The 72,089-nt window shown below is 46.2% G+C and overlaps 2 protein-coding genes across 2 annotated transcripts in view; both read right to left on the bottom strand.

The window, feature by feature from the left end:
• Nucleotides 1–10,970, bottom strand: part of LOC308169879 (S-adenosylhomocysteine hydrolase-like protein 1) — a gene marked incomplete at both ends in the record, with an annotated part of 17,349 nt that extends 6,379 nt beyond the window's left edge. Inside the window, 14 exons of the mRNA XM_080544610.1 lie at nt 470–538; nt 1,178–1,276; nt 1,621–1,715; nt 1,878–1,948; nt 2,239–2,327; nt 2,488–2,551; nt 2,958–3,074; nt 3,745–3,851; nt 6,570–6,664; nt 6,979–7,081; nt 7,426–7,526; nt 7,906–8,052; nt 9,995–10,106; nt 10,914–10,970. Of these exons, the coding sequence (XP_080400736.1) occupies nt 470–538; nt 1,178–1,276; nt 1,621–1,715; nt 1,878–1,948; nt 2,239–2,327; nt 2,488–2,551; nt 2,958–3,074; nt 3,745–3,851; nt 6,570–6,664; nt 6,979–7,081; nt 7,426–7,526; nt 7,906–8,052; nt 9,995–10,106; nt 10,914–10,970 (1,326 nt within the window). The remainder of the gene's footprint in view (nt 1–469; nt 539–1,177; nt 1,277–1,620; nt 1,716–1,877; nt 1,949–2,238; nt 2,328–2,487; nt 2,552–2,957; nt 3,075–3,744; nt 3,852–6,569; nt 6,665–6,978; nt 7,082–7,425; nt 7,527–7,905; nt 8,053–9,994; nt 10,107–10,913) is intronic.
• Nucleotides 10,971–62,621: 51,651 nt separating this feature from the next.
• On the bottom strand, nt 62,622–65,874 carry LOC308169878 (muscarinic acetylcholine receptor M2-like; the record flags this gene model as incomplete). Its single annotated transcript, XM_080544609.1, has 3 exons — nt 62,622–62,957; nt 64,126–65,142; nt 65,701–65,874. The coding sequence occupies 3 exons, from the start codon at nt 65,872–65,874 to the stop codon at nt 62,622–62,624; spliced, it is 1,527 nt and encodes a 508-aa protein (XP_080400735.1).
• Between the last annotated feature and the right edge of the window lie 6,215 nt (nt 65,875–72,089).

The following is a 72,089-nucleotide window of genomic DNA, read 5'->3' as shown; positions in this document are numbered from 1 at the left end:
ACAGGTTATTTCTTTGGTGTGTGTTAGTCCCACTCTCATGGGAGCATTTTGGGGTTCAGTGTCTCGCCCAAGGACACTTCGACATGTGGCCAGCCGGGGCTCGAACCGCCAATCTGCCAACCTTGTGATCATTAGACGGCAGCTCTACCTCCTGCGCCACAGCCGCCCCACTTGTCCTGTCTTAACCTCAATGTTACATCTCAAACACAAAACGCAACATGGCACAACTTCAGTTAAAGTGATAGGATGATCAGAAGAAAACAGAGCCAATTATGCAGCTTATGACATGTCTGCTTATGTCTGTCTGTCTGTCTGTCTGCTTTAGTCATCGAGGGCTGTACACATGTCTCTATAATGCATTCTATAACACAGGAGGCTCCTGGAAAGTGTTGCTTTCAATAGCATGACACAAAATATTGGGTTGGAGTGTGTGTGTGTCCCTGTCAGGAGCCCGTGGTCTGAGACTCACCTGTGTGGTGGCAGTGATGGAGAGCACGAACGTGGGCACTGTGGAACAGCTCAGATTCAGTAGACGACCCTGAGGAACGCACACACATTACACACACCCAGTTACACACAGATATGCATGTGCACACACACACACACACACACACACAGTTGCATGTGCATGTATGCACGCACGCACGCATGCACACATGCAAGCTTGTGACTCTCTTCCGAAGGGCAAGCTGAAAAGCGAGTGGCACTCCAAAACGAGGGGTAGGGGTTAAAAAAGGGAAATGGGATTAAGTCCTCAAATTTGCGACTCGAGTCTGACTCCAGTCCCCGATCTCTGCTTCTATCATGTTCTTATATCATCTTTTAGCCCTTCTGGTTAGATGCTGAACTGCATTTCGTTGTCTAGTACTTGTACTCTGCAATAACAATAAAGTTGAATCACCGACAAACAAACAACGCTTCACTGACAGTGACTGACTGACCGACCGTGACTGAATGACATTCAATGACTGACAATGGCGGGAGTTGGCACATTTCTGATTTCTGATTTACCACAGCAAGTAATAGACATGTTTTTTAAAGATGACAATAATTAGTCTAGAAGCTTTTCACCATCAGAGTTTTCTACCTGTCGTGACTTTTGCTGTGATCTGATTGGACATTTTCTATTTTGGGGCGTGGCTTAGTGACAAGTCCATTGATCAGCTCTCAGCCTTACCCCGGCCAGTAAGATGATCCGTTTGCCGTCGGGCCAGATGACGTGGTCCACCTGTGACCTCACACGCTCCCAGGTCAGCTCTGGGGTCCGCAGACTCGCCTGAGAGAGGAGAGAGAGGGGCGGTCAACACACACACACACACACACACACATAGGAAAGAGAGGGTCGGGCAATGTCACACACACACACACACACACACACATAGACATACACACACACACACACACACACACACATAGACATACACACACACACACACACACACATAGACATATACAGACACACACACACACACACACACACACACACACAGGAAAGAGAGGGTCGGGCAATGTCACACACACACACACACACGCACACACACACACACACACACACACCGACACACACACACACACACACACACGCACCGACACACACACACACACCCACAGGTGTCTCACCACGTCTATCTCAGTGTTGGAGTGGCCCATGTTGCAGACGATGCAGCCGTTCTTCAACCTGTCCAGGTACTCCCTCCCCACCACGTTCTTGTTGCCTGAGGAGGACAGACACCCAGAGCACATAGGCTACTGTCTTACTGTTTTAGCACTGACTATATCTGCACATCTACTGGTCACTATGTACCGTTCATCAATAATAATAATAATAATAATAATAATAATAATGCTGCAGTGCCTTTCACCGCCTCTGGTCTTACCTGTGCAGGTGATTACGATGTCCACCTGTCTAACCACCTCACTGAGCTTCACCAGTCTGAAGCCATCCATGCTGGACACACACACACACACACACACACACACACAAACACAGACACACACACACACACACACACACACACACACACACACACACACACACACACATCATTATACAGAGAGAACCACTTCTACTGTCACTAGAACCTTGACCCATACTGTGCCTCAGTAGGACCAAGTTGTACTAAAACACACTGATCTAAAGTCAGTTTCCCTCCCAATAGTTCAAGTGAGGATATGGGTGGAGTAAGTAAGCTGATCTCAGATCTGTGTCTAAGGGCGTCTCCTAGCCTGGGGTCATACCTGGCCTGCAGGGCACAGATGGGGTCCACCTCTGTCACGTACACCACAGAGCACATGGCCTTCAGCGCCGCGGAGCAGCCCTTACCCACCTGCAGAGGACCAGAGACAGACACGTCCACTCAGAGGACAAGACTGGAGAACATTTAGACCAATGTTATTCGAATTGTGAATTTAAAGGATGCAAATATAAGCCACAGAGGTCATAGTGCCTCCAGTGACATGAACCCTTTAACACAGCCTGACGCTGACCTCTCCGTAGCCACACACCACCACCTGCTTCCCTCCAAACATCACATCCGTGGTGCGCTTCAGTCTGGGAGAGGAGAGGAGAGGTCAAAGGTCACATCTCACACACACACACACACACACATACATGGTACCTTTGACTTTAGAGGTTGTTGTGTGTTGAACCATGGCTCTGAGAATCTCACTGTCAGATCCGATAGGCAGTAGAATATCTGTGTGTGAGAGCGAGCGTGTGTTTGTGTGTGTGCGTGTGTCTGTGTGTTTGTGTGTGTGTGTGTCTGTGTGTTTGTGTGTGTGTGTCTGTGTGTTTGTGTGTGTGTGTGTGTCTGTGTGTTTGTGTGTGTGAGTGTGTGTGTGTGTGTGTGTGTGTGTGTGTGTGTCTGTGTTTGTGTGTGTGTGTGTGTGTGTGTGTGTGTGTCTGTGTATTTGTGTGAGTGTGTGTGTGTGTGTGTGTGTGTGTTCCATATCCTTACCCGTCCAGTATAGACTCCCTGCAGCAGTAGAGGTTGTCAAACTTCTGTTTGGTGACAGAGTCGTTGACGTTCATAGCTGGAACACAGAGCCTCCCTGCCTTGGAGAGCTGGTACAGCCTGGAACAGACAGGAACGCTGTCACTTAGCAACACGCTACTATAATAATAATAATAATAATAATAATAATAATAATACATTAGACTTATATTGCGCTTTTCTAGACACTCAAAGATGCTTTACAAACTGAAAAGATCGAGTAGTAAAATAAAAAGAAACAAAATAAATAAAAGAAAGTATAGGGGTCCAATACATTTTTAGATTACGGTACTAAATCTAAGTCTAAATGTCTTTGTAGGACAATCTACTCTGTATACTGCAAGTACGTCTAGATTTTGGGCGAGGAAGCGGCGAACAAGCAACGCCAGCGTCCTCTCTCGACCGGCATTTTAAAAATTACGAGTATGATCAATGTAATGTTAGCTAGATACCTCTAAACATGGATTTGGCTGGGTATAAATTAATTAATTTGAGGTGGTAAACACAGTCTGGCTGTCTTATCTGTCTGGTTAACTTATCTGTGTAGTTGTGAGTTTCTCTCCAGAGCCAGAGACAGATGTCTGTAGTGTAGCGTCTGAGAAGCGGCGAACAAGCGGCGAACAAGCAACGCCAGCGTCCTCTCTCGACCGACTACTCGACTGACTACTAGTATAGGGGTCTAATTAACCCTTTTTTGCTGTAGCCGCCCTGTAAGCACACACAGTTCTACGCTAGGAAGCCGATCGATCACCTGTGCACTCCTGTGACGCTCTCCTCCACGATGCCCTTGATCTTCTTGAACAGGCTCGGGTATTTCTTATAGATCCAGTCGGTCAGGTCCCCTCCATCATCCAAGATCTGAGGGAGGGGGAGGACACACACACACACACACACACACGCACACACACACACACACACACACACACACACACGCACACACACACGCACACACACACACACACACACACACACAAACTTCATCTTAACACTTAATCAGCCGTGTGTAAAGCCGTGAGTAAAACAAATGTTATATCTTTGTACTCAATCAGATTTCAGGACCCTCCTTTCATGACTTTTCCTAGATATGTGTGTTCTACCACCCAGTGTCCTTACATTTTCAAAATCGCATCATGAGAAGCTAATATGAAGCTTTTTTGCTGATTTTCTGTGTAGGAAGCAGGCTAATTTACAAGCGGCCAACTAGTGGTGGTTGTGTGTAAATAACAGCTTCCCATTGTAAAGAGGGGTTTCCCCGAGTCGGCTCTTTTAGTAGGTAAAAAGGCACGGCTGTTCTAGTGTTAACCCTCCATAAGGCTCCATAAGGCCCAAGCAACAGGACAGATATTTCAGATGGGTAAACCAAAGGTTTTGGGGAACTCTACTGTGCCATGTTGGAGACAGGCGGAACGCAGGTGGAAAAAGGACAGGCTGACCATCTCACTCGAGATTTTGAGGGAAAAGCAGAGGACCTATCAGAAGGTGGTAAAGACTGAAAGGGCTAAGTACTTTGCCACTCTCATCTCCAACAACTCACACAACCCCAGAGTGTTATTCAGGACGATCAACACCGTTGTTCACCCCCCCCCTACCGTCATCCAGGATCCATCCCCGGCTAAGTGCGAGGAATTTTTATCCTTTTTTTCTGACAAAGTCACCAACATCAGAAAAAACATCCCGCACTCCACCAAGGACTTAGCCGTCACACTGGGATGTTCATCCACTTTCTCCAGCTTCTGTCCTTTCACTCTACCAGCCCTCTCCAAGATGGCCGCTGCACTGAAGCCGGCCTCATCGTCTCTGGACCCCATGCCTACCCCCCTACTCAAAGAGGTGTTCGACACGATAGGGCCACACATTCTCTTAATAATCAATAGCTCGCTGGCCACTGGCATTGTTCCGCCCAGCCTCAAACAAGCAGTGGTCCAGCCTCTCCTTAAGAAACCCAACCTGGACCCCTCCAACCCCAGTAACTACAGACCTATTTCCAAGCTCCCAGTCGTGTCCAACCTCCTGGAAAAGGCTGTCCTCAGCCAGCTGTGGCCCTACCTCCAACAGAACAACATCCTGGAGAAGTTTCAGTCTGGCTTCAGACCTGGCCATAGCACTGAGTCGGCACTTTTAAAGGTTTGGAACGACCTCCTCCTCATCGCAGACTCCAGGAAATGTGCTGCCCTGGTCCTCCTGGACCTCAGCGCAGCTTTTGACACTATAGACCACGCCATCCTCCTCGATCGCCTCCAGCTGGAGGTTGGCATCACCGACACCGCTTTGTCGTGGTTTAAGTCCTACCTCAGCAATAGAACCCACGCCGTCCACATAGCAGACAGCTCCTCCAGACAAGCCAACCTCACCTGTGGGGTCCCTCAGGGCTCCATCCTCGGTCCCATCTTGTTCTCCCTCTACATGCTCCCCCTATGTCTAATCCCTCAACGCTACAAGATCTCATTCCACTGCTATGCGGACGACACCCAGCTCTATCTGTCAATCAACACTGACGACCCCGCCGATCTGAAGCGCCTGATGGACTGCCTCCGCGATGTGAAGGAGTGGATGGCCCAGAGCTTCCTACAGGCTGAATGAGAGCAAGGGGGAAATCCTCCTCATCGGCAACACCACCGCCATCACTCAGCTCAGCACCAACATGGGAAGCCTGTCCACCCTTGTCAGACCACATGTCAAGAACCTCGGTGTCATCTTTGACTCCGAGCTTAACCTTGACCGACAAGTGAGCTCCGTCGTGAAGGCATGTTTCTACCAACTACGCATCATAGCCAAGATCAAGTCCTTCCTCACCCCCAGCGACCTGAGGAGGGTCGTCCTCATGCTAATCTCATCTAGGCTTGACTACTGCAACTCACTCTATGCTGGACTTCCTGATAAGACCATCTACCGCCTGCAGCTAGTCCAAAATGCCGCTGCCAGGCTGGTGTCAGGCACCAAAATGAGGGACCACATCTCCCCTGTCCTCATCTCCCTTCACTGGCTCCCAGTGAAGAAGAGAGTGAAGTTCAAAATCTGCACCTTTGTTTTTAAAGCTCTCAACAGTCTCGCCCCACCCTACATCAAGGACCTCCTGGACCAGTCTACCTCCTCAAGGCCCAGACCCAGGCTCAGGTCCGACGCCCAACTCAGCCTGAGGGTCCCACGTACCAACCTCAAGAGGATGGGTGACCGTGCCTTTGCGGTGATAGCACCGACCCTATGGAACACGCTCCCTTCTGCCATCAAGTTTGCCCCCACTCTGGACTCCTTTAGAGCCAAGTTAAAAACCCACCTCTTCCTAAATTATATTCCCTAAGTCTACTCCCTATTTGTTCTGAATTGTATGCCTGAGATTTACGTTTAAGTCGTCTGTGTCTGATTGCTTTCTGTGTTCCTTGTCTTTGTCTTTATCTGTTCCTTTACCCGGGCTGCGCCCCGGGCCGATGTAAAAGTTGGATGGGGGGCGCATTATAAATAAAATTAACATTAACATTAACATTAACATGTTAGGGAACTCTACTGTACCATGTTAGGGGACTATACTGTACCATGTTAGGGGACTATACTGTACCATGTTAGGGGACTCTACTGTACCATGTTAGGCTGCCAGGTCTCCAGGTTGACACAGCGGTCGATGCACCACCAGAAGTCCTCCTCAGTCTCTCCCTTCCATGCAAACACAGAGATACCTGATGGAGAGTAAGTAAGTAACGTTTATAGCACAAATTTACAACGACAAACAGCCGCCCAAAGTGCTTAACAGATAAAAAGATAAAGAGAAAAACAAGATAAAAGAAAAAAACAGATAAAATAGATAAAATAAAAGACAAAAAACAAGGTGCAATACAAATAAAAGTGCAAAAAGTGCAGTGTCAGGAAGGCAGGCTCACCTCAGGTCAAAGGCCAGGGAGAAGAGATGTGTTTTAGCTAGTTTAAAAAAAAGAGATAGACAGGGATAGAGGACAGGGGGTAGAAGACAGGGGGTAGAAGACAGGTAGGTTACCTCCCTCTGCCAGAGCAGCGGCCACGGCGTTCTGGGTAGAGTAGATGTTACAGGCCGCCCAGCGACACTGAGCCCCCAACACACACAGAGTCTCCATCAACACCTACACACACACACACACACACACACACACACACACACACATGCACACACACACACACACACACACACACACACACACACACACACACACTGGGTTGAGTTTATGTGTGTGTGTGTGTGTGTGTGTGTGTGTGTGCGTGCTTGTGTCCGTGCGTGCGTGCGTGTGTGTGTATGTGTGTGTGTAACTGTGTGTGTCTATATGGACTCACAGCAGTCTGGGCAGTGATGTGTGTGTATGTGTGTGTGTATGTGTGTATCTATATGGACTCACAGCAGTCTGGGCAGTGATGTGTGTGTGTGTGTGTGTGTGTGTGTGTGTGTATGTGTGTATCTATATGGACTCACAGCCGTCTGGGCAGTGATGTGTGTGCAGCCAACCACTTTGGCTCCAGCCAGAGGTTTCTCCCCCTCTGCTCTCTTTCTCAAGGCCATTAGGGCGGGCATCTCTGGAGAGGAGGAGAGAGAGAGAGGAGGAGAGAGGGAGAGGAGGAGAGAGGGAGAGGGAGAGAAGGAGAGAGTGAGAGAGTGAGAGGGAGAGCAGGGCAGAGCTGAAATATACAGAGATGCTTGGGTATCTGTACACTAAAAGGTTTTCCTAAAGTATCCACTTTACACACACACACACACACACACACACACACACACACACACACGCACATGCACATGCACATGCACACACACACACACACACACACACACACACACACAGAGACAGACAGACAGACAGACAGACACACACACACACACACAGAGAGACAGACAGACAGACACATAGAAAGACAGAGACACACACACACACACACACACACACAGACACACACACACCTTGCTCTGCGATCTCAATCTCTCTCCGTCCAAAGTCGACCTGTTTGATGTTTTTGATGCAGAAGTCTGAGAGTCCCTTAGCTGTCCTCTGCAGCCTGTCCCTGGGGGACGACTCATCCTCCTCCGAGCTGTCTGTGTACGAGGCGGCTGTGAGACAGAGACTCAGTTAGACTGTCTGTGTACGAGGCCGCTGTGAGACAGAGACTCAGTTAGACTGTCTGTGTACGAGGCCGCTGTGAGACAGATACATGTGATACTGTGTGAAGATACATGCGGCTGTGGCGCAGGAGGTAGAGCCGCCGTCTAACGATCGCAAGGTCGGCAGATCGGCGGTTTGAGCCCCGGCTGGCCACATGTCGAAGTGTCCTTGGGCAAGACACTGAACGCAAAATCGCTCCCAGTGAGCGGGCCGGCGCCTTGCATGGTAGCTTGCCGCCATTGGCGTGTGAATGTGTGTGTGAAAGGGTGAATGAGAATGAATGAAAGGTGAATGAATGAAAGGCAGTGAGTAAGTGCAGTCCATTTACCATTTAGATACTCCGTTAGACTGGCCAGCCAGCCATATTGAAAGAAATCAACAACAACAACAACAACAACAACAACAACAACGGGCTGCTATCCAACATCTGATGAGAGCACGATGCCAGATTTCTTTTCCTAACAAAGTAGAATATGGTGAAGTGGCAGGGTGTGTTGTGGTGGGCGAGGTTTGGAGTCACTCCAGCCACAGTTCAGTGCTGCCTCTCTGAGGAGCTGCTTTGTGTTCAACCTCTCTTGTTGTTCTGCTGTTGTGGTCCAGGTTAGATTCCTGACTCCAGGCCAGATTATTGTTTCTCTGTCTTTCCTTTGAAGTGTTTCGAAAAAAGCCCGGGCAGGCAGAGTTCAGCAGGTCTGAGAACAGTCTGAGAGGACAGCTTAAGGCTCAATTAAACAACGTTAATTCCTCACAAGACTTTCCCCGTTTAATGAAAGTTTGGCGGAGGGAGAAAGCTTTTGGACTAAGCCCTGAGGCCTGTGTTCTCGTGCTGCTGGGATCGGGTCCAGGGGCCTCATTTATAAAAAAGTACTCTTTGACTTGCACGTAAGCACATTTTTCTAAACGGACGTAAGCATTATTTATAAAACGGGCTGCGCACGTACTCAAGTCTATAAATACCAAATATACTTGAGAATGAGCTTTGTATTCACGCCCTGTGATAGCGACTCAATTATAGCGGCTGAATTAAGCCAAGTGAGCGGGAGAGGGCAGAGAAAGGTGGCTTCTCTGTAAGTTGCATTTGTAACGTTTGATCATGACAACCAGTACTCAAGTTGTAAAAGAAAGTCAGGGGGGATGGTGGATTTTATCATTATGGGGTTTAGCATCCCCACAGCATCAGTGACTTCAGTGTCAGTGACTTCAGTGTCAGTGACTTCAGTGACTTGGTAAAAATGTCATTGCATGTGTGCGTGCCCCCCCCTCGCCCACAGTATTTTACTCAATATGCACAAAACTAAATGTTGAAATAGCAGTAATACCACGTTCATTGATACAATGACATAAGGGATGGAAAGGGGGGATGGCAGTTTTAGAAGGGGGATGATTTTGACTGTTTTTATTTCAGGTGGGGATGCCATCCCCCTTCATCCCCCCTCAACTTGAGTGCTGATGACTGACTATATTAGGCATGTTGAAGGGGAAATGGCGTTGCCTAGGAAGACTGAAATACAATCATAAACATCAGTTCCCTTTAAATCTTGAATTAAACTCATTTTCTCGGATGATAACAACATCGTTAATTTTATTACGAGCCACGTTCACTTCGCATGAGTTACAGTAGGCAGTGCGGCTCACATGTCTGTAATAACTCTGCATAACCAGTAGGTAATGTGCGTACGTCACATTCAATACCTGACGTAGAGCTACGATCGTTTCCACGGTCAAATCGACTCACGTTGAAATTGTATAAATCACTAAGTTGACGTGGTTTTCTACGTACGACACGGGTAAGATAAATTTTGATCCAAAGTACTTTCTATAAATGAGGCCCCTGGTTTGTATGAGTTTGCGTATGCATGTGTGTGCGTGTGCGTGTGTGTGTGTGTTTACCAGAGCTGTAGCTGTCCGTAGATGACTGGGAGATGGAGCGAGACAGGGAGCGCCGACCGAGCTTGGTGGGGCGTTTATTAAAGTCCTGCCTCGGCTCGGTGAACTGGATTTGCTGCGAACAGAGAAGGAGAGAGAGAAGGAGAGAGAGAAGGAGACGCGGGGAGAGAGAGAACATTTGTTACCCTGACAACAACATCATTAGCCAGGCGACGACATGACAACCTGTTGTTACTCCACTGAAAGAAATGGGCCACGAGAGTCACCACTCTCCATCAATATTCATCACCAATTCAAAATCCTACTCACCACTTACAAAGCCAACGACAATCTGGCCCCCTCCTACCTTGCCGACCTCGTCCCCCTCCACACCCCCTCCCGTTGCCTCAGGTCTGACGACCAAACCACCCTCAAGACCACCAGGACCAAGCTCCGGACCTGGGGTGATAGGGCCTTTTCAGCCGCAGCCCCGTCCCTCTGGAACGCCCTCCCCAACCACATTAGACAGGCCAACACCCTGCCAACATTTAAACAGGCCCTCAAAACCCACCTCTTCAAGCTCGCCTTCACCAGTTAACCCTCTCCCCCTCCCCTTCCCATGTGTCCCCAGTACTACCTCAATTAGGCCCCTATACTTTCTTTTATTTCTTTTTTGTTTCTTTTTATTATTACTACTCAATCTTTTCAGTTTGTAAAGCGTCTTTGAGTGTCTAGAAAAGCGCTGTATAAGTCTAATGTATTATTATTATTATTATTATTATTATTATTATTATCACCACACACTTCCTCTCACCCTCCTTCTCTACCCACACTCTTTCAATCCCTCACTGTTTCCCTCAGACACTCTCTAGTCTCTAATACTCTTTCCCCTCTCTCCATCTCTTTCTATCACTCCATCCCACCGTCCCTCTCTCTCTCTCACCATCCAGTGTGGCGGCTGGAAGGCTGGGTTGGTGCTGGAGCGGTCCCACTTGGCCATGACTGCTCAAATTCTGCTCCCTCTGCCCTCAATTCTGCCTCTTATTCCCAATGTGACCCGTTCAACCAAGTCCTGCCCCGGTCGCTGCTTTTTATATGAATGTTAAATCAGTCCAGTCCAACACTGGGAGACACAGGGACTGAAGGGCTTGCTTTAAAGGCTTGCAACACACCCCCTTCAATCCTCCGCCTACTCTGCACTCACACACACACACACACACACACACACACACACACACACACACTTTCGTGAGGTCATCGGTTGCTACCTGATTTGCTAGCTCCTGATAGGATTAACTGATAGAGGTTGTGCCTCAAGTGGCCCCATTCCATTCCAGCCCCTGGCACCTTTCCTTGTCACCTCTCTAGTTCTGACATAAGACTTCTAAAGCCTGTCAGGGCCACCTGCTGCCTCAGCCAGAGGAGCTGCTTGAAGGGGAACGGGCGTTACGGGCAATTAACCTTCCAATGTGTCTCACGGATTATAATACGGATCTGTATAAAGCAGTTTCTCAAGGTTCAATACAATACAGTACTGTACCTCCGAAGCAGCTCTCACACAGACAGTTCACATTACTATATACAGACGAGCTCATATAACTCCTATTTTAGAAACTCTACACTGGCTTCCTGTTATGTTCAGAATAGATTTCAAGATCTGTGTACCACATGTACAAAAGAAGAGATTTGGTGAGGCTGCGTTCTCATTTTATGCACCCAAATTGTGGAATGCGCTGCCAGTTTACATTAGGGATGCAACCTCAGCACATATGTTCAAGTCAAGACTAAAGACCCATCGTTTTAATATTGCCTTTAAATGAAAAAATAATTAAATGATCATTATATAATGATTGGAGCACTTTGAGCTGCAACGTTTGCAGGAAAAGCGCTATACAAATAAAAGTTATTATTATTATTATTATTATTATTATTATTATTATTATTATTATTATTATTATTATTATATATTTTTATTATTATTATTATTATTATTATTATATGATAATCCACGTCCCTAGATGTGATGGACACACCAGAGAGACAGAAAGACAGAGAGATGCACAGTTGTGTAATGTGTAATCAGTTCCACTCAGCGGCCACATGGAGGCAGTGTTTCTACACTGGGCTTACAGAGTTGGTTAACGATAAACACATAACAGACCCCAACATCTCTGTTGACCGTCTCCATGACAGCACGCTCAACTCCTTCATCAATCTGTAATCCCTCCTTCAAAGCCACTCCTACTCCGAGAATTCGGATCCAGGAATTCACATTGTCAAAGGGGAAAGCCACGTTTCAATGTACTTTTTAAATGGTATTTATTGTATTACTCTGGAGGATTTGATATAGTCATTTCATTAGGTTTGCCAGGGCCGTACTGCAGAGTCTGCGGGCAATTCAATACTGGACTGCACTTATATAGCGCCTTTATCCAAAGCGCTTTACAACGGCCTCTCATTCACCCATTCACACACCAATGGCGGCAAGTTACTATGCAAGGCGCCGGCCCGCTCACTGGGAGCAATTTGGGGTTCAGTGTCTTGCCCAAGGACACTTCGACGAGCCGGGGCTCGAACCGCCGATCTGCCAACATTGCGATCATTAGACGGCGGCTCTACCTCCTGAGACACAGCCGCACCAAACCTCTGTGGTGATTTGTGTCTGTGACTCAAACGGCTGCTTAATGTTTGACACATAATGAATACGGGTGAAGGAAACTGAACTGCTTCACAGGTCAGGTTGAAATGAATGACAAAGTTAACTGGATAACGACCCAGAGTTAAGGGATAACCTGGCTACACTGTGAGACACTGCTGACAGACACTGTGCTGACGACACAGATACTGTAGTTCACCTAAAATGACGAAATCAGTCATAGACTTGACATAGAAAATACTCTAAAGGACCAAGAAAGATTGAAGTCCACTCCCTAGTGAGTTACATTAGTGAGGGAGTTACTAGCATACCTAGTGAGTTACATTAGCACAAGCAGCGACTTACATGAGCATAACCATGAGTCAATGAGAGGGAATCCAAGGTAGCATGCTGCACAATTTAATTAGTTTTACCTCTTGGAGAGTTACGATATCCCTTCCAGAAATATTCCCTCAAAAGGTCCAGATCTCCACCTGGAATCTTGCTTGCCCAGCCTCATGGGCTCTCTCTCCACACAGGGTTCCCTCGCTGGTCTTAAAAATGTATACTGTATATTTCTCTGTATTTGAATTTTGCAACTGTTTTTAAATTTGTTGTACGGCGACCTTGAGTGCCATGAAAGGCGCCTTATAAAATAAATGTATTATTATTATTATTAATAAAAAGCCTTAAAATCTAAAATCCAACAATCCAATTCATAAGGCCTAAAAAGGTCCTACATTTCAGTTATTCGGTCTAAAAATGAGGTGCTAGGTCTTAAAAATGAGATCCTGCAAGGAAATCAGTCCAATCTATTTACGCGGAAATTAATCAAGCTGAAACCCCCAAAAATGCCAATTCGCTTCCTTTTTTGTCTGTATGGCAGTGAAATCCCTAATTTCATCACCTCCACCATCGAGGATGACAAAAAGCTATCACATGGTGTCGCGATAAGTCTAAAATTCTATCCAAAGAGGTCTTAAAAAGGTCTAAAAAGGTCTTAAATTCGACATAAACTTGTAGGAACCCTGTACACAGGAACTGAACATGACATCACAAAGACTAATGCGTTGACTGTCGGTACCTTGAGACAGACGGATTGCACAGCTTCCTGGTCCCTGCCTTTGCTGAGGTTGACCAGGCTGTAGCCCTTCTTCATGCTGGCAGATCCCTCTCAGAGCAACCGCACTGTAACCACACTGGAACCACTCTGTAACCGCGTGTGACCTTGTGGACTGACTGTGTTCGACTACAGACTGACGGTATTCCACGGGATGGTTCAGGTATAATGGCGGCGTGCAAGTGAACCCTGTGAGAAGAGCCACACTCCCGACTCCCACGCCCAGGTGACAGGTGAGAGGAGACAGGTGACAGGTGAGAGGAGAGAGGAGACAGGAGAGAGGAGAGAGGAGAGAGGAGACGGGTGCAGGTGAAAGAAAGAGTCTTTTGTGAGGTGAGAGCTGCTGAGAGGAAACGATTCCAGAACAGAGCTGAGAAAGAGGGAGGGAGAGAAGGAGTGTAAGGAGGGGGGTGCGAAGGAGGGATTTATACACTCACCTGAGGACTCTAATGAATAAAAATGACGTTTGAAGTGTTCTTTGGTTCCAAGGGTAAACATTAAAAAGGCAATATGTGGTGCGTATGTGTGTATGTATGTGTGTGCGTATGTGTGTGTGACTTTGAATGATCTCTATAGATTATAGTTTCCTTGTGGAAAAGCACAAGGATACACAAACATAACCAAAAGGACAGCAGCATTCATTGAAGAGGTTGGCTAACTGGGCTCTGCTGAGGGAGATGAGGGGGAGGAGTGGGCGGAGGGGAGGAGTGGGAGGAGGGGAGGAGGGGAGGAGTGGGAGGAGGGGAGGAGGGGAGGAGGGGAGGAGGGGAGGAGTGGGAGGAGGGGAGGAGGGGAGGAGGGGAGGAGTGGGAGGAGGGGAGGAGGGGAGGAGTGGGAGGAGGGGAGGAGTGGGAGGAGGGGAGGAGGGGAGGAGTGGGAGGAGGGGAGGAGTGGGAGGAGTGGGAGGAGGGGAGGAGGGGAGGAGGGGGAGGAGTGGGAGGAGGGGAGGAGGGGGAGGAGGGGAGGAGTGGGAGGAGGGGAGGAGGGGAGGAGTGGGAGGAGGGGAGGAGGGGAGGAGGGGAGGAGGGGGAGGAGTGGGAGGAGGGGAGGAGGGGAGGAGGGGAGGAGTGGGAGGAGGGGAGGAGTGGGAGGAGGGGAGGAGGGGAGGAGTGGGAGGAGGGGAGGAGGGGAGGAGGGGAGGAGTGGGAGGAGGGGAGGAGTGGGAGGAGGGGAGGAGGGGAGGAGTGGGAGGAGGGGAGGAGGGGAGGAGTGGGAGGAGGGGAGGAGGGGAGGAGTGGGAGGAGGGGAGGAGGGGAGGAGGGGAGGAGTGGGAGGAGGGGAGGAGTGGGAGGAGGGGAGGAGGGGAGGAGGGGAGGAGGGGAGGAGTGGGAGGACTGACTCATTGTTTACAACACAGTGACTGCATCTCAACTCTGGTGGCGCCGGAAAATCACACAATCAGGGAAAGAATTCTTTGTTACCTATCCCCACCTAATCCAGGTGTGTGAGTGTATAGGTGTATGTGTGTGTGTGTGTGTGTGTGTGTGTGTATGTGTGTGTGTGTGTGTGTGTGTGTATGTGTGTGTGTGTGTGTGTGTGTGTATGTGTGTGTGTGTGTGTGTGTGTGTGTGCGCATGTGTGTGTGTGCGTGTGTGTGTGTGTATGTGTGTGTGTGTGTGTGTGCGCATGTGTGTGTGCGCATGTGTGTGTGTGCGTGTGTGTGTGTGTGTGTATGTGTGTGTGTGTGTGTGCGCATGTGTGTGTGTGCGTGTGTGTGTGTGTATGTGTGTGTGTGTGTGTGTGTGTGTGTGTGTGCGCATGTGTGTGTGTGTGTGTGTGTGTGTGCGCATGTGTGTGTGTGTGTGTGTGTGTGTGTGTGTGTGTGTGTGTGCGCGTGTGTGTGTGTGTGTGTGTGTGTGTGTGCGTGCTGACGTAAAACATTCATAATGATTGGACACTGAAAGTGAGATGATTAACAGCCTTATGCAGATGCACGTTCTCTCAGTGAAGTGAGTGAGCGTGTGCAGAATGTGCTCTGGTTGACAGTCCTGAAGGGAGTTATTCCTTCAGTGCATTCTGACACAAAGTATTTGCATTTTTGGCATTTAGCAGACGCCTTATTCCAAAGCGACTTACAATCAATACATTTCACTAAGCAAGTGAATCATCAATCCACCAGTTCAGGAGGCGTAATCTAGCTCAGGCCCGGGGCCACTGGCAGTCGTTGTGAAAAAGTATTTTTTGTTTTTTTGCTGGAGAGACAGTACAAGCGGGGCAGTAGAATAACACTAATTAGTCATAATTAGATGACAACGTAACATTCAGATTGTGACCCTCCCCACATCTCTGAAAGCACAACACAAGTGTGACAGGGTCTGGTGAAAAAGTTCATTTTTCTGTTTATTTTGAAAAGTGAAAGTTGTGAAAGATTATGAAAGTGCAGATTGTAAGCTTTCAAATGATGTTTCATACACGAAAAATAGACATGCTTATTTGAATGTTGATACCCCTCAAACCAAATACCGGAGAAACTCGCTCTGAATCAAAACACATGCAAAACTACACATAATTAGATGATCACACAGTCCTTGCTTTTGAACACGTCCTAAAATGTACGTTTGTTTACAAGCCATGTATCACTAACCCAGTAGCCTACAGCAGACATTACAGTCAATCCAATTAACAAATTATACATATATAATTGAAGTATAGTTGTTCTCACTTGAGAGTGACGGATAGGGGTAGGACATGACAAGCTTAGGCTTCATCCTACTCCCTTTCCAACATTGATAGGTCTGTACTCTTCATATTAGTTATTTGCTCTTTTATTATTTGAAATCATGTTCGAAATAAAAAAGATTCATTCATTCATTCATTAATTCATAAAAATATTATATAAAAAAAAAAAAATATATATTTTTTACCATCATCCTCTTTGGAGCTTCAGTGTCAAACTCTCTTTCCCCGGTGGACACGTCTCCCCTGTCTCCGTTGTGCGTTTGGCCGTGTGCTGTCTGAGTCCGCCTGGTCTCGGCAGCCTGCAACATCTTCAGGAGGTCTGGGTTCGATGTGGGTGACTGACCGTCTTCACCCGGCGCCAATGAAGAGATAGAACATTCCTCTGCCTCTTTATCCCACAGCTCATCCTCTGTATGGGGCTCGGGGAACACATCCGGGAGAGGAAGGTCGTCATAGGGAATATCCATTCGCTCTGCTCCCTCAGCCATAACAGGAGGGACAGTGAGTCACTGGGACCAGTCACTCTAAACTCCAGGTCAGGGCAGGTCCGAGCGCAGGTACAGGCTTCCCACACACCTTTGACGTTCTCTCACACCAAAAGATATGAGGATCTCCTCCCTAAGTCGACATCGTCCAGATCCCTTGCCCTGTTAAGCATGTATTCATTAGACACATTAGGGTTTCATCACACAACAGCAGTAAAGGAAGTGTGGCAGGGGAGGCTGGTGGAGGTAGACGTCGGAGGATGGGCTCGTTGTAAAGCACGAAACAGAATGAGGAGTTGTATCAAACGCGTGTTTGATGCCGTTCCTCATTGCGTTCCACGCATTACGATGAGCCCGTCCTCCGATGTCTACCTCCACTGAAGTGTACCGACAATAGATGGACAATCGGATAAGTCCCTGTTACATAATATGTATAGTGTAAACACTCTGCTGGCTTGGTATGGACACCGATATCAAGATATGCCCCAGTCAAACAGACTCTCTACGACACCACTACAAGACAGAGAGACACAGGCAGACGGACATCCCCATGGACGGATAAGGACACAGTCATTTAACCTGACACTCTGACACTCTCTCCTGTTTACGTGAACAGACTGCTTTTCAGTCTAAGATTAGGGTTAAGCCTTTTCTGTGAAACCGGCCCATGTGACATACGCACTTTGTTTTCACAGACAACACCGTGCCAAAGTCACAATGAGCATAAAGAGACCAAACACACATGGTAACAATGCACACAAACAGGGAGGGTGAGATGTATTGACAGTAAACCTTGTGTCCATGATAGTCACACAGAGATCAAACAAAGAATACAATTGCAAAAAAAACGAACCAACATGATCGATGACTCAATGGCCTTTACTATGAGAGACAGGCTGAGGTCAGCCCTGCTATATCCTTCATGGTGGTTTGCGGGCGCAAAGGAGCAGAGGGGGTAGATGGAAACTCTGGGTGGTGGTGGTGGTAAATGGTAAATGGTAAATGGACTGACTTATATAGCGCCTTTATCCAAGGCGCTTTACAATGGCCTCTCATTCACCCGTTCACACACACATTCACACACCAATGGCGAGGTAGGCAAGCTACCATGCAAGGCGCCGGCCCGCTCACTGGGAGCAATTTGGGGTTCAGTGTCTTGCCCAAGGACACTTCGACACGTGGCCAGCTGGGGCTCGAACCGCAGGTCTGACAACCATGTGATCATTAGACGGCGGCTCTACCTCCTGAGACACAGCCGCCCCAAATGGTGGTGGTGGTGTGTACCTCTTGTGTCATATGGGGTTCCACACACACAGTCATATAGCTGCCTGCACACTACAAAATATAGGCATTTCCAAGACTTTACAGACAAAGGAAGCAAAGAATGATTAAGCAAGGACACACATGACCCCAGAGCAGAGAGTACTATGTACTATACCCTTTACAGCCACTGGGGGGCAGGATGTTTCCGTGGCTGTCCAGCAGTGGAGCTCTCAGAGGGCTGAGCCAGACTAGCCTCTCTCCGTCCCCATGCTCGGGGTCCAGATCCTGGGGTGAACCTGCCTGGCTCCCCCTGGTCCCAGTCCAGTGTCTGGAGCTCCTCCTCCGCTGGAAAAGGACCCAGGCCAGGGTGTGGGGAGCCATCCTGGAGGGAGGGGGCAGAGGGGGGGGGGGGGGGGGGGGGGGGGGGGGTGGCACATTGGCAAGAGCCACCTCCACCTGGAGCACACACTGCTCCCTCTCCCCCCTCCCCCTCCCTCTCCCCCTAATATCTGATGGTGAAAAGCTTCTGGACAAAATATTCTTGTAATCTTTAAAAATGTCTATTACTTGCTGTGGTAAATCCGAAATCCGAAATGTGCCAACTCCCGCCATTGTAAGTCATTGAATGTCATTCAGTCATGGTCGGTCAGTCAGTCACTGTCAGTGAAGCGTTGTTTGTTTGTCTGAGTTTTCAAAGGGGGCGTGGCTTAGCGATAGGTCCATTGATCTGACCGACTTCTAATGTATGTATCTCTCTAATCTTGTATTTTTTTTTCTTTTTTTTTTTAATGTTTTAAACATATTTTAAAGTTGAATTTTCTTACACAAGACCTTCTGGTTCTGTTACCTCTTCTAATCTAAGAGCTTTTCTTTGTGTGCAAATAAACATCTTTATTTGAAAAAAACAAGAATTCTGAGATGTAAATAATCTCTCACCTCTGTGTCAGTGTTTTCAGTTGCTCATCTCTAAGGTGTTGTTTTCTATGTTCACCAGCTGAGGTCCTCACTCCTCCAGTGTGTCAAGACCTCCGTGTAGCTAGTGGATGTGTTCCTATGGCAACATAGCTGTAGTTGTCTGTCAAAGAAGACTCAGTCCTTTTTCTATACCTCTGAGTTAAAAAATAAGTAAAATAACAAAACAAAGTGTTGCTTGTTAGAAGGAATTTAGCACTACCTCAACTGATTTTTACCACCGACCATATATCAGTTATATCTTGCTGTATCTTGCAGCATCCTTAGTGACTGAGGGTACTTTACAAACATAAAGAACTATGTAAGGCACAGGTTCATTACTTTGTGATACAATTTAGTTTATTATTAATTTTAATAATAAACGAAATATTACAATTTAGCTATTATTATTGATTTTCTTTACACATCAAGGAAAGTTTGTGACCTATAAATATCAGGAAATCTTAAAGCAATTGAAGCAGACCGAAGAATTACAAAACAGGTAGTCTTGAAGTCTTTTCCTGGCTCTTGTGGTCTCAAGTCAGTCCTTCCTGACTGCCTGACTGACTGTCTGCCTGTGTGACGCCTTGTTGCTGGTTCCTATGGGAGCCTGGGCAGAGTGGGGAGGTCGTCAGGCTAAACAGTGTCACCTGGGATGAGCTGAGGATATATAGTGTGGGTGTGTCTTCAGCTCACTATCTCTTCCACAGGCTTTGGTTCATTTAGGGTTCTTGGTGAGGTGACTGAGGTCTCTGGGTACCACGGTTTTGGGGCCTCTTAGTTTGACACTACATACATCCATACACCCCTTACACATACAACATACATTCTTCACCCATTCACTCATGGCATACACCACTGATTCTTATACATAATCATATACATATGTCATTTAGATTATTTTGTTTATTTTACTCTAATAAAACTTAAGTTGTATCATTTAAATAATAATAATAATAATAATTCATTGGATTTATATAGCGCTTTTCCGAGGCTCAAAGACGCTGACAATATGGGAAAAACGGAAAACACAGAAACAACAAGCAACAGATAACATGAGCACATAGAACACAGAGTTAACGAACGGGGAAGGGGAGGTTGTATGCATGTCCATGGGGGGAGGGGGGTGGGAGGGTTAGGGGAGAAGGTTAGGGATAGGGGAGGTTGTATGCAAGTCCAGGGGGGGGGCGGGGGTGGCAGGGATGGGGGAGATGGCTAGGGGTAGGGGAGGCTGTAGGCGTGGGAGAACAGGTAGGTTTTGAGGTGGGATTTAAAAGTGAGGAGTGAGGGTGAGTCTCTGAGTGGTTGAGGGAGAGAGTTCCAGAGGCGGGGTGCGGCTCGTGAAAAGGCACGGTGACCGAAGCCTTTGAGTTTTGAGGGTGGGACAGTGAGGGGAACAATGGATGAGGATCGGAGGGTACGGGTAGGGCGGTGGGGGAGAAGGAGGTCAGTCAGGTAGGGGGGGGCCAGGCTATGGAGGGCTTTGTATGTGAGGATGAGGACTTTGAATTGTATGCGTTCTTTGATGGGGAGCCAGTGGAGAGAGTGGAGGACAGGAGTGATGTGGTCACGGGAGCGGGTGTTTGAGAGGAGGCGTGCAGCAGAGTTTTGGACCATCTGGAGTCTATGGAGGGAGCGGGAGGTGATGCCGGTGAGTAGGGAGTTGCAGTAGTCGAGGCGGGAGGAGATGAAGGCGTGGATGAGGGATTCAGCAGCGGGGGGGGAGAGGCAGTGTCTGATTTTTGCAATGTTTCGGAGGTGGAAGTAGGATGTCTTGACAATGGAACTGACGTGGGGATCGAATGAGAGGGTGGGGTCCAGAATGAAGCCGAGGTTGCGAGCCAGGGGGGAGGGGGTGATGGTAGTGTCGTCAATGGTGAGTGTGATGGGTCCGGTTTTATTGAGGGTGGATTTGGTGCCGATGAGGATGACTTCGGTCTTTTCACTGTTCAGTTTGAGGAAGTTGTGTGTGAGCCAGGTTTTTATTGCGGAGATGCAGGTTTCGATGTGAGTGAGGGGTGGGTTCTGGGTGGAGTTTGTGGTGATGTAAATCTGTGTGTCATCAGCGTAGCAGTGGAAGTCCAGGTTGAATTGGCGGATGATGTGACCGAGGGGGAGTGTGTAGCAGAGGAAGAGCAGGGGGCCGAGGACTGAGCCTTGTGGGACCCCCTGTGTGACAGAGGAGGAGGAGGAGGTGTGACCGGAGAGGGAGATGAACTGGTGTCTGTTGGTGAGGTAGGAGGTGAGCCAGTCCAGGGCGGTGCCCTCAACACCCAGTTGGCGCAGCCTTTGAAGGAGGATGGAGTGGGACACTGTGTCGAAGGCTGCACTCAGGTCTAGTAGAACTAGGATGTTGAGGGCACCTGAGTCTGCAGAGGTGAGGAGATCGTTGATTACTTTGACCAGGGCTGTTTCAGTGCTGTGATGTGGGCGGAAGCCAGATTGAAGGGGTTCATACAGTTTGTTGGATTGGAGGTGGGAGTGAAGTTGGGCAGCGACAACGCGCTCTAGGGTTTTGGAAAGGAATGGTAGGTTGGAGATGGGGCGGTAGTTGGAGAGATTGGCTGGGTCAAGAGTAGGCTTTTTGAGAATGGGGGTGACAGCGGCAAGTTTGTAGCATGAGGGAACGTGGCCTTGGGATAGTGACTGATTGAAGAGGGCAGTGAGGTGGGGGATGAGGGCAGGGAGGCAGGCCTTGGTCAGGGTGGTAGGGAGGGGGTCGAGGGAGCAGGTGGTTGTTTTGGAGGCGGTGATGATAGTAGTGATGAGGGAGGAGTCAATAGGGGAGAAAGTAGTGAGAGGAGTAGGGGGAGGGTAGTCAGGAGGGGGGAAGATGACAGCAGGGGGGGCGGGGGTGGTGGAGTTGGAGATGGAGGCAGTCAGTGAGCTATTGATGTGGGAGATCTTGCTGTTGAAGGCGTGGAGAAAGGAGTTGCAGAGGTCAGGGGAGGAAGTTGTGTTGTTGTCCGGGGGTTGGAGTAGTGTCTTGACAGTGGAGAAGAGGGTGCGGGGGTTTCGATTGGAGGTGTTGATGAGGGTGGAGTAGTAGGCAGATTTGGCAGCTTGGAGTGCGTCACGGTAGGAGGAGATATGTTGCTTGTAGACTTCGGCATGGACAGTGAGGTGGGTTCTATTGTGTAGTCGTTCAAGTTGGCGGCCGGTCTGTTTCATGGTGCGTAGTTCAGGGGTGTACCAGGGGGAGGAGGTGGTGAAGGAGACAGTGATGGTTTTCAAGGGGGCCAGTGAGTCAAGGGAGTCAGAGAGAATGGAGTTGAGTAAGGTGGCGTAGTCTTCCGGGTTGGTGGGAGTGGAGTCAGTGGGGAGGGCAGAAGATATGGACTGGGATAGAGTGAGTGGGTTGACAGATTTTATGTTACGGAAGGAGATGGTGCGTTTGATGGGGTGGCGCGGTAGGGGCAGGGGGGCAGAGAAGAGGATGCAGTGGTGGTCAGAGAGTGGGAAAGGAAAAGGGTGGGGGTTGGATATGGGTAGGGAGGCAGAGCAGACAAGGTCGAGTGTGTGGCCTTTTACATGGGTGGGGAAGTTGATGTGCTGGGTGAGGTGGAAACAATCAAGGAGAGAGAGGAAATCAGAGGTGAGGTTGGAGTTGGGTTGGTCGACATGGATATTAAAGTCACCGGTGAGTAGGAGACGGGTAGAAAGGGAAGAGGCAATGGTGAGGAGTTCAGAGAGATCAGACAGAAAAGAGGGGTGTGGCTTCGGTGGGCGGTAGAGTAGGAGTGCAGTTATAGAGTTGGGGAGTGAAAAGGCGAGGTATTCGAAGGATGACATGGGTGGGAGGTTGAGGTCCAGTACAGTGACAGTTAGGGTGAGTTTGTGGAGAGCAGCGAGACCACCCCCTCGCTTGGAGAGGCGGGGTTTAGCGATGTAGGTGTAATTAGGGGGGGTGGCCTGGTTGAGTGAGTAGTAGTCCGAGGGTTGTTGCCAGGTTTCAGTGAGGAGAAGTATGTCCAGGTTGTTGTCCAGTATCAGTTCAGATATGACAGGGGATTTGTTGGAGAGAGAGCGAGTGTTCAATAGTGCAAGGGAGATGGATGGGGGAGCAGGAGGGAGAGAGCGGAGGTTTGAGGGGTCAGCGGTGCGGTGTGGGGTGATGACAGGTGAGCGAGAGGTAGTCCAGAATGAGGGGATGTTTGTGCCTTCAGGGTGGTGTAGAGTCCGGTGTCGATGTTGCTGGGAGCCTCGGTGGATGTAGCGGCGGCGGCGGAGAATGCCTGCCTTGGTGGCGGCGGTGGCAGCAGCAGCAGTGAGGCGATGGTTATGGTTCAGTGAGTGAAGGTCAGTGGCAGTATAGGTGAGTATGGTGGGCGGGGGTCCAGGGCAAAACGATAGGAGCAGCAGGAGGGTGAGTCCAAGTTGGAGATGAAACCAGAGTACAGATGGGAGCAGTTCAGTGGATAGGTTGGGAGTGACTAGTAGTTGGTGGGCAGTGAGTTGTGTAAACATGGCAGTAGACCAGAGTGACAGCGTGGTGTTGTTGTTGTTGTTGTCATCTGTATTGCCAGCCTGGGACTGAACCCGCGCGGCCAGCCAGCCTAACCGTGCCATGCCAGCGACCAAAACCTGCAGTAGTGAGTGAAGGCCGGGAAGGACTGACACTCACCTGCGGAGATGGCAACCCCCAAACCGGGGAGGGAGTGGTGGCTACCTCCAGGGACGGGGGTAGTAGCACAGCACAGCCAGGCTGGCGATGTCTGAGAGCGGCGCGCAGCGGGTCGGTCAGCAACACAAAGCCGGGGGACAGGAACGATGAGGCGGTGAATACTGCAGTCCGGTAGAGGAGGAGATGGATACTGTAGTCCGGTAGCGGAGGCGATGGATACTGTAATCCGGTAGTGGAGGCAGTGAGAGGCGGGAGGTGACGGGTGGGAAAGCAGCGGAGGTCTGCGAAGAGTCAAAAATACTTGGAAAAGAGAAGAAGAAAAATAAAAAGCGGAGACCTCCGGGGGAAGACGGGCACACAAAACAAGGTAGACGGCGAAAACAAGAAACCAGGACAGGATACAAAAAGACAGGATACAAAAAAAGACAAGACCGGGTGACAGAAGCGGCAATCACAACGCTTGATGCCAGCGTGCTCTGAACCCGGAAACAGCAAACAGCTACGGCAAACGCAACAGGACAATTCGCAATAACACAGTAGCTTGTCTATGTCAGTAACACAGTGCATGTGTAAATACATGTGTGGCTCAGGGTTTCCGTTAACCGGTAATTCCCGGACTTTGTCCGGTAAAATGTGTTGAAGTCCGACAAATTGAAAACTCGTCGGACATAATGTCCGGTGAAAATAATTCCCTCTAAGCACAATTTGAATACAATTCGCTTTAGCGAATTTTGGCTTCGGGCCACCATTTTCAGCTGAGCACCAAACACACACACTCATACACGCACAACACTGCCCGAGAGAGAAGGACCCGCCCCCTTTAGTTAGCCTGCCCGAGAGAGAAGGACCCGCCCCCTTTAGTTGGCCTATAGGCTAACTAAAGGGGGCGGGTCCTTCTCTCTCGGGCAGTGTTGTGTGTGTGTGTTTGGTGCTCAGCTGAAAATGGTGTCCCAAAGCGGAGCGCCTTAACTTTATCGCACAATAACAAGGATAACAAACGAAACGGACAACATTTACACTATGGAGACAAACTTCAGCGATATGATCTAACAGCCGGTCTTCAGGACGACATACAAAAACAGTTATGTTCTCCTCATTGTCATACTCCCGAGTCCGATTAAGTATGATTTGACAGGCAGCTAAACGAAATGCCTTCCCAACCAGCGAGACCTGGGGGGTATTCCATCAACGTCGCTAAAGGAAAATCCTGGCTTATTTTTGATAACTCTCGCGAGATTTATCGGAATATGCCTGTATATTTTTAGGAACCCTCGCGAGACTTTGTCAGACTAAACCTGGATTTTCTTTTAGCGATGTTGATGGAATACCCCCCTGGTTATAGAAATGACGTTGTTTTATTGATTTAAAAAAAGGGTAAAACTGGAAAGAGAAAATAGAAAACTCACATTAATCCCAAACAATTTAACAAACTTCAGTTAACGTAATGTGGAGTCCGTTCATTGATCGATGCTGTCTGTTCAGTTCCCAGTGAGGCGCCCGTTCAGCGCTGGACATAATGGCATAGCACGCATGCGAATCATGTTATATTATTATATATTATATAGCTCGCATCTAATCGTATCGGATGAGAAATAGACATTAAATGGCATATATAGGCCGCTACACAACAGTAATCACCGCGACAAACAGCTATATTAGATTTGTAAGAAAAAAAATATGATTTTGAAAAAAAATTTTTTTATTATATTTTAATCAGATGACCGGAATATATCACGTTCTTCCCGGACACGATGTCCGGCGGCAATTTTTTCTAACGGAAACCCTGGTGTGGCTACTGTCACACACCACACAGACGGAAGGATCCACCGTCTGATCAACACAGAAACCACAGTGATCCCGCCCAGGAACTTGTGGGATTGGACAACGTAGGTGGCCTGTTCCTCTTCCCCAGGCACGGCCTCCCCGCAAGAACTTTGGCCTAGAACACGAACCCACAGAATCTCACACGCAGGCGTGTGGGTGGAGTAGTGGTGGGAGGACAGGGAGTGAGCTCCACGGACATATGTTAGCATTATGTCTCGCCAGACGTGGGTCAAAGTTCTGCCTGCAGATGTCTGTGGTGGCACCGGTGGAGGTGCCGTGGGACAGGTGTCCCCCAGATCAACGTGCCGTGCTGTCATCCCACAGGATCTATGCTGTCATCCCACAGGATCTATGCTGTCATCCCACAGGGTCTATGATGTCATCCCACAGGATCTATGATGTCATCCCACAGGGTCTATGCTGTCATCCCACAGGGTCTATGATGTCATCCCACAGGGTCTATGATGTCATCCACGGGATCTATGCTGTCATCCCACAGGATCTATGCTGTCATCCACAGGATCTATGCTGTCATCCACAGGATCTATGCTGTCATCCACGGGATCTATGCTGTCATCCACAGGATCTATGCTGTCATCCACAGGATCTATGCTGTCATCCACGGGATCTATGCTGTCATCCACGGGATGCTGTCATCCCACAGGATCTATGCTGTCATCCACAGGATCTATGCTGTCATCCCACAGGATCTATGCTGTCATCCACAGGATCTATGCTGTCATCCCACAGGGTCTATGATGTCATCCCACAGGGTCTATGATGTCATCCCACAGGATCTATGCTGTCATTATACAGGATCTATGCTGTCATTATACAGGATCTATGCTGTCATCCACAGGATCTATGCTGTCATCCACGGGATCTATGCTGTCATCCACAGGATCTATGCTGTCATCCACAGGATCTATGCTGTCATCCACGGGATCTATGCTGTCATCCACAGGATCTATGCTGTCATCCACAGGATCTATGCTGTCATCCACGGGATCTATGCTGTCATCCACGGGATGCTGTCATCCCACAGGATCTATGCTGTCATCCACAGGATCTATGCTGTCATCCCACAGGATCTATGCTGTCATCCACAGGATCTATGCTGTCATCCCACAGGGTCTATGATGTCATCCCACAGGGTCTATGATGTCATCCCACAGGATCTATGCTGTCATTATACAGGATCTATGCTGTCATTATACAGGATCTATGCTGTCATCCACAGGATCTATGCTGTCATCCACGGGATCTATGCTGTCATCCCACAGGATCTATGCTGTCATTATACAGGATCTATGCTGTCATCCACAGGATCTATGCTGTCATCCACAGGATCTATGCTGTCATCCCACAGGATCTATGCTGTCATTCCACAGGATCTATGATGTCATCCCACAGGGTCTATGATGTCATCCCACAGGATCTATGCTGTCATTATACAGGATCTATGATGTCATTCCACAGGATCTATGCTGTCATCCCACAGGGTCTATGATGTCATCCCACAGGATCTATGCTGTCATCCCACAGGATCTATGATGTCATCCCACAGGATCGCAGTCCACAGCCAATTTCTCTGCAGCTGTCGTTTCTTGACTTTAAAAGAATTTGGTTGAAATAGATCACGAGTAAAACTTCTGAGTTCTAAGACTATTTATTAAACAAAGTTACAATTACAGATTACAGTATTTCTCTCTGATGGTGGGACACAAAAGAAAGCTGGTGCTGCATGGAGGAGCTGGTCTGCTGGTCAAAGAGGCAGACTACAGAGTCAGCTCACCTATCTGTATACAATGATATGCTAATACAAGTTTACGACAAGGTATCTATATGGGCCTATCACATTCAAGAAAAGGGGTTACTGTCACTTCAGGTTAAAGGTCAGGGGGTAGGCCACACAAAGCCATCTTCAAATGACCATGTAGGGACAATGTGGCTTTAAGACAAAGGGATCATAAAACCCCCTTTAGGAATGCGACAAGGTGGAACCCCCACAGGCATGAACGTGTGTGCAAAAGACAACTTCTACAGGTCTATACATTATATACACTTCATGTGTGTGTGTGTGTGTGTGTGTCAAAATATACCACACAGCAGTCAGCTATTGTGTTTTCCCTGAGTCAGGGCAGCTGGGCACTAGTCTCCTGGGCGGGGAAGGCAGGAAGGAGAACAAGAAGAGGTGTTTTGGCGCCGTTGGACGGATGGATCTTCCAGACCTTTCTCTGCCACAGTGACCCGCCGGGCTCTCAGACGAGGGTTGGGGTTTTTTGTGTTTATTTTTGCATGTGTCTTTTATCACTATAAAACAGATTTGAATAGTTTTTGCCCCATTGGGTGTGTGTCCAAAGTTTAAGGAACTACATAGTGTAGAACTGAGATATACACTTGATTAAACATGTTAAATGTTTTTGAAAACAGGACTCATTTTCTCAAAACACTTAACACAATTCACAGAACCACACACCCAAGGTGCAAAACACCTCCGATATCCTGCAAAATGAAGCACTGCATTCAAAACTACATAAACATGGCACACACTTCATTCATATTACCAGATTTTTGTCCAACCACTGTTATGCTCAATCAAAAGCACTTTCATCTATGCTGGGCTTTGTCATAATAAAATAGTTCTATATGTAGAGAATTCTACAGAAAGAGATTGTTCAAGTCTACAGAAATATGTGCAGAAACACAATGTTGAATCAAAACCTTTTTATAACCTAATCTGATCATTATACTCAGTACTCAAGTTGTAAAAGAAAACCAATGGGGGATGGTGGATTTGATCATATGGGGACAATTTTAGCATCCCCACAGCGTCAGTGACTTCAGTGTCAGTGACTTCAGTGTCAGTGACTTGGTAAAAATGTCATTGCATGTGTGCCCACAGTATTTTACTCAATAAGTAATACCACGTTCATTGATAAAATGACATACAGGATGGAAAGGGGGGATGGCAGTTTTAGAAGGGGGATGATTTTGACCGTTTTAATTTCAGGGGGGGGATGCCATCCCCCCTCATCCCCCCTCAACTCGAGTGCTGGTTATACATTACAGTAAAGTTGTGTGACCAAAAAAACATGCCCTCTATGGAATACAGTAAACAGAAAAGAAAACTGTGAGGGAAGAATATACAGAAATTGCCACAGCACCTCATCAACATCACAGGCAGTATCTTCCCTGGCTAGACATGGAGGGAAGCAGTGCTTTGGGTGTCATATCCAGCCCTAGACAGCAGCACCCATATCAACATCATCACATGCCTCTTCCATTGACTGCAGGAGAGCGTAGTGTAGTCCAGTACACTGGGAAAAGATGCTGTACTCTGTGCAGTGTACTGTAGTCACTCTTCTACTTCCATCCATATATTCATGTCTCAGCTTTGAGTCTTTCAGAGTTTCTCTCAAAAGGCATCTTGAAAATCTGCTTCATGTGCACTTGTTGCTTCAAAGTGCCATGTTGAATTGCAAATTGGGTGCAAAGCAGAAAATGTGTGAGTTTTGGTCTCTGAGTGTCAGTTTCAATGATTGCGTTTTAGGTGTCATTTTAGTGAGTTAGCAATTGAAGAAAAACGGTAATATTATCATAGGATACTGAACACCAACTACGGTTTTCACTATACGTTTTTAACATATATCTACATGTGGTTTTAGCCAGCCAGGATCTGGTCAATATCTAAGAACAGAGAGTCAGAAAATAGTTAATTTTTTCACATAAATGATCTGGAAAAGTGGTTCCAAAACACGGACTGTCAAATTACCACACCTATGAGCCAATTGGTTAGACATAGCCCCTCGTTCATGAGGTCTGTGACCAAATCGATGCCGCAGCCGTGCAAGGATGGATCCCGACATTCCAGACGGTTCTTCCCACGTTGTCTTGCCAACGAGGATGTCGCCTGTGATGTAGATGAAATTCTCTGACCAGATCCAGCTAGGCCAAGAGATCATGTCTGGTATTTTCTGTGCTGTATTTTAATTTGTTTTCAGTTTTGTTTTGTTGACTGTAATTGTAACCTGTACTGGATACAGTATGTTCTGTTTGTCTGATATCTGCTGAACTTACAGTGTTATGCACACTACTGTAGTAGCATGAAAACTATATGGAGAGAAATACATTATATTTTCATCAGTCTGCTGCATTGGTCTTGTGTAGTGTTTGGTGTATTTATTGTATATTTGCACTTTCTCTGTGTACTTCACTTACAGTACTCTAATCACTGAGAAGTAGAACTGCTAAAAGTGTTTTAGGTTAAGTACAGCAGTGTGTAACTGGTTAAAACAGAATTAAGTCATATGAAACGTGTGTGTTTCATATGGTAACAATGTGTATAGTTTTTACAAGACTGTTTAATTTTGCAAAGGATCTGAGGTGTTCTGCTAACTGTGTGTAGTGTGTTGAAGAACCGGGCCCTGTTTTCAAAATCGTGCTTAATCAGAAAAAACATCATATTGAAGAGGCAATCTGTGATTCAAACAACAAGAACTCTCCACATCACTCTCTTTGTTTTGTTTTTTAAGTTATTTTTCTGAGTGGGGCAGTCCCACTCATATTTTTAATTTTATTGGACAGATTCAGTGAAGACAGACAGGAAAGTATGAGAAGAAGGGACCCAGCTAGCGGGGAATGTTCCCCTAACATTGGCTAACATTCCCTACAAGTTCTGCTAATGTTTTAAAGAAAACGTTTTCATCTAATGTTCAAAGAGCATTTTAAGGATGTTTACCATTTCAAATAATGTTCCTATAACGTTAAATGTTAACAAAGTAAGAACGTTTTAGGTGCAACATTCTGAGGATGTTTTGGGGACATTGTTTAGGTAACAGATTATAGAATGTTCTTTTATAAAATGTTACGGCTGGGCCTTCACACACGCCCTCCCCCGCCCCCACAGCTCGAGCACCCGCCCCCACAACTCGAGCACAGCGTGCTCTCCGCCGCAGCTGAGGCTTGTCCCCCTAATTAGATCTTCAGCCAAACCTGCACACCTGTCTCCACTCCCAATCAACCCTCTGTCTACATCTACCCTGGATTTCTACTCACTCATCGTCAGTTCTTCCCTAAAGGGCTCTGCACACAGCGTGCGATTTCTGTTGCGCGTCAACGTTCCATTTTGAAGTTTGAATGGAAGTCTATGAGAACATACAACAGAAATTGCATCGCACGCTGTGTGCATTGGGATGCGATGTTTTATGATTTTCTCATAGACTTCCATTCAAACTTCAAAATGGAACGTTGACGCGCAACAGAAATCGCACGCTGTGTGCAGAGCCCTTAAGAATGACCTGGCAAGTATCCTCTGTGACTAGTCGTGAACTTTGCTCTCGTGCCTAACTTTGTGATTCGTTTATATCTTATGTACTGGCCTACCGTGGAGACTTACCCTGTTTTTCTGTTCCTCCACAGCCCACGCCAACCACTACCGCCAGCCCGCCAGGTTGAAACCCCCGGACTCATCCTTTCAGTTTTTCCACTGTAAATAAATACCCTACGGGGCTTCACAGTATTCTGCCTCCGTTGTCGTGTCCTTGAGCCCCCTCACCACCGTGGCTTAACATAAAATGTTCCCACAATGTTACACGATAACAAAGGAAGGACATTTGCAAAGCAACATTTGGATAATGTTTTCAGGATGTTATTGATGCCTCAGATCACAAAACGTTTTTTCTAGAATGTTCCTGTAATGTGATATGTAAACAAAGGAAGAACGTTTTACCTGCAACATTCCAAGGATGTTTTGGGGACATTGTTTAGGTAACAGATTCCCAGCTAGGAGGGAATGTTCCCACAACATTGGCTAACATTCCCTACAAGTTCTGCTAATGTTTTAAAGAAAACGTTTTCATCTAATGTTCAAAGAGCATTTTAAGGATGTTTACCATTTCAAATAATGTTCCTATAACGTTAAATGTTAACAAAGTAAGAACGTTTTAGGTGCAACATTCTGAGGATGTTTTGGGGACATTGTTTAGGTAACAGATTATAGAATGTTCTTTTATAAAATGTTCCCACAATGTTACACGATAACAAAGGAAGGACATTTGCAAAGCAACATTTGGATAATGTTTTCAGGATGTTATTGATGCCTCAGATCACAAAACGTTTTTTCTAGAATGTTCCTGTAATGTGATATGTAAACAAAGGAAGAACGTTTTACCTGCAACATTCCATGGATGTTTTGGGGACATTGTTTAGGTAACAGATTATAGAATGTTCTTTTACAAAATGTTCTCACAATGTTACACGATAACGCAAAATGTGCTTCCGGATCCACACTGTTGCGCTCTATACAAATGAGCATATCATTTATTATGTAATAAGAAACGCATAGATAGCATATTGAAATAGGTTTCCTTAACCCTTGTGTGATGTTCACTTTTTGGACCCTTTCGTACTGTTCGGGTCCAGTTGACCCGGGACATCATTGGGGTTTTAAAAGCACTTGCCCTGACACGGTGCTCCTAGTCCCAAGGGTGACCCGTACAAGGGGGTATACTCAGGGTGCAAGACACCCTTTGCAAGCCCCAAAATAGCCCATAATATTAAAGGGCGCCTCCTGTGGGCACAAACAGGTACTGTACCCAATAATGCACAATTGGTACTGTGTACACATTCAAAAGTGCATATCTTTTGTTCTGGTGGATCTAGGGGGGCTGCCCTTTGGAGAGGCTGGAGCAGAGGATGCTTAGTAACAAAGTGTCAGACCCCTGGGAATAGGTGGGGGCGAACAACAGCATGATGAGTAGTAGCGTTTTTATGCACATCTAGCAATTTTTGGTTCTAAAAATGTTCAAAGAATGTTACCTAGAAAGTTCTCGTAATGTTTCCAGCGGGAATTTTTCTTTAAGTTCCCAGAATGTTCTAGGATAACGTTCTCTAAAACATTTTTTAAATGTTGTGTGATAACCTTCTTAAAATGTTAAGTGACAACATGTTTAGAACATTATGCCCTAATGTTCTTGAAAACGTTTTCAGCGGGAATTTTTCTTTAAGTTCCCAGAATGTTCTAGGATAACGTTCTCTAAAAACATTTTTTAAATGTTGTGTGATAACCTTCTTAAAATGTTAAGTGACGACATTGCTAGAACATTATGCCCTAATGTTCTTGAAAACGTTTTCAGCTGGAAGTTTTCTTCAAGTTCCCAGAATGTTCTAGGATAACGTTCTCTAAAAACATTTTTAAAATGTTGTGTGATAACCTTCTTAAAATGTTAAGTGACAACATGTTTAGAACATTATGCCCTAATGTTCTTGAAAACGTTTTCAGCGGGAATTTTTCTTTAAGTTCCCAGAATGTTCTAGGATAACGTTCTCTAAAACCATTTTAAAAATGTTGTGTGATAACCAAGGGACAACATTGCTAGAACATTATGCCCTAATGTTCTTGAAAACGTTTTCAGCGGGAAGTTTTCTTCAAGTTCCCAGAATGTTCTAGGATAACGTTCTCTAAAAACATTTTAAAAATGTTGTGTGATAACCTTCTTAAAATGTTAAGTGACAACATTGCTAGAACATTATGCCCTAATGTTCTTGAAAACGTTTTCAGCGGGAAGTTTTCTTCAAGTTCCCAGAATGTTCTAGGATAACATTCTCTAAAAACATTTTTTAAATGTTGTGTGATAACCTTCTTAAAATGTTAAGTGACAACATTGCTAGAACATTATGCCCTAATGATGAGTAGAAGCGTTTTTACACACATGATGCTCCTAACTTTGAAAATGCAAAATCCACTATAATAAAGACCTGGGTGTCATAAATCATACTTATCTAGGAAAAATGTTAATGAAACAATGTTTTCATTGCTGTTTATTATTTTGAATTTATATTCTCAATTGACTTTCACATTTATCTAATTATAATCAAAGCTGTAAAGAAAATACAGGTGATGAACAGGAATAGAAATGAAACAAACAAACTAATATTTTTTTGCCAATAGCTATGAAATACATCTCTCAAAAATAATTTATAATTTTAATTTTGCCATTTAGCAGACGCTTTTAATCCAAAGCGATTTACAATTACGAATTACAGGGACATTCCCCCTGGAGTAACTGAGGGCTAAGTGCCTTACTCAAGGACACACTAGTAGTGGTGGTGTTTCAGGCGGGATTTGAACTCACAACCTTCCGATCACTAGTCCAACTCACTATCCACTAGACCACCACTATGGCTCAAAAATGTCTGAAAATAGTGAATCACAAAACACGAACGGAATGTACACTGTTTTCACTGTCATTGTCGAAATACAGTATTATGTCTGAAAAATCCCAAATAATTCTGAAATAACACTTGCTACAATTGTGTGTTCATGGGTATGCCTGTCTACACAACACATGAAGCACAGAATGTGACAGTGTGTGTACCTCAAATGTACTTTTTGCAGTTGTTGCATACGTTCTGTACAGTGCAAGAAAATGTAAAAATGTTTACAATGTTGCACTTCAAAGGGTAAGTGCGAGAGCAGTTCAAAGTAAGTGCGAGAGCAGACGGCTTCTTGGCGTGGGAAATGAAGAAGACTCCTCAATGTCGGTTTATAATATTTATTCAGACAAAGATGTCAACACCCTGTGGGTGGGAATACAGCGTATGAGTAAATACAATTACCATAACAAGACATACATAACAAGATATAAACAAACATGAACGATTACTGTTCACCACAATCTGATAACAAGATACATATAACTAATAACAGACTTACGTATAACAGGCAAACACGTCCTAAAGAGAGAGGAGAAACACCGTGTATCCTCTGACCACCTGGCATCCACAATGGCAGCCACAACTTCTCCTAACTCGAACCTCTTAACAGAGAGTACTAAACACATAACCCAATACTATCGCCCCCTAGCGGTCGGGAGTACACTCCACCCTGCATCCCCCCCAGACCGGGGAGCCACGAATCCACGTGGGTCCACGGGCTCAAATCCATTGGCCAGACTCAGCTTCATATCGCTTAGGTGGCCTCCTAGCACGGGCCGGCCGGGCGGGCCGCAGTGGCGACGGCGCAGGAAGAGGTGTAGCGGGAGCCACACCAGCGGGAACTAGGGGCGCGGGGAGAGACGACGCCCCGCCTGAAGGCCCTAGCAGAGAGGGGCCCAGAACAGCAACACGGGGCCCATCCGTCCCCAGCCGGGCGTCACCCTGGGGCACCACTGGACCAGAGGGGGTAGCTAGGGGCAGAGAGTCCAGGGAGGGAGGAGGCAGGGGAGGCGGCGACGGCAGCCGCTGGGTACATGGGGCGACTGGCGTGTAGCCACGGAGGAACCGCCGGTTGCGCAACGTCAGGCGTCCTGAGCCATCAACTCTCACCCGATACTGATCGTGGCCAAGCGACTCCACCACCACCCCAGACCTGTCCCACTTATTGGGGCTCGGGCCCTGCTGATTCTGGATAAACACCCTCTCACCGAGTGCCAGAGGGCGAAGTGGTCTTGAATGAACCCCCAGAGACTCGGTGGTACGGGACATCCGCGTACGAAGGGCATCCTCCTTCACAGCCCATGCCTGACGCCAGAGAGGACGGATATGCGGGTTCGAAAACTTCTCCAGCCTGTTAACGAAGGAGAGCGAACCTCGAAGGGGGTGACCGAAAATGATCTGTGCTGGTGAGAGGTTGCAGTCTGGGTCGGGTGTGTTACGCAACTGTATCATCGCGCGCAAGAAGCGATCCTGGTCGAGACTGCCCGCCGGGCCACTGTTGGACATCAGAAGCCGCTTCGCAGTCTTAACAGCGACCTCCGCTCTCCCGTTAGACTGTGGGAAACTGACGGAGGACACACGATGCCTGATCTGCCATAGGCGGAGGAAGTCCTGAGTGTGGCTTGCCATAAATTCCGGGCCGCCATCGCTTGAAAGCTCCTCAGGCACCCCAAAGGTCCGAAAGAATGAGCGGAGGTGGCGAACAAGGCCAGCTGCGCCTCCAGCATCAGTCACGGCCGCAGCGCCCAGGACCTCCACCCAGCCTGAGAGCCGATCCCCGACGACCAGGTAGTGGCGGCCCCCGTAATCAAAGAAGTCAGCAAACACTGCCTCGAACGGGGTGGACGGTGGCGGAGATGACAGAGGGGCAGGGCTCTACGCTAACCTTTTTCACTAGGAGCACATGTGCTCCTAAATGAAAAATGTTAGGGGCACACAAAGAAATTTAGGAGCACAGTGAAAAATGTAATTATAACACATTTTTATTAGTGATTTTGCAATTTTTGCACCAAAATCACACATTGGCCCATGCCTACAGCCCTACTAGACGTAGAGTTGATGGCATTGTATTATGGTAACTAGCTGTGTCAAGTTCTCCTGGTTAGCAGCATGTTCATTCATTCATCCATGTCATGCCTGTCAGCTAGCAGCTAGCAGCCCAGCCAGGCTTTAGGGCTAGGTCTGTCAGCTAGCAGCCCAGCCAGGCCATGCAGAGGTCTGTCTCCATGCTGCCCACCTCCCTGCTGCTGGGTCAGGCTACATCAGTCACACACGGTGGCCAGACAACTCCACATCTAGGGGTATTAAACTACCCCACATCCAGATGACCAGTCCCCAGCCCCATGCTGCCCGGGGTGGTGACATGTGGAGGTGGCCAGCCCAGCACGGTGCCTCTGCGGCGGCTAGCTGTTAGCACACCACCATCCCCGGGGGTCCCACCTCTCTGCCACACTCAAGTACAACATGTTGCATTTTCATGCCATTAGGCAACTTGCTTCCTAGGGTTTCCTAGGATTAGAGATGCATTTGGACTTCTGGAGTACCTCCACTACTTTCAATGGGTTCTGAAGGTCTGAGAGCTTTCTACTTTCTACCCTGTGTAGTTAACCCTGGTTGTAACCTTGGGTTCAAATCTGGAGTGTGTGGGACCAAGATTGTTGTAGATTTGGTGAGCTAATGAAGCTAATGAAGCTTGAGATGAGAAAAGGGCGCTTGTCTCTTTAAGGCCCAAAAGGGAGTTAGCGATTAGCGATGTTAGCTTAGCGCCAGTTTAACAGAAGTAACTTCACTTTTAACATGACTTCCCGTGGTCGTAGCGGGCTGGCTGACGGCTTAAAATGTGGCCACACGGTTCGCGCAGATTTATTTTTAGAATAAAAAAAAAAAAAAAAAAAAAAAATTTTTTTTATAATATCTGTACTCGCACGTGTGCTCGTGAATTTATTTCTCTAGTCGCACAGATGTATTTTTAGTCGCAAATGCGAGTGAAATGGTCGCACTGTAGAGCCCTGAGGGGGCGTAGCTGCCTGTGATGGAGCATTGCGGTTGCAGTCCGCGCACCCGGTCCTGACAGTGCGGATATCCCCAGACATCAGAGGCCAGTAGACTATGGCCCGGGCATGCTGCTCCATCGCCGAAACCCCCTGGTGGGCAGCATGAAGGTGTCGAAGGACTCTCTCGCGGAGGGTTAGGGGAATCACGACGCGATCCTGATACAGCAAGACCCCGTCCTGCGCATAGATGGAGTCACAGACCGGCGACAAACTCACCACGGCAGGGTCATGCGCGTCCACTCCGTCCCCGTGCTCAATCATGTCCAGCAGGCGGCCGAGGCATGCGTCAGCCGCGGTCTCTTGCGCGAGGAGGGGCCAGGAGACGGCGCCGAGCTCCTGAGCATCGATGCAGATGGAAGCCATGAGTGCCAACTCGACAGTGTCAGGCACGCCTGGCGGTTCCAGGGAGAGGCCGCTAGCCGAGCCCGAGGGGGAAGGGTGCCTTGAGGCAGCGTCAGCGGCATGGTTGCTCACGCCAGGGAGGTAAACAATCTCGAAACGCCATGGGAGGGTACGCTGTTTGAGCCTGAACAAGCGTGAGTTTGTGATCTCGTCGAGTGTGCGGTCCCCGAAGATCTTCACCAGGGGCTTGTGGTCGGTGACCACGACGAGATCGTCACATCCCTGCGTGAAGTATCGTGCCTGCTCCAGACCCCAGGCCACGGCCAGGGCCTCCCCTTCGATAGCCGCATAACGCTGCTCCGCGGAGGACAGGAAGCGAGACCCAGCGAGTGTGATTCTCCAACCTCCCGGGCAGCAGTCCGGCACGCCCGAGGCACAGCTGCAATGCTGTTGGAGAAGGAAGTAGCCAATGCCTCGCCTGGACCAGTCGGGGCGGAGGCAGGTGCGCTTCTGCATGTCATAGATCTCTACACCTTCGCGAATGGCCCCAATTATGGCATGCTTAGATGCCTGGAAGGCCTCCTCCAGCTCGGTTGACCATGCGAACTTGCAGCGTGGGCTGAGGAAGGGCTTGAAAGGAGCCATAGTATCGCGCAACTGGGCGTAGTTAGTCACTTGATTGACAAGGCCGAACCAGCTTCTGATATCTGTCGTGGAGACCGGGCTGGGGAAGTCCCGGATGGCGTCCAGGTATTTGGGAAGTGGCTCGATGGTAGCGTCCGACACCCTGAAGCCAGCGAAGTCCACGCTCCTCTGCGCAAACTGAAACTTGCCCGGGTTCAACACGACGCCTGACCGCCCGACACGTGTCAGGAAATCGATGGTCCTCCACCAGTGCTGCTCCAAGTCGGTGTCGTAGTGGACCGTGTCATCCACACACCGTTCCTTGCGTTCAAAGTCTGAGAGGATAGCGTCAAAACGGCGGTTGTAGCCATCACCCGACGAGAGGAAACCCTGTGGTGCCCTGGTGTAACGCCACCGGCCAAAGGGAGTGATGAACGTTGTCAGATGACGGTCAGACTCGCGCAGTGGCACACTGTGATAACCATTCCAAGCGTCCGTGACTGTCTTCCAGGTGCCCTTCGGGACACGACGTGCGAGGTGGAATGGGGACTCAGTGGCGAACGTCTCACGCTGGCAGAACTTATTGAGAGGGGAAAGGTCCACGGTCCTGCGGGGGGACCCGTCGTGCTTCCGGGTAACCACCATCCGGTGGCACCATGTAACCGGTTCGCCGTACGGCACACGCTCGATGACACCAAGGGCCTCGTCCCGGAGAAGGTCGTCGTGGACCTTCTGCTGCCAGTGGAGAGGCACACCGGCTGCGGTGTGGCACGCTTTCGGCGCGGCAGCAGGGTCCACATGCATCTCGACGGGCGGCCCCTCCATGCAAGGCAATGCCCGATGGGGGCACGTGTTAAATGTAGATGAGGCATACCTCTCAATCAACCACCCCTTCATCCGGCTATTGTTCTCAGGCTCGCAAGAGAATGGCAGCGCCGCGGGGCGTGACGGAGGGACTGCACGCTGTGGACACGAGCACCCGGCATCATGGGGGTCGCTCGGGCCGTCGCAGCCGCCGTTGGCGGACCTCAATGCATTCACGGACAAGGGCCGATCCGGCGAGGAAGGGGGGGCAGGATCGTGCGTGTCCCTGGGTTGCCCCGCACCACCTGTTGGGAAGTCCTTAGGCAGGAGGCTGAGGTTGAGCAGCGACTCATAGGAGAGGTACATTCCCCGGACCGAGCTGCTCACATACACCATTGAGCGGCAGGACGACACCTCGCCGCCGTTGGAGACCGCCGAGAGTGTAGCAAAGAATGCGCCATCAATGGCTATGGGGGAGCGATTTGCAGCCGAGAGGCTGAGGCTAACAGGGCGCAGGTCGTCACGCGAGAATCCGCAGGACAGGTACTCCTCTAACGACCAAATGTCCGACTGCGCACCTGTGTCTGCGATGGCGGACACCTCCACCATGTTCCCCGAGGGCCGACAGCCGGCGCCGCCCCCCTGACCCACCGGATTGTCAATCGAGACGGAGATCAGTGCCCGGGGGTGTTCCCTCAGCCTGGCCCGCCTCCATTCGCCCTTGGAGAAGATATGGTGCTCGAGTCTGAGTGGTGCCGTTGTGCGGCGCCGACGATGGTTCCCGTAGTGTCGATCTGGGCGCGCCTCAGACTGAATGGCCGAGAGCTGGGAGATTGGCTCCGACTCCAGGGCGGCCTGCTGACCGTTAGACGGCGTCCGCAGCCACACCTCGGATCCCATGGTAGCCTGCTGACCGTCAAATGGTGGCAGCCGCCGCTTGCGTCGACGGGCCTTGAAGCAGTCGACACAGAGCTGGTGAGGCCTGATGTTCCATCCGCGAGACCCCTCTGTAAAGACATGGAACGTGTTCTGACACCCTGGGCACACGGCTCGTTTTGCCACATCAGCTGGACTCGGGGCCAAGGAGGGGCTCCGCTGTGGGCTTGGCTGTGGGTCCTTCCTCAAGCGCTGGAATGAGGAGACAGCCGACAGGGCGGATGATGGAAGGGCGTTACGAGCCATCTCCTTGCCCTCGACGAGCGCGACCACATCATTAACGGGCTTCAGAAGAATGTCAGGCGTCCCTAACGCCTCGCGGCGTATGTCCGGGTCGTAGATCCCATTAACAAGGACATCGCGGATGATGTGATCAGTGTAGCTCACACTCTTGCCACACTCGCAGACAGCCACGTAAGAGCACGTCTCCGCCTTCCCACGCACTCTGGCAGTAAAGGCGCGGAATGTCTCATCGCGTTCCTGGCGCAGCTGAAGCAGCTCTGTGCGCAGGACGCATGTGGCGACCGGGACAACGGCCAGCAAGCGCATAGCAGCAAGTAGTTCCTCTAGAGCCCCAGAGGCGACGTCCGGGTCCGCTTTCAACAGGCTGTCTCCAAGTTCGATCCCCGCGCACTGAAACAGCTGGAACGGGGCCTGGGCCGCTCCAATGCCCGACCCCGCCCGGAAGACCTCCCACCGCCGGACGAACACGTTCCACTCCTCCGTTGAGATGCCGGTGTCAACCCTAGGCCGCTCCATCCTCGGGCCTCGGGGAGCTGGGGTCTGAACCGCCGCACCTCGATGGAAATGTCCATGGTTTGTCAGCAAGACGATGGCGAGTGCTTCGGACACGTCTCTGGTCTCGAAGTCGCAGCCGGGGAAAGGGCATTCCACCTTCATGGTGTTGACATGAAGAAGACTCCTCAATGTCGGTTTATAATATTTATTCAGACAAAGATGTCAACACCCTGTGGGTGGGAATACAGCGTATGAGTAAATACAATTACCATAACAAGACATACATAACAAGATATAAACAAACATGAACGATTACTGTTCACCACAATCTGATAACAAGATACATATAACTAATAACAGACTTACGTATAACAGGCAAACACGTCCTAAAGAGAGAGGAGAAACACCGTGTATCCTCTGACCACCTGGCATCCACAATGGCAGCCACAACTTCTCCTAACTCTAACCTCTTAACAGAGAGTACTAAACACATAACCCAATACTATCGCCCCCTAGCGGTCGGGAGTACACTCCACCCTGCAGGAAAGCCAGAGCAGATGTGTGTGATTGAGTGACTGATTAGATTTCACGCCTGACTGAGATGTTCAGTTCACCTCCGTGGTCGGGCACAGGTAGACGGGTTTAGTTGAAGAGAAGACAGCACAAGTGAACGGGACACTTTGGATTAAACGGTAAGGTTACAATAATTGTTTTTAATTGATTAACGTTACTTTGTATGGATAAATGTACTTTCTTGACCACAAACTAACCGTTAATGCGAATAACGTTGGCTGGTGATGAGTGAAGCAAATCTACCAGCCCAAAAGTTTGGGAGCTAGCTAGCAAATCAAGGACCCCAATTGAAATAAGCCAGTGGCTTTCTTGGGTTTTTATCCTGTTAGTTGACCTTGTATGTAATATGTACTTTCATGTACCTACTTCTGCAAATCTTCTAATAAAGTTTTCAATCAATCAATCAAGCAAGCTATGAATCTAGCTAGCACAATCGTGGACGCACATGGCTCAGTGCTTCGCTGCACTCGCGCCTCCATGTGTGTTATCATATCTCGTGTCATATGCATGCAAGATTCGACAAAATCTTGCATGCTTGCACTATTGCACGCATTTCCGGCATGTAATGTCGTGTTAGATTGAGTTGGAAGCATAGACTGTAAATGGCATGAAGTCACTGATTGAAAAAATGATTTGAGTCAGACAGCTATCTGATATTTTGTATTTTTTCGTGATTTATTGTGAGTGCAGACTAATGCTGGCCTTACACTAAACGACTTCTCACCCGATGTCATTGTTGCAGACACATTTCCAGTGTAAGAATAAAATAATGAGAGTTTTCGCGCTCCCGTCATCTCAATTGTTTGGTGTAAGGTGGCAGTCCGAATCAGTCTTTTTCGTAGATAATACTCTGCATCTTCTTATGACAGCTATAAAATGCATTTTCAGGGATGTGTTGTCATATAGTTTTGCCCATTATTGTGGTCAACTGTTTGGGTAACAGTACTGGTATTTCACTTCACATGAATGTTGTACTCATACTGACATTTTTACAGTGTAAACAGCATGGATACAGAACTGGTAGAAGCTTTTTTATAACCTTTTTCCTTTCTTTTTTTCCTTTTTTTCTGGGGTGTGTTCAGGGTTTAGGATGTCAGATAGAACATACTCAGCCCGCTGGAAAAGGGCTAAAAGATTAGAAGAAAAATGTGCATGCGACCAAATGGCTACATCAGAGTTTTTACCACTGCTTTATCAACACCAGGAACATACAGGAGAGGGGGAACATACAGGAGAGGGGGAACATACAGGAGAGGGGGCTGCTGTGGAACAGAATTGTGCAGATGAGAAAGATTTAGAAGATTTACTGTCTCAGAGCAGTAATGGCAGCAATACTGAAACTAACCCCCCCCTCAGACATTCCATTGCAGTGTGGGCAATCGAATATCAAGTGAAACACAATGCAGTTGATGGTTTGTTAAAGATTTTGAAAGGATATGGACACTCAGAGCTGCCAAACACAGCAAAAACACTGCTTGACAGTTGACACCTGCGAAAGTGTAGAGTTTGAGTTGAAATCAGGAATGCAGTATATCTACCTTGGCTGCAAAGACCAGCTCCTGAAACATTTGAAAATGTATCCGCAACAGGACATTTCTAGATTAGATTTCATTGACATCTCCCTCAATATCGATGGCTTGCCGCTTTTCAAAAGCAGCAAGGAGACACTGTGGCCAGTATTGTGCCAACTGAATTTATCTCCTCCCACAGTTTTCCCACTGGCTCTCTGTTTTGGTTTGTCAAAGCCAACTAACCTTGACTTTCTTGATGATGTTGTTGGTGACCTTCGCAGTATTATGGAAAATGGACTAGAGACAGACAGTGGTTTGATTAGGGTGAAGCTGCGGTGTGTTACATGTGATGCCCCAGCCAAGGCTCTGGTGAAGTCCATGAAGCTGTATTCAGGTTACTATGGATGTGACAAATGTACACAAAAAGGATTGTGGGATGGCCATCGGGTGATCTATCCTGAAATCACCAATCTAACATTGAGAACTGATAAATCATTCCGAGATCAGTCTCAGGAGGAGCATCACCCGCATTCAGTGGTGTCACCATTTTGCCAGCTCCCAATAAACATGGTTGAGCACTTCCCTGCAGATTATATGCACCAGTGTTGTCTTGGGGTCATGCGCAAACTGATCCTTTTGTGGCTGAGGGGACCACGGGCAGTCAGATTGTCATCTGGGCATGTTAAGCAGGTCAGTTTAAAGCTTCTGGAGCTCAGAACGTGCATTCCTAATGTGTTTGCAAGGAAACCAAGAGGCTTGGAAGACATTGACAGATGGAAGGCCACAGAACTGAGACAGTTTGCCCTCTATACAGGAAAAATTGTGCTTAAGGGCATTATTTCAAAGGAGCTCTATGAGCACTTCCTGTTTTTTAGTGTCGCATTGTCTATCCTTGTTTGTCCAACACTGGCAAAACAGTACAATCACAATGCAGAGGAGTTGTTGGTGTACTTCATTGCCCAGGGAAGGCAATTGTATGGGGATGAGTTCCTTGTCTACAATGTTCACAGTTTGGTACAACTGGCATCTGTTGCAAACCTTTATGGCAGTCTTGATGAGTGCAGTGCTTTCTCTTTTGAGAATTACTTGCATCAGCTGAAAAGATTAGTTCGTTCTGGACGAAATCCTCTTTCACAGATTGTGAGGCGGCTTGGGGAAGCAGACAAAGTGAGAAAGATCCATCATGAACCAAAAAAGTCCGTAGGAATTAAACAACCCAACAATGTATTCACTCTTAGTGACGTAGAGTGCTGTGAAGTTGTTGCAGTCTCTGGTGAGACAGAGCATGGGGAGAAGATGTTGCTCTGTCGTGTCTATGATCGACTTGAGCCATACTTCATGCAGCCTTGTGACTCAAGGTTGATTGGTGTCTACACAGCCAAAGACAGTCACACTAGGATAAAAAGACTCTGAAAGGCATTTGGGCAGGCAGGCATTTATGACTGAGGCAGACAATGGTTTGAGGATTGTAGTTACCATACTCCATTCATTCTGAGTGCACAGACTTCATCTAACTGTAAATAGTAGTACATACAGTAGTTCTTTATGTAACATTCACCTATTTTTTTTCCTGAGCAATGGCCTTCTTATATTGATTGGCAATTGTAAGCCACACAGCCAAAGGTGTCCCTGAAACCACACTACCAGTTGCCCACCCCATTTTTTTCTCTTTTTTTCTCTTTTACAATGTGTGGAAATAAATCAAACAGCACACGCATCCAAGCGGTAATTATATGAAAGTATATATGAATATAAATTGGGGGTGTGCACGGAGGGTAGAATGTGACAACATTTCCTTTTTCTTCCAGCACACACACCTGTTTGCTGTTGTGCTCTTCCTCGAAACGAACACAGTGGATGTCGTGCCAACAAACTGGCTTGAGAAGACTAACAAGGTATTTCCTAATCCTAACTTATTCATGCAAGATATAATGTGAACTGCAGCCAGTAGCAGCTAGCGTACTGTACCTTCTTGTTATATTTTCTGCAGACTGTACAGCTACTGGCCAAAACCTGACAAGAATGTGACACCCAAAGTTAAGAGGAGAGAAATCCTGGACCAAGCACGTTGGAGCAAAAATAAAGTCAAGATTTTAAAAATCACAGGTTAGGTATTGTATTGTACTGTTTAATCTTCAGAACTAAGCCAACAAACACCTTTTTTAAAAAGCTCTCATGCTTCCACCTAAATTATACCAGTGACTTTGAGGAGAGCAAACTTTGTTCACTCTCCTCAAACTCAAGTGATCTCAGTGGGGGGGAAAACTCAAAACGCAAGCTCCATTAGAATTCCAAGTGTTCTACTTGTTTTATTTTGTTCAAAACAAAAATGTGAAATTACTAGGAGTGGGATAAAAAAAACTTAAGTATCACAATTTTAAGCGGTGCAACCGCTTCTATACATGGCTTTCATGAGGTGTCCGTCCGTATGTCGGTCTCATAACTGTGTAAGCCCCCAAATGAAGTTATTTCAACTCAAAAACATGACATTATTGTGGCACGAGTAAAGCATTGAATATAAATATCAAAAGGAGGCATTCCTCTATAAATTGTTTTATTTCCCATCAGTTTTTTTCCAAATGATTGGCCTTTTATTCATTGAACAAAAGCTTATCACTTAGCCTAAAATGCTTCCATAAATTAATTAATTTTCTAAAGATTAAGCTTATCACTCGTCTAGGGTTGGGTACCGAAAATCGGTACCAGTAGGTACCGGTTACTTTACATTCGGTATGTACCCGTACCGAATCGCAAAGGAGATTTCGGTGCCTCATTTCGGTACTTTTCTATCTCGCTCCGGTGTCAACTGGTGACTCGTGACGTCACATCGCCTGTTAAATTTCCACTCAGTGAAAGCAGCGAGTACGGAAGGATAACGAGAAGGTTGCTAATAGCAACTTCCGCTAGCGGGTTGGCATAACGCTACGCTCGACTTATGGGTGCGTTCCGTAAACTTGTTCTGGAATTCTGATCACCACTCGTGGAATGCCTTCTGTCCAATCAAATGACTTGCTCCCCTTATGACGTCGGGCCCAGTGTGCGCTGCGACGCTCTCAGAGCGAGTTTACGAACGCAAGCCTTTGATTGGACAGTGCACTCCAGGATTCGACGCGTCTGTTGATGACGTAGTGCGGATGTGTGGCTGCGTCTCTGCGAGGTGGACAACATGATCGGGGATCTCCTGATATTCGGGTACTGTGTCAGATCATGTATATATCATGTAGATATATCCTTATCCTACTACTGTGTCTGAAAAATGAATCGTCATGTCATCATGGACCAGAGAGGGGGAGGGGAGTAGTATTAGCTGAGCGGCAACAGAGTTTGGATTTTGACGAGGTGGAGGGCTCCAGTTCATCAGAGTTATATTTCCTCTCGGTCTTCTTGGTTCTGGGGGCTATGCAGGCCTCTTCACTAGATCCCTTTTCTAAGAATATTCTGATGTCCTTGAGGGGCTGCTGAACAAGTGTGTACTCGTATTCGACATCAGTACCAACGATAGGCACCCCCAGCTTAATGGAGTCCCCAAGGCTCAGGAGTTTTATTTTCATTTATTTTAATTTGAGTGTATATTTAACTAATATATATTGTGCCTCAGCAATAAAAAAGTGAAAAGCTGTTTAATGTTGTCGACCGTGTTATTATTATATATATATTTATATATGTCATTTAAAAAAATCAAAAGTACCGAATTAAGTACCGTTTTGGTACCGGTACCGTTTTTAAAGTATCGGTTAGGTACCGGTACCGGATAAAACCCAAACGGTACCCAACCCTACACTCGTCACAACATGCTTATCACTTATCACAACATGTCATTTTATAATTATTTAATCAAAGTTAATGCGTTAATTTGACAGCCCTAATGTATTTATGTGCGTGTGTATGTATGTATAAATAATATGTGTATCTGCTCTGATCTCCACCCATATTTTGTAGACACATACACAAAGGCCAGAGACAAGGTCAACATAGCAGTAGTCACGTCAAATTTGGAGAGTGACGAGGAAGAGGAAATGTCTGGCAAGAAGATTGTTCTGCCTGTGCGGTACACACAAGATTCTGGTAAGATTGCTTGATTGTGGCGGTTTTTCCCCAGAAAATATCTAACGCTACTGTATATTCTTACCTGACAGATATGTTTGAATATGATATACAAAATCTAGCCCTATTGTTTTGTAACAGGTAACAGGTGATAGCTTTATTGCTAAGTAATTATTAAGGTTAGGCACAACATGAATAACGTTAACTTGGATGGATTCATTGCCAGTCGTATTTTAATGAGCACACGTAAGTGCACTGCACTCTGACACTATTAAACCTAGAATTGCACATCAATTCTAGAAGATATACTGTGTGTACCGATATAAGCTCTTTCAGTGAACTGTGTTGACTTTCTAACTTTCTGTGACCTTTTTTATTTTTTAGTCAACTCATCAATGGACCTTTTTTCAGCCAGAGACGACCAGAATAGCCCAAGTAAGTCTCCATTACAACACATAATTTAGTATAACATTGTCTCAGCCCCACAGTGCACTCACAACTGGGCCAGCCCCTGCGTGCTCCTCAGCTCCGGTCGTTCAGTTTTGTCGGTTCTCTCTCAAAGGATCAGGAGTCACCGGCCAAGTGTCCGTTTGCCGTTCATGCACGGTGCCGGGATTTTGGCTCTCACCCTCTCGCCAGTGCGTGCTCCAAAACAAGCCCCCTCTCCCGAGGACTTCCTTGTTCCGCGTTCTCTCCGGGGTTCTTCGTTAGGCAAACCTTTCTGCATTTGCTTTCATGCGAACAGGGAGGACCCCACCCCCAACATGATCCACATGCACCATTGTCTATTATCCATATTTCCGTATACGGCAGCACAGCCGATGATTTGTCCTGACCCCACTAATAATCATATTTATATTGACATAATCACCTATGGGATTTCATATTAACTCAACTCCAAGCACTCAAAGTAAGTTGGCTTCTTGATCATTGCCATGCAAGTGTCAAAGTAGCTTAAAAGTAATACACAACTAGTTGCTCTTTTCAAATACCAATGGCATCCTGGAACTTTCAGTAAACTGGGACTTTTCAGCAGTGGCCAAGGTACGCCTGTAGTCACTAAGCAACTTGCATATGGTGTCATGATCCAATTGTACACGACTTTAACTTGTTTATTTTGCACAAATGTAGGTCCCTCCCTCATCAGCACTCCAGGTCCCTCCCTCACCAGCACTCCAAAAACAACTCCAAGCACTCAAAGTATGAATGAATGAATGAATGAAAGCATTTATTTCGAACATGTGCAGAGAGAAATAGTTATAACAACAAAAGACAAAACAAAAACAAGAAAAAAACAAAACAAAACAAAAACAAGAAAAAACTAAACAAAACAAAAAACAAAACAAAAAACGGGCTGGGCTGTCAATCTTCCTCTATAATCCCATTCAAATGTCAGTGCTTATTCTTTTTAATATAAAAAAATAATAATAATGTGTGCTCAAATTTAGCCTATTACTATGTACCTAATCTAGGCTTATGCCATTGCCTAAAACTATGAGCATGTGGTTATGTACATTTCTGTCCACTAGAGGGCAAATCTAGCCCTATTGTTTTGTAACAGGTAACAGGTAAGTAATTATTAAGGTTAGGCACAACATGAATAACGTTAACTTGGATGGATTCATTGCCAGTCGTATTTTAATGAGCACACGTAAGTGCACTGCACTCTGACACTATTAAACCTAGAATTGCACATCAATTCTAGAAGATATACTGTGTGTACCGATATAAGCTCTTTCAGTGAACTGTGTTGACTTTCTAACTTTCTGTGACCTTTTTTATTTTTTAGTCAACTCATCAATGGACCTTTTTTCAACCAGAGACGACCAGAATAGCCCAAGTAAGTCTCCATTACAACACATTAGTATAACATTGTCTCAGCCCCACAGTGCACTCACAACTGGGCCAGCCCCTGCGTGCTCCTCAGCTCCGGTCGTTCAGTTTTGTCGGTTCTCTCTCAAAGGATCAGGAGTCACCGGCCAAGTGTCCGTTTGCCGTTCATGCACGGTGCCGGGATTTTGGCTCTCACCCTCTCGCCAGTGCGTGCTCCAAAACAAGCCCCCTCTCCCGAGGACTTCCTTGTTCCGCGTTCTCTCCGGGGTTCTTCGTTAGGCAAACCTTTCTGCATTTGCTTTCATGCGAACAGGGAGGACCCCACCCCCAACATGATCCACATGCACCATTGTCTATTATCCATATTTCCGTATACGGCAGCACAGCCGATGATTTGTCCTGACCCCACTAATAATCATATTTATATTGACATAATCACCTATGGGATTTCATATTAACTCAACTCCAAGCACTCAAAGTAAGTTGGCTTCTTGATCATTGCCATGCAAGTGTCAAAGTAGCTTAAAAGTAATACACAACTAGTTGCTCTTTTCAAATACCAATGGCATCCTGGAACTTTCAGTAAACTGGGACTTTTCAGCAGTGGCCAAGGTACGCCTGTAGTCACTAAGCAACTTGCATATGGTGTCATGATCCAATTGTACACGACTTTAACTTGTTTATTTTGCACAAATGTAGGTCCCTCCCTCATCAGCACTCCAGGTCCCTCCCTCACCAGCACTCCAAAAACAACTCCAAGCACTCAAAGTATGAATGAATGAATGAATGAAAGCATTTATTTCGAACATGTGCAGAGAGAAATAGTTATAACAACAAAAGACAAAACAAAAACAAGAAAAAAACAAAACAAAACAAAAACAAGAAAAAACTAAACAAAACAAAAAACGGGCTGGGCTGTCAATCTTCCTCTATAATCCCATTCAAATGTCAGTGCTTATTCTTTTTAATATAAAAAAATAATAATAATGTGTGCTCAAATTTAGCCTATTACTATGTACCTAATCTAGGCTTATGCCATTGCCTAAAACTATGAGCATGTGGTTATGTACATTTCTGTCCACTAGAGGGCAAATCTAGCCCTATTGTTTTGTAACAGGTAACAGGTGATAGCTTTATTGCTAAGTAATTATTAAGGTTAGGCACAACATGAATAACGTTAACTTGGATGGATTCATTGCCAGTCGTATTTTAATGAGCACACGTAAGTGCACTGCACTCTGACACTATTAAACCTAGAATTGCACATCAATTCTAGAAGATATACTGTGTGTACCGATATAAGCTCTTTCAGTGAACTGTGTTGACTTTCTAACTTTCTGTGACCTTTTTTATTTTTTAGTCAACTCATCAATGGACCTTTTTTCAGCCAGAGACGACCAGAATAGCCCAAGTAAGTCTCCATTACAACACATTAGTATAACATTGTCTCAGCCCCACAGTGCACTCACAACTGGGCCAGCCCCTGCGTGCTCCTCAGCTCCGGTCGTTCAGTTTTGTCGGTTCTCTCTCAAAGGATCAGGAGTCACCGGCCAAGTGTCCGTTTGCCGTTCATGCACGGTGCCGGGATTTTGGCTCTCACCCTCTCGCCAGTGCGTGCTCCAAAACAAGCCCCCTCTCCCGAGGACTTCCTTGTTCCGCGTTCTCTCCGGGGTTCTTCGTTAGGCAAACCTTTCTGCATTTGCTTTCATGCGAACAGGGAGGACCCCACCCCCAACATGATCCACATGCACCATTGTCTATTATCCATATTTCCGTATACGGCAGCACAGCCGATGATTTGTCCTGACCCCACTAATAATCATATTTATATTGACATAATCACCTATGGGATTTCATATTAACTCAACTCCAAGCACTCAAAGTAAGTTGGCTTCTTGATCATTGCCATGCAAGTGTCAAAGTAGCTTAAAAGTAATACACAACTAGTTGCTCTTTTCAAATACCAATGGCATCCTGGAACTTTCAGTAAACTGGGACTTTTCAGCAGTGGCCAAGGTACGCCTGTAGTCACTAAGCAACTTGCATATGGTGTCATGATCCAATTGTACACGACTTTAACTTGTTTATTTTGCACAAATGTAGGTCCCTCCCTCATCAGCACTCCAGGTCCCTCCCTCACCAGCACTCCAAAAACAACTCCAAGCACTCAAAGTATGAATGAATGAAAGCATTTATTTCGAACATGTGCAGAGAGAAATAGTTATAACAACAAAAGACAAAACAAAAACAAGAAAAAAACAAAACAAAACAAAAACAAGAAAAAAATAAACAAAACAAAAAACAAAACAAAAACGCGAACCGTGACGTCGTCAGAGGGTGTGTCATATTCTATCAATAAAATCCAGCTGGAAATACGAGAAAAGAAGGAAAAGGAGAACGAAGCGAGAACGACAACATAACTAAGAGACAAAGAAGATACAAAGAATAGATAAAGAAGAGATCAAGAAAGACTGGAAAATGTCCAGAAAAACCGTGAATTGGTCTGCCGCGGAAACGCAGTGTTTGGTGGCTATCTGGTCATCAACAGAAATCCAAGACAGACTGGAGGGCAGCACAAGAAAGGGGAAGATTTATGATGAATTAGTACAAGAGTTGGCGAAGGCGGGGTTCATTAGGACATCAGAACAAGTCATAAACAAACTAAAGAAACTTAAGAAGGATTACAGGGATGCTAAGAAAGAGTTGTCCAAAAGCGGAGCTGGACGGGGCGACACGTGTCCAACCTACGACATGCTGGACAGTGTAATGGGTCAGCGACCAGCAAACCAGCTGACGGGGGCCCTGAACTCAGCCACAGCTGCCACAGCCACCACATCTGAGGACGATGAATCGCCTGGACCTTCCACAGATCACGGTAGGTTGACTGCATACCACTCGTTGAAAATGAAGTTCAGATATTCTATGTTATGTCGATCAAACATTGGAATAGCCTAATTCATCGTATAATAATAATTCATCATTCAAAACTGAAATGTCGCCACGTTGACTGACAATCAATTAATCAATTGGATATTTATGTAGCGCAAAATCTAAATCTCAGTATCTCAATTTCTGTAAGCTCTTGTTGACGTCTTAACATCTTACAAAATGTGCTCTGTTGGCTAATGCATATAATGTTCATTTTGGGGAAACGTAGGCTATGCTATAATCATGCCATCAACTTTCATGGCCAAAGTTTCCAAGCTGTTTATGTTTTGGAGGGACAAGTAGGCAACGTAATATTTTAGATAACCAACAGGCTGACTGTTCATTCGCCTTATGTCTGACACGTAGCCTTAATGTCTTTGTGATGTAATAGCGCCTCCAGAATCATCCGCCAACTCCACCAGAAGTGGTTCGGACCCTTCAGATCTTGAAGAGCCTGCCTCACAACCCAGAAAAAGGAAAAGTAAGTATTTGGGCCTAGACCCCCTCTACTTCAATTGATGATGATGTATGAAGATTGATGGCCTATTACACAACCTTATTTTCCAGTATCCTTTATATTTTCCAAACATATTTGTCATCATGGCTGGCATCTGTCCTGGCCTCATGCACCACCTGGTAAAATGATTTCTGTATTGCTTACTACCTGTTTTCTGTTACCCAGGAAAGGAGAAGAATGGCAATGAAGACCTCATGTCATTCCTGGAGAGGGCAGAGGAGAGGGAGAAGGCGGCAGACGAGAGGGAGAAGAAGGCAGAGGCGAGGGAGGAGAGGAGAGAGGAGAGGGAGGAGAGGATGCTTGAGCATATGGAGCGGTCCACCAATTACCTGCTGGGGCTGGTGGAGAGGATGGTCTGTGCCATAGAAGCCAGCAGCAACCGCCCTTAAATCTTTATTTATATTTGTTTTACATACAATTTGAGGTCCAGCCCCTGCTCGTCGATGGAGGGAGCGTGGAGAGAGTCTCAACCCTCCGATTCCTGGGGGTGCACATTCAGGAGGACCTGTCCTGGAGGACCAACACATCAATGGTCTTTATTGTCATTGATATAGTACAGGTACCAAACAACGAAATTTGGGAGGGGGGGCTCCCCTGGTGCTAGGAAAAAAAACTAAAAACAAGAAGGGAAAAGAGCTGGTTTACATAAATAAAGGCTATGTACACTATCCACTATACTATACTATACAAATAAAACACTGTGCTGTACTCTATGCTATGCTATACCTATTCTAACATTTCCTATCTCTGAACCTTATGTACCCTAGGGTTGTCATATTGCACATAGTGTTATTGCACATTCATTTAAAGTGTCGCAGTTTGCAGGTTTGAAATGTTCACAGTTGTGTTTCAGTATTGCACTTGATTTCAATCTAGTAGCTGCCATCAAATTGTAAACATAAGTGCAATATTGAAATACAACTGTGAACATTCTAATTGTGTACATAAGGTTCAGATATAGGAAAAGTTAGGATATTTATAGCATAGCATAGAGTACAGCACAGTGTTTTATTGTATAGTAGAGTAGTATAGTATAGTAGATAGTGTACATAGCCTTTATTTATGTAAACCAGCTCTTTTCCCTTTTTTATTTTACCCGTGGCCCTCTTGTTTTTAGTCTTTTTTACAAGCACCAGGGGAGCCCCCCCTCCTAAATTTCGTTGTATGGTACCTGTACTGTATTAATGACAATAAAGACCATTCATTCATTCATTCATTCATTCATTCATTTCTTGTACATATTACTTTATATTTGATACATGTTTAAATATGGGAAGAACTTTATAGACACACGTACACTTTCTGTTATATTTGTGTTTCTTTATTTTTTGGGTTAAACCATTGCTGTCTGATTTTGTTGGGGTGGGGGGGGGGGAAGAAATATAGAAAAGAACAAATGTACAGTACAAGACTAAGAAGACAGTACGAGACTAACAAACAGCTACCCCCAGGAAAGTTTATTTGTATAGCACATTTCATACAACAGGGGCAATTCAAAAAAATGCTTCACATGTCTTAACAAATAATGTCACAAATAAACTTGAAACTGTAATCTGTCCATCAGTCACAGTTTAAATATTCAAGCAGTGCAGCTCCATCCTGTTGATGTTCCGAGAACACACGAACAGGTAGCTGCACATTCTTTAACAAATCATATCACAAATAAAATACTGCATCTGTCCATCAGTCTGAGTTGAAATATTCAACCAGTGCAGCTCTCACACCAGCTCCTTCCTGTTGACGTTCCTGGAACATACGAACAGGTGGCTGCACATGCTCCATCACTGGAGGGTCTGGCATGTAGCGGTCCCCATGCTCCTCACAAATGTTGTGCAGTACACAACAGGCCATCACCATCTTTTTGGTGAGGTCCAATTGACAGTCATTCCTCTTTAGGAGACACCTCCATCTACCTTTCAGCCTTCCAAAGGATGTCTCCACAACTGCCCTAGCACTGTTTAGCCTGCCATTATAAATCTGTTGCTCCTGGGTCAGTCGGCCTGTATCAGAAAAAGGCTTCCATCAGCCACGGTTGCAGAGGGTACGCAGGGTCTCCAATTAGGTAGTGTCCTATGTCACGTCCTGAGATGTTTGCGGTGTGCTGAATAAAAAATTGTCCATCAGTAACAACTTCCCACAAATGAGACTGCCTCAGAACCCGTGAATCATGGACACTCCCAGGAAAACCAACACAAACATCCCAGAACAGACCCTTGCCATCAACAACACCCTGAAGTATGATCGAATGCCATCCCTTTCTGTTATAATAGTCACGTGGGAACGCTTCAGGTGCTATTATGGGGATGTGGCTGCCATCTATCGCTCCAACGCATTGAGGTGCCCTCCACCTGTTGCCGAAAAATGTAGCCATCTCCATCAATTTACGGGAATCAGGGGTCTTAATGTGGTCAGGAAGCAGCACCTTAATAACTGCATTGCAGAAATCCTGCACACAAACACAAACAGTAGAAATGCCAATGCCAAAAAGGTGACTGACACTCCTGTAATCACTATTGGTGGCCAATCTCCACAGGGCGACGGCAACCCGTTTAGACACAGGTACAGATATCCGGTAGTTGGTGGTCTTCCTTTGCAGGACACGGCCTAGGCGACGACAGATGTAGGTGAAGGACTCCCGGGACACCCGAAAGTTCCTTATGAACATGTCATTGTCGAAACCGGGAACAATGTCATCCCACCATTCCTGTGTCCGTGGATGTGCCCACACCCTCCGTGTTCTCATGGCGTTTATGATTGCCTGTGAAGTTACATTTTCCATTAAATTTCTAAATAAGAACGATATTCCATTTGTTCATTCGCTTCTTTAATGAAATAACTCTGCAAAATGACAATAATCAAACAAGTCCTGAGCAGGGCGAATGCAGGTGTACACATTATAACAGTAGTCTATCCACTTCCGTTTCCGGTGCGTGCACCTAAATATATGACCGTAGTGCAATATTCCCTATCTCCCCCCGAGCCTTTAACACGACTACAATAAAGGCTGAAACAACAACAAGCCTATAAGAAGAGAATAACTCAAGTGTCCGTACAAAACAGGAATCAACAAGCAAAGTGCACAACACAATACAACGCCCATATAACCTAGCAATGTCAACCCATGGAAAAGTCTCTGTGCCAGGCAGGCACGCAGGTCGCCCTAGCGGACCGGCGTAGGCCTGACGGCGGCGGCGGCAGCGACGTGACCGGGACTGGCGGGGAAGAGACCACTGTGGCCCCAGGGGCCGGCAGCGACATCTGGGGGACGGCACACCCTGGCGAGTCTCGAGCTGGTGTCACAGGCGAGGCGGATGTGGGGTGTGTCCCACGCCGGGGAGAGCCCGCTGATGGCAGCGCCAGCGGCGGGGCGGACCCAGGCTCCGATACAGGTATTCCAGGGCCGCTTGTGGGGTCAGGCATCCGCGGCGCACCAATAGGCGCCGGCCTGGCGAAGCGGATCGCCAGATCATCATAGATCGATCGGGGCGGAAGCTGGTCATTGCGAACCGGGTAGAACTTGCGCAGGAATCTCCTGTTCCGAAGTGTGATCCTGCCCGAGCCGTCAATCTTGATCACGTATTGATCGTGCTGACGCACCTCCACGACGCAGCCCGTCCGGTCCCATTTGTTGGGGTGGGGTCCTGTCTGGTTCTGTACACGGACCAAATCCCCAACTACGAGCGGCGGAAGGCGTTTAGTGTGCTCCGCCCAGGTGCCCGCTGTGCGGATATGGCGTTTGCGGAGGGCCTCCTCCCTCGCTGTCAGTGTCTCACGCCAAGTTTCATGAGGCCTGTATTTTCCGGGGGCGATCGGGATGAAATCGCGTATCGGGCGGCCGAACACACACATCGCTGGGGAAATCTTGGTGTCCGGGTCAGGCGTGTTGCGGTACTGCAGTATCGCCCTCTGCACGGCGTCAGTGTCGAGTTCACCCTTCGGGCCAGTGTTGTCGCTGGCGATCACGTCACGTAATATTTCCTCTGTGAAGTTATTGATTTGATCACACCCCGCCTTAGTGCAGTCCATCTCATATTTGCAAGTGCCTGCCTGCCCCTTCAAGCGGGCGTGGAATGATCGGATGGGCTCCTCATGTCCCTGTCGCATGTTAGATAGGGCCACCCGAGCCACCATGGTGTTTTCCGCACGGACGGCGAGCGCCTTCATGGCCGCGAGGACCTCTCTCTCATCGCTGTCTACCAGGCTTCTGCCTGCAGCGCGAGTGAGGTCTTTCCTCAGATCCTCCTCGCAGCACTCTAGGAGCTGTGTGACGATGTCGGGTCCGATCAGCTTAGTGCCCCTCTTGTATTCACCCCAGCGGGTTACGAAGTATGACCAAGTCTCTGCCGTCCCGGCCAGTGCTATAGAGGGGCGCCTGAGTTTCTCCATTTTACTGTTGCTCGGCGCTCTGGGGACTGCAGTGTGTGTTGTTGCATGTATGTTCAGCATGGCCACTACCACTGCTGCCTCTTCATGTCTGGCTACATAGTCACAGCCCTCGATCGGGCAATCCCCAACATGATCCACATGCACCATTGTCTATTATCCATATTTCCGTATACGGCAGCACAGCCGATGATTTGTCCTGACCCCACTAATAATCATATTTATATTGACATAATCACCTATGGGATTTCATATTAACTCAACTCCAAGCACTCAAAGTAAGTTGGCTTCTTGATCATTTGCCATGCAAGTGTCAAAGTAGCTTAAAAGTAATACACCCTTTTTTTGCTCTCACAAATATTTTGTGGAAGCACAAAGTTAGAACTGAACATTTAGCCCACTTAATAGAAAATACAGATGTATAGTATCGCCATTCAACCTAAAAATATCTAATTATTTTTGGTCCATATCGCCCAGCCCTAGTTGCCAAAGACAGGAAAACTAAAAAAGGATGACTTGCTATGAATGAATTGTGTATTCTTTATATTTTAGATGATGATTCCTGCATACCATCATATGTGAGGTCCATCTTTATGAGGCTGGACAAGATTGAAGATTCTCTCTTGGCCATTAAGTCCATTTAAAAAAAAGATATGAGGTCTGATGACCCTGAGATTGAAGAGCTCACCAGGCCACTAAAGACTGCAGCAGAACTTCAAGAGGCTTGTGGAAAGCTCAGTGACGCAGCTTACAGAAAGAAAGTGGTATGTGCAAACAGATGTTGCTTTTAACACGCTCACTACGTGCTGTTAGGACAAGGTGTTCGAGAAAACTACAGATGAATTTGACCTTTTATTAGTTGGAACAGTCAGACCTAACAAAAGGAACACTGAGAGAACAATAGAAGATAGCTGTAAGTAAACCGATCTTATAAGATAAATAATTTTCGGCATTGTTTCTCTTTTCAGGTCAATTACCTGTCTCTTCTGGGAGGTACAACCCCTGGTGACTCTGTTCGAAGAATTATGCGGACGATTGGAACCAATGCCCTTTGGGCAAACTACAGCTTGAAGGGTCGCAAGGGGAAAAACAATTTCCAGGACCTGGCTATATATCCGGTCATAGTCCGTAAGTTTTTATTTTTTATTTTTTTTAATTCTACTCACCTCACTGCAATCCTTTGAGACCCAACAAAGACCTTTTAAAGCTGCAATTTATGGTTTTATTTTACCAGTAAATTCCACTAGATTGCAGTAAGAGACTTGTTTACAAACGAAAGGCTAAAACTAATGGCCAGAGCCATAAGGCATGAGTTACTGACTCGGGTACTTCAAGTACTGTTCTATCAGCTACAGATGCTGCTTTTCCCTGACTGGTCCTTGATAGATCCTTGGCATGTTAAACAAAGATAACAGAAACTTAACTTAATGTACTTAACTCGACTTATCATAACTTGAACCAATTCAACTTCTTAATAAACATTATAGATGTCCTTAGTTTTTCTAAAGCAATGACCCTTATGGTGTAACAAAGTTCAGTTCACCCGGCTAGCAGCTGAATGGCTTTCGGCTGGGAGAGGCAATTAAAGATGACTTCCACTGTATTGCCTGAGGTATTCCACTACAGATACTGCTTCAGCTAATTCAACTACTGCCTCAAGAACTTAAGTCCAGCTTGCTTATGCTACATAAAGTACTGCTTAAAACACTTCAACTATCTGCTTTTCTAGATCTTTTTTTCTCTGTCTTTATCTTTAGAGGCCTGCCAGAAGAACCACCCCAAGACCCTGCAGAAGATATTGGAAACCTGCATATCAGATACGCTGAGATATGCTCCCCACAGAGGAACTCAGGTCAGTGCTAAGCATTTGTTCAAAAACAAATGTGAAATAAAAAGCCATGTCACCCCCATTTTCCTTTGGGGGGGAAAAACAAACATGCAATTTGTGATAAGCTGTGAGCAGATACGTAATTACTAGTCATTCAGTAATGCAATTACTAGCATTCTACATGTCTATTTTACATGGATATTACTTGGTTATTTCCAGTAATTACTGCTTAATTAACGGCCTGTAATTTAAAGGGCTACCAAGAAGACTTCTGATGAATCAGAAACGATTCTGATTTTAAATACTATTTTTGTTATAATGCAGGTGGATAATACAGGTGGACCATCCATGACTGAGGACAGTGATACAGGTGGACCATCTGTGACTGAGGACAGTGATGCAGGTGGACCATCTGTGACTGAGGACAGAGTTCAGAGTAGGGATGTTTAAGAATGTGTCCAGGTGCAGCAGCAGCACTTGAGGGGAGCAGAAGCCCCACACTGTTCGAGGACTGTCATGAGGATATGTACTGTCAGAGTGATGATAGGTTCTGTTTTCAGTATGTACAGTACATTATGTTTTGCTTTTATTTTATTTTATATGTTCTCAAATGAAGCTGTGGCTGTCTCACCTCTGTTGTTTATGTTAATAAATAATGATACATTATGTTGAAAGACTTGAATATTGATGTTATCAAACTTTTACATGTGTTAATACGTTTAGCTAAAAACATTTTAAGAATGTTTGGGCATAATGTTTTAACAGGGTTTTCAGTAAACATTTTAAGGAGGTTATTAGCAAATGTTTTTAGAATGGTTTTTAGAGCACGTTATCCTAAAACATTCTGGGAACATAAGGTGTAATGTTCTAGCAATATTGTCAACTCACATTTTAAGAAGGTTATTACCGAACATTATCCTATAACATTCTGGGAACTTCCCACTGAAAACTTTTTCAAGAACATTAGGGCATAATGTTCTAGCAATGTTGTCACTTAACATTTTAAGAAGGTTATCACACAACATTTAAAAAATGTTTTTAGAGAACGTTATCCTAGAACATTCTGGGAACTTAAAGAAAACTTCCCGCTGAAAACGTTTTCAAGAACATTAGGGCATAATGTTCTAGCAATGTTGTCACTTAACATTTTAAGAAGGTTATCACACAATTTTTTTTAAATGTTTTTAGAGAATGTTATCCTAGAACATTCTGAGAACTTAAAGAAAACTTCCCGCTGAAAACATTATGAGAACGTTATAGGTAACATTCTTTGAACATTTTTAGAACCAAAAATTGCTAGCTGGGGAGAGAGAGCATGTCAGCAGGGCATGGGCCGGATTCGAACCCATGCCGACATGGGCATACGTGTGCACTGTAGACCGCGGTACTAGACCACTGGACCACCCCAGGCCACATCACTCTCTTTGTTAACCAGCTGAGAGATGGGGCTGGAGAAATGAACCAATGTCAAATTCATAGTTTGAGCTAGATGCAAGGACCGACTATCCACGAGATCAAAATGATAGTTTTCACCATGATGTCTTGATGCTATCCAATGATTGTGTACAATGACATTGTTTACAAACAAAGTTATATTCTTCAAGACAAATGGATGAATCAATCCCATAATGCCCCTCTGATGAGTGAAACTGTTTTGTTGGTGACATAAACATACGCCCCAGTGGAACTGACCCCAAAAGAGATGGTTCTTTCATGTTATTTATTTCTTGCAGAGATGGAAAAGCAGGATATTTTGTTATAAAAAAGGGACATATTAAAATGTTGCTCACTGGGTGAGTTTTCCCAAATTGTAATATTCAAAACAAAGCTTCTGACTACCACCCGTCTCCAGCCACGGTTCAGTCACAATGGGCGTTTGGGGGGAACCCTGTCAGCTGGGCAGCATGTGACCCACAGTCAGCCAGGCGTTCACACCACCTGGAGAAGAGAAGGAGTTGGTTCTGGAGGACCTGTGGAAAACAGCTTAATCATTCTGACACACAGGCACATTAGAGTAGAGGTGTGTGTGTGTGTGTGTGTGTAGGCTGGTTTAGGTGGAAATCGGCAATTCCGCTCAATGATCAACGAGCCTGTCTTTTCCAACTTCTCCCACCAGCCTCCACTGGTGTGTGTGTGTGTGTGTGTGTGTGTGTGTGTGTGTGTGTGTGTGTGTGTGTGTTTGTGTGTGTGTTAATATAGAGACTATGAATTGTCTCCGTTTTTTGGCTTGGTTTGGTAAACACAGGAATGACTGAATGTTAGTTGGATGGCGTTGATGGTGTGTGTCTCGTGCTGTGACAGGGATATGAATTATATTGAACATTTTCTAAAGAGTTGAGAATTATGACCTGTGTCTCTGATGGCAGTTCCAGACGTCAGATGAATACGTGTTTGTAAATCTTTTAAAATGATTCCTCTGCTCTGATACAGATGTACAGTATGTATGTATGCTCTGATACAGATGTACAGTATGTATGTATGTATGTATGTATGTATGTATGAAGATCATAGACAAATAACAACATTACACAGGGGCGTTACTTAAAATGCTGCAATGTTGTCTATTTTGAAAGGAGTGCTACATAAAGGAAAACACTAAATTGCACATATTTACTATTATAATTTATTCACAGTTCATAAAAGTACCTTCTGCTGATCTTAAACAGGATCTAGGTTAGTGAGGCAGGACAGAGGACAGGTGGACACCAGGAGGCAGGAGGGATAGCAGGAGGAAACATCACATTAGGTCACATTTTACTGTTACAGGGACCAACACACAAACACACACACACACACACACACACGCACACACACACACACACACACACACACACACACACACGCTCTCACACACACACACACACACACACACACACACACACACACACACACACTCACACACACATACACACACACACACACACACACACACACACACACATATTAGTATATACAAGTTGACTTATAGTCTTGTTTTTTAAGTGCTGTGTTTTTGTACAAATGTTCCAGTGTGTCTGTAACTCTCTCTGTAATATTGTGTGAGTGTCTCACTTTTCATCCCTCTCTCTTGGCCTCCAGAAATAGACTGACAGGATTTGTGTCTCTTATTCTACCTCAAAATACCTTATACCTTAACATTAATGTATTTAAATATAGTTAAACCTCATTTACAAAAGGAAACAACTGGAACCATGGATAGTGTCACAGCCCAACTGTTATTGTAGTTTCAGTGGGGTTATGGTGATTGGCTACCCAGTGTCCTTGATGATTGGCTACCCAGGGTACTTGGTGATTGGCTACCCAGGGTACTTGGTGATTGGCTACCCAGGGTACTTGGTGATTGGCTACCCAGGGTACTTGGTGATTGGCTACCCAGGGTACTTGGGGGAGTGGCTTGCCTGTTGGCGGGAGTCATGAAAAGTGCTGAAAAGTGCCCACCTGTGAGAGAGGAATGAAGGGGGATGGAGAGACGCCCTCAAAACCCACCTCTTCAAGCTCGCCTTCACCAGTTAACCCTCTCCCCCTCCCCTTCCCATGTGTCCCCAGCACTACCTTCATTAGGCCCCTATACTTTCTTCTATTTACCTTTTGTTTATTTTTGTATTATTACTACTCGATCTTTTCAGTTTGTAAAGCGTCTTTGAGTGTCTAGAAAAGGGCTATATAAGTCTAATGTATTATTATTATTACTATTATTATTATTATTACCTATACTTCTGTGTCCGTTCTCTGCCCTATATGTTAACGAGCTGTTTCAAACGTGACAATAGTATCAACACAGTAACAACAAACCTTTACTGTCTGAACAGGGCAGAAACATCATCACCTCTGAGCAACGTTATGCAACTGCACCTGTTCAACAAACAACACAAGCACTAAGTCATCCATACATGGAGAGGCTACAGAGGAGGAACACGCCCTTCCACAGTATTCCTAACACACACAAACATCCAAATACACCCATAGATACACATACTGATCTGCATTCTCAGAGGAATGTGATTGTCTTAGAAAGGATTTTCGGGGCAGATACACCACTGTATACCAATAGTTCTGGAACATTCCATATCAATAGTTCTGGAACATCCCATTTTGAATATGTGACAGCCGGTGAAACAAGTGAACAAGTTGGCAACCAATCGAATTGAATAATTAATGATGAATCTTTTATTCTGAAAAATGTGAATACATGTCAATGTTCTTTGAAAATCAATGACACACTCGCTAGTCAAGCCAAAATATTGCAATGCACTGGATTTGGTGAGTAATCCCCACTACTATCTAGTTAACTATAACACTACTTTACATTGTTAGCAGGCTCACAAAACAAGCTGTGTTAGTTGACTAGCGAGTGTGTCATCGATTTTCAATAACGTTGAAACATTTATTTAAATCTTTCAGAATAAAAGTCTGAACATTTGATTAGCTGCTGTCACATATACAATAAATACTCTCCAACGTGAATTTGTTTGACGTGAATTCATGAATTGCCCTCAGTGATCCAGTCACAATCAGAGTTGGTGATTACGATGAAGGGGTGAATTTCAAAGTATTTAAACATGACCTAGAACCTTCCTACTCCCTCACCCATCAAATTCTTCACCCTCGGACAAATTCTTCTTTCTTCAGATTCTTCCATCACTCATGGTAGAAGTCACCCCCTTACCACAGTTTTAGGATCAGATGACCTGAATCCGCATATCTGACCCTTCATCATTAGTGAGGACCCAGTAGCCCCCCTAATCCATCCCTCGTCGTGCGGTGCGTATGTTCCTGTACTGGCACAGCAGCAGGTGTCTGAAGGTGTTTTTGAAGGTTGGGTTGCAGAGGGCGTAGCAGGCGGGGTTGATGGTGCTGTTGATGTAACACAGCCAGTAGCCGATGGTCCACAGGGAGTTCGGGATGCAGCTGGAACAGAAGGTGTTGATCAGGACCATGACGTTGTAGGGCGTCCACGTGGCCACGAACGCCACCAGGATGGCCATGATGGTGCGGGTCACCTTCGTCTCCCGAGAGGGAGGACCCTTCCGCTTGGTCCTCCTCTTGGGACTCTGCTTGGGACTCCGCTTGGTCACCTGGGAATGGAAGCAGGGGGATTATAGAGGAGGTGTCGGAGCCATTTGGTCCTACATGTTATTTATGTTCATTTTCTAATATTATTATTAGAATTATTGACTTGAATGATATTGATTGCTTTAATTGAATTATGATAATATTTGCTTCTAAGTCTATATTCCCTATTGTATGTTATTTCGATTTTTCCTTTTAGTCATTTCCCCCTTGTGACGGGGATGAATGAATATTGGTGATATAAGGGAACAGGAAAGGGAATTGCTTTGGGAGCAAACAAGTTTCAAGACAAGACAGTTGTGGACAGTAATCGACAGTTGTGGACAGTGATGGACTTTGCTGACAGGATCGTTAGTGATGGATTATGCTGATGGTGATATTTTACTTTGAAGAAATAAAATAATGTGTTTATTTATACATGCGTCACTCTGCCTTTTTTTGGGAATTGTTTGTTGGAACCTACGACTCACCCAATGTAGAGACTATTTGGATGGTTAAGAAGCCTCTACAGTAGGTATTATGTATCCGATTAGACTTGAGAAATTGCTCAGCTTTTACAACGGAATGATTGATTCAAGGTGACTTGAAACTCAAGTTGTTTCCTTATTCAGTAATAATAATCAAAATCATAATCATAATCATAATCATAATAATAATAATAATAATACATTAGACTTATATAGCGCTTTTCTAGACACTCAAAGACGCTTTACAAACTGAAAAGATTGAGTAGTAATAGTAAAAAGAAACAAAAAGAAATAAAAGAAAGTATAGGGGTCTAATTCATTTTTAGATTACTAAATCTAAGTCTAAGTGTCTTTGTAGGACAATCTACTCTGTATACTGCAATTAAACCTAGATTTCGGACGGAGAAGCAACGCCAGCGTCCTCTCTCAGCTGGCATTTTTTGAAAAGCAAACATTTGTATCATGGTTTTATGAAATCTGTGGTTATAATTTTTAGATTACTAAATCCAAATCTAAGTGTCTTTGTAGGACAATCTACTCTGTGCATATTTGTTTAGGAGTGCATGGTAAAATGGTAAATGGACTGCACTTATATAGCGCCTTTTTTGCTGCTCCTAAGCTGCTCCAAAGCGCTTTTACAACGGCCTCTCATTCACCCATTCACACACACATTCACACACCAATGGCGGCATATCTCATCAGTCACCTTAAGCAGTGTCCGGGTGACCAGGCGCTGTCTCTCCGTGGCAGGGGTGGAGTCTGTCTCTGGGCTGGTCCTGGTGGCCGACCCAGTCTGGTTGTTGGTTCTGATACAGAGGAGCTTAGGCCCACAGCCTGTGGTCTGGTTCTGAGAGGACTGCTTAGGCTGGCTTGTCTTGGCCTCACCGTTCAACCCTTTCTGTGCTAAGGCAGGGGGTGGCGACTTCACCCCTTCTTCCTCCCTCTGATTGGACGTAGAGGCAGGGAGGATGACTGTAGTGGAGCTCCCATTGGTGGAGTTCTCTCCCCGCCCCCCTCCCGCCCCGCAGTGGCCGCTGCCATTTTGCTGTTGTTGCTGTTGAACGGCCCCCTGTCCCCTTCTCTCTTCGTCCCCGCCCTCCACCTCCTCTTCCCCGGTCACGGTGCAGTTGTTGGGCTGGTTCTCGCACCCGTCCTCCTGGCTCTGTGACGGGCCTTCCCCCGCCGTGCTAGCCCCGGAGGGTTTCCTGCTGTGCCTCCTCACGCGGCTGCGGCTGGCCCTGGAGATGCGCCAGTAAAGGGCGATCATGATGGCCACGGGCAGGTAGAAGGCAGCGATGGCCGTGCCGAATGTCACCGTGGCGTTGGAGAAGAACTGGATGGAGCACTCCCCCGGAGGCACGGTCCGGCCGCCCACGATGAACTGCCAGAACAAGATGGCCGGCGCCCACAGGACGAAGGACAAGACCCAGGCCGCGGCGATCATCATGCCCGCCATCTTGGTGCTCCGACGCACCGGGTAGCTGAGCGGCTTGGTGACGCAGAAGTAGCGGTCGAAGCTGATGATGAGGAGGTTCATGACGGACGCGTTGCTCACCACGTAATCGACCGCCAACCACAGGTCACACACCACCGGGCCTAAGGGCCAGTGGCCAATCACAATGTAGACGGTGTAGAGGTTCATCGACACCAAGCCAATGATGAGGTCCGCACAGGCCAGGCTGAACAGGAAGTAGTTGCTGACGGTCTGTAGGTTCCTGTTGACCTTTATGGAGAACACAAATAATAGATATGTCTATTATTTTCATACAAAGTGCCGTGCATTTTGTTAGCACTTTTACATGACATTAGGGGGGTCTAAATACAGGGTTCCTACAAGTTTCAACAACCTCTTTGAATATAATTTTTGACTATTCGCGACACCATATGATAGCTTTTTGTCATCCTCACTGCCATACAGACAAAAAAGGAAGCGAATTGGCATTTATTTGGATCCAGCTTGATTAATTTCCATGTAAATAGATGTGGTCGGACCGATTTCCTTGCAGGATCTCATTTTTAAGACCTAGCACCTAATTTTTAGACCGAATAACTGAAATTTGAGACCTTTTTAGGCCTTATAAATTGGATTGCTGGATTTTAGACTTTAAGGCTTTTTAAGACCAGCGCGGGAACCCTGTAAATAGTCTAAAGATGTGTAGGTTTACTGGATCTATATATCTTTCCCTCCTGTTTTTAAGAAATTGTTATTATTATTGGAGAAACCACCGGTTGCATAGAATGAATATTGAAAACAAGAAAGTAACTGATCTCCAATCCAAACCTTGATGGAGAGCATGACCAGGATGTTGCCGATGATGGTGACCAGACTGAGTGACCCGGCCACTAGGATAATGAGCACGGCCTCCACAGTCTTATAGGGGCTCCCAGGCTGTGGGCTGCTGCTGCTGTTGTCTGTGCTGAGGTTGGAGGAGGGGGTGAAGTTGAGCATCTCCATCTTGACTGGCCTTTATCTTCGTTCCAGAGGATGTTTCAGGTGAGGCTCAAAACTGAAAGGTACACCTGCCAATGACAAACGCATCCGTTTTCTCATCACATTCATGGAGGAAATGGTCTCTGTGTGTGTGTGTGTGTGTGTGTGTGTGTGTGTGTGTGTGCGTGTGTGTGTCTGTGTGTGTCTGTGTGTGTGTGTGTGTCTGTGTGTGTGTGTGTGTGTGTGTGTGTGTGTGTGTGTGTGTGTGCTTGTGCGTGCGTGTGTGTGTGTGTGCGTGTGTGTGTGTGTGTGTGTGTCTGTGTGTGTGTGTGTGCGTCTGTGTATGTGTGTGTGTGTGTGTGTGTACGTGTGTGTGTCTGTGTGTGTGTGTGTGTGTGTGTGTGTGCGTGTGTGTGTGTCTGTGCGTGTCTGTGTTTATGTGTACAGTATGTTCTTATCCTCGGGATCAAGAGGCGTATGATACTGAGCTAATTTCCTTTGTACTGTCTGGCAGCCCCTTCCCGAGCAGCTGTGTGTGAATGTGAGTGTTCCTTTAACCAGGTGTAAAAAAAGAACAGATGTACAAATAAAGGGTCCTCCCACAACATTAAAATCTACGGTATTTACCCAAATAATATAGGTAACCAACAGGGAAGTGATTCTAATATTTATATACCTGCTGCCTTGTTTGTCAAAGGTACAGTCGATCCAAACGTTTTATCTACGAAACGCTGCTGAACATATTAAAGGTAAATATTTATCATTTAGTTTTTAGTGTAACCGCGTGACCTACAGTATTTGTACTGTACTTGGCGTGTCTTTGCTTTTTGCATTTGAACTGTATGGTTTCCATGCCAGGCTGCATTCCCCTCCTAGCACTGTGGTGACCTGGAAGTACTAGCTGTGATAGAATCTGACCTGACAGGTCGAGTGCGAGTGTGTAATTGGGTCACATTCACCTCTCGAGAGCTCATTTACATTTTCCTGGTTTGCACAAGGTGACATTTAAGTGTAAAGCTAATCTGGGTATGAGAGCCAATTCAAGAATGTCAAGTTGTTCTCCTAATACTGTAGGCACGGGAAAAAAATCGTTTCTTAAACACCGCCCTGCTCTTCAACATAGAATAGGTATAGTAGTCTCTGAGATAAGATTGGAATTTGATTCAGGCTGCCACTGTATGTCTGCTGTGAGGCGGAAGTCTGGATAGACCTTGATAGACAGTGATGGTCTCAATGTCACAACAGCATGGATCCTCTCAGGATTAAGGTGGCTTATCTGACAGAGAGGAAGGGAGGGAGGGAGGGAGTGAGAGAGATACTGTACAGTACTGTCTGCACACTGAGATGGATCTTAAAGGTTAACTCTGCCTTGCGCATGTGCGCATCATTTTCACCACATATTGTGTTCCAGGACTAACTGACTGCAACGTATTTAGTAAGCATTTTCAGTACGCAAGATTAGATAGTTTTGCAGTATGTGCAACTGTATATGCAGGGTTCCTACAAGTTTCAACAAGTAAAATTTAAGACCTTTTTAGACCTTGTTTAGACCTCTTTGAATAGAATTTTTGACCTATTCGCGACACCATTTTGTCATCCTCGAGGTGATGAAATGAGGGATTTCACTGCCATACAGGCAAAAAAGGAAGCGAACTGGCTTTTTGTTTTTGTTCCAGCTTGATTAATTTATGCGTAAATAGATGTGGTCGGACTGATTTCCTTGCAGGATTTCATTTTTAAGACCTAGCACCTAATTTTTAGACCGAATAACTGAAACATAAGACCTTTTTAGGCCTTATAAGTCGGATTGCTGGATTTTAGACTTTAAGGCTTCTTAAGACCAGCGTGGGAACCCTGTGTATGTATAAAATACCAGGATTAATTGGGTTAGTAAGTTGGGGAGTAGTTCCACTAAATGTAGTTCAACTATAAATGTAACTGCATCTTGCAGTAGCTAATAACTTTAGTAAATTCAAATCCTAGTATTTTTTCCAGTAGGTACAGTAAGTACGTTTTTGCCATGTAAGCTACTGTCACTACTCACTAAATTGAATTCTCCCAAAAGAAAACCAAAAAAAGCATTCTGATTAAACTATTGTTATGCACTTGAACTCTAATTTACTTTTAGAGTAGTTCAACTTCTTTCTTTGCAAAGTAATTGGTAATCTCGTTAAATACATTTTCAGAGTACCAGTAGCTTTCCCAACACTGCTATTCAGGTCTAATTCAGTCTTTTCCCATCTTAGCCCCATAATTCAATGGAGCAGGTAAGGGAGGCAGGCTATAACCAGCACTGGAGTTGAGGGGGGATGAGGGGGGATGGCATCCCCCCTGAAATAAAAACGGTCAAAATCATCCCCCTTCGAAAACTGCCATCTCCCCTTTTCATCCCTTATGTCATTTTTATCAATGAATGTGGTGTTACTGCTATTTAAACATTTAGTATTGAGTAAAATACTGTGGGCGAGAGAGGGGGCACGCACACATGCAATGACATTTTTACCAAGTCACTGACACTGAAGTCACTGACGCTGTGGGGATGCTAAAACTGTCCCCATAATGATAAAATCCACCATCCCCCCTGATTTTCTTTTACAACTTGAGTACTGAATATAACTAAATATAACCTACCATGAACAACATGGCTGAGCTACAGATTTCTAAATATGAATGAGGTGTTGTATGTTGAAATGTGTCGCTTACTGAATCAATTTTACCAAACAGTAGGCTCTAAATACTATGTAGTATGATTAGTATGTATGTAAACAGTATACTATGTAGTATGATTAGTATGTATGTAAACAGTATACTATGTAGCATGATTAGTATGTATGTAAACAGGAGGCAGGATACACGTTTGGACATGGCAGCTATGCCTTGTTTCCTCCACACCTGTAGCATGCTGACTGAACAGCCACATGCTACCTGACAGTAACAGAGTAAACAGCTCTTAGCTGGAGACTAATTTCCTGTGACAAACAGAGACGACCTCACAACCTGATTTGTCAGATGGATGGACCCTTGCTGTTGGAGGTAAGGGACGTTAAGGCTCAGAATCGTCAGCGACAGAAACACTACTCAAAGAGAAATGTGATCACCTGATCTGTTCTGATTAGAAAATCAATGGAAATCAGATGCCAGCTAAAGCTCCATAAGCAGCTCCATTAGGCTACGCGATAACATCAAAACCTGCGCTTCCTTCCTGCTCTGTCAGACAGCTTTAATCATAACAGCATGGTCAACTCTGTCTCTTACTCCTCAGTCCTCATAACAGCATGGTCAACTCTGTCTCTTACTCCTCATAACAGCATGGTTAACTCTGTCTCTGTCATGGTTAACTCTGTCTCTTACTCCCCATAAAGCCTTTCTGGCCATTTAGGTGGTAATGACACTACATTTGACATTTAAATTTGAGACATTTAGCAGACGCTTTTAGTAGTCTGTACTACATCTACGTCTAAAGTAAGTGAATCTATACATCAGTCATCATAGTGCATAGTGCCATTGGCAGTCATAATGCCATTTATTAATTTTTTTACAGTAGAGGAACTGTACAGGGGGGGTTAGTGGGGGGGTGAAGAGGTCTTTAGGAGGGACAGTCTAGATGTAGCCTGAAGAGACGGGTCTTCAGTCTACGGCAGAAGATAGGTAGAGACTCTGCAGTCCTGACAGAAGATAGGTAGTGACTCTGCAGTCCTGACAGCAGATAGGTAGAGACTCTGCAGTCCTGACAGAAGATAGGTAGAGACTCTGCAGTCCTGACAGAAGACAGGTAGAGACTCTGCAGTCCTGACAGAAGATAGGTAGAGACTCTGCAGTCCTGACAGAAGATAGGTAGAGACTCTGCAGTCCTGACAGAAGACAGGTAGAGACTCTGCAGTCCTGACAGAAGATGGGTAGAGACTCTGCAGTCCTGACAGAAGATAGGTAGAGACTCTGCAGTCCTGACAGAAGGTAGGTAGTGACTCTGCAGTCCTGACAGAAGATAGGTAGAGACTCTGCAGTCCTGACAGAAGATAGGTAGAGACTCTGCAGTCCTGACAGAAGGTAGGTAGTGACTCTGCAGTCCTGACAGAAGATAGGTAGAGACTCTGCAGTCCTGACAGCAGATAGGTAGAGACTCTGCAGTCCTGACAGCAGATAGGTAGAGACTCTGCAGTCCTGACAGCAGATAGGTAGAGACTGTAGTCCTGACAGCAGTGGGAGGCTGGTTCCACCACCGGGGGCGCCAGAACAGTGAAAAGCCGTGACCCAATAGCGTGACCGCTGCATCCTGGTACAGGTGGCGGTGACAGGTGACAGGTGTCCAGCCCAGATGGAAGAACGGAGCATTCGGGCAAGAGTTTGGGGGCTGACCCCGTTTCTTGCAAGTAGGGAGGGGCTGTTAGGCGAGCGCCAGGGTCTTGAATCTGATGTGAGCTGCTACGGGGGGAGCCAGTTATGGTTGCAAAGAAGGGGGGTCGCATTGAATTGAACACCAGATATCGGCCTCATCATTCTGGATGAGCTGCAGAGGTCTGATGGCGGAGGTGGGGCACACAGAGCAGGAGTGAAGCCTTATCTGCTGAAGATGTGTATGTTCGTGTGTATAGAGGAGGTTGTTACGGGGGACATCTATTACAAACACACACACACACAGACACACACACACAGACACACACACACACACACACACACACACACACACACACACACCACAAACAACAATGTTAATCTGTGACCTGCCGTCCCTCTGTCTCATTCGATAGCTACTCTCTTTAGCTGTTTCATCTGAGGCGGTAAATTAATGCAGGCTAATGCAGGAGGACCGGGCAACATTAATGACATGTCCAATTAGCTGCCTGGGTGCAAACACCTCCCTACCTCTGTCTGAATCTGGGATGGGGCTGAGGGAGGGCAGACAGGCCATCGTGGCCTTGCTCAATACCCATCATCTCTCGCTTCATTAGCTCCAATAACCCCTCCATTACAACCCTGGCTAATTGTTATGCATAGCAACTGGAGGCAGCAGTAAACAGGATTTCTATGACAGACTCATTAATGTAACATAATCTGATTCAACAGCTGCTCACGGCACCAGATGTTCAGGTTATATGGCCCTGTCTGGTTGTTTGTACTGTTTTAGGACAGTTCTCTTAGCAGAACACTGCTGTTACATTCTGTCTCACAGTGTTAGAGAAAAGGACTGGAGCACTCCCACACAGTGTGTTGCGTGACATTTTGAGAGAGAGATTGAGAGAGAGAGAGAGACAGACAGACAGACAGCTAGTTTTAAAGACCAATTAATCTTCTGTCTATTAAGAGCATGTCATGTTTTTTGTTTTACCTTCTCTTTGTACAGATCTCCACAAATAAACAACTTCATGGAAGATAAGTTCAGTAAATGTACCACTTGTTGTCATGATTTCTGGGAAGCCTGCACTACACTCGGAGGAGTGGGACATTTCACATCCACCTGTGCTCTGGGGCCGTAGGAGTGGCATGGAGAGGACAGGAACACATGCTAGCCAGCCTTTGGCCTCAAAGAGCAACAGGAGGAGAACCAGACACAACCTGTTTACACCACAATGGAGCACCACACACCGACCTGACAGCATACATGAAACAGGAGAGGGTAAACGAGAGGGACGGAGAGGAGAGTAGATTAGAGTGGGAGAGAAAGATGGGAGAGTGGAAGGCAGAGCAATGTGGAGAGGAGACGACAGTACAAAGAGTCCAGACGGTACGTCCCTCTACGACAGGACACCCTGGGGAGGAGGAGGAGGGTTAATGGGAGAAGATTAGGAAACATAATCAGATCTCGGATGTACAATTTTCAGGGAGGAGTCCGTATGAAATCGAATTTCCCCTCTAAACCAAACATACACACACACACACACACACACTCAGGGGATATTCCCAGGGAGTAGTAGGACCAGAGAATGGGAATCCAAGGTTATACGTACGTGATGGAGAGGGCTGAGAATGTTAATCAAACATAACATGTGTGAGTCAGAGATTTAAACCAGCCGACGTGGAATTAATATTTTCTTTTTTAAATTGAGCTTAAGATTTCTAACACAGAAACTAACACATTTGCTAAATGATATCAACCACAATATCTCTAGTTACCAGGGAACTGTGTGGGTTTGCACAATATATATGCCATTCAGCTGACGCTTTTATCCAAAGCGACTTACATTGCAGTGAGTGGATACATTTTTCAGTATATATGGTCCCCAGCGGGAATTGAACCCACA

This window comes from Nansenia antarctica (genome assembly GCF_963989245.1).
Source record: "Nansenia antarctica genome assembly, chromosome: 14".
Lineage (NCBI taxonomy): Eukaryota > Metazoa > Chordata > Actinopteri > Argentiniformes > Microstomatidae > Nansenia > Nansenia antarctica.
The sequence above is the reverse complement of the archived record's forward strand: the minus strand, read 5'-3'. Positions and strand labels throughout refer to the sequence as shown.